This window comes from Coffea eugenioides, chromosome 8 (assembly GCF_003713205.1).
Source record: "Coffea eugenioides isolate CCC68of chromosome 8, Ceug_1.0, whole genome shotgun sequence".
Classification (NCBI taxonomy): domain Eukaryota; kingdom Viridiplantae; phylum Streptophyta; class Magnoliopsida; order Gentianales; family Rubiaceae; genus Coffea; species Coffea eugenioides.
Genome location: NC_040042.1, coordinates 35,724,425 through 35,795,969, shown reverse-complemented (window position 1 = coordinate 35,795,969; position 71,545 = coordinate 35,724,425). Strand labels below are relative to the sequence as shown.

The window sequence follows — 71,545 nt, the reverse complement described above, 5'->3', positions numbered from 1 at the left end:
ATGAAGGGCAGTGTGTAAGTGTAACATATTGCCATCGGTACTGCCAGTTTTGAGGACCATGGATGGAGCAAATGGATCTATAGTGTATGATGCAGATGGTTAGGGAGAAGTATATTGTATTGTTTAGCTTAAACAAGTCTTTGTTGTACCCACAGATTAGTGTAAAAGCGTGGTTGAACCCAATCAATGCTAACTGTAATTTTCGGCAAGTAATGTGATGAGAATTATTTATCCCAATTCGCATGTCATGGGCTTTGTTAGATGTATTTGATTTATCTAGTCAACAAAAACTGCTATACCAAACCATACAAATATAAGATAGTAACTGCATAACATTAGAATATAATTAGCAAAAGGAAATTACAATGATGTTTGCCTGTAAATACAGTCAACAATCACTTTCATAGGAAACAGACAAATACACAAAAAGCACAGTCAACAATCACTTTCATAGGAAACAGACAAATACACAAAAAGCAGTGACCTGTGTCCATATTGCTAGATACCAAGCACAGGCACATGCTTTGATTCCCCACAAAAGCCTATTCAAAAAAATATCATTTATAGTTTCAACATTCTAGTTACATTCATTTACAGTCAACAAAATCACACAAAAATATTTGCAGGTCCAGCAATACTTCAAGAACTTGTTCTAGATGGACCCTTTCCTCTTCCCCTTCCCCTGCCTCTTCCTCTTCCTTCACCTCTTCCCTTGCCAGTTTCCAACATTGAAAGGTGGATCTTTACCCAAATAAGCATAGTTGAGATTAATAAAACCTTTGTCTGCTTCTGTCAGTGGCCTTTTTGATGTACTTCTCTTGTGCCTATGAACTGGTGGTCTTGAGGTGGATTGCTGGGACTGAGGTTGATGTGTTGGTGGCTGCTGAGAAGGCTGGGACTGAGGTTGATGTGTTGGCTGCTGTTGAGAAGGCTGGGACTGAGGTTGATGTGTTGGTGGCTGTGTTGGTGGCTGCTGAGAAGGCTGGGACTGAGGTTGATGTGTTGGCTGCTGCTGAGTTTTTTGCTGATTTCTTTGTCCCTGATTCTTGCTTACCTACATATTAAAGAAAGCATTTCAGATCACAAAAAAAGGTCACAAACAGGCTGAAAGTTATAATGAAGTGCAAACGCACACGTTGTCTTTTTGTTGGTGCTTCGTGCTGCTGCTGATTACATGGTTGTCCAGTAGGTGGTGGTTGTTGAGAAGGTTGCTGTTCAGTAGATGACTTAGGAGGATTCTTGCAAGTTTTAGCATTATGTCCAATCCCTCCACACTTTCTACAGTGGATTACAACCCTCTTTCGCAACCTTTTGCCATGATCTTTTCCTTCTGTAACATCTCTCTTTCTAGCTTTCTTTAGCTTACCAGGTTGAGTGACACTTGCTGGTGGGTCCAACTCCAGCATGTTTGACTGTGGCCACTGAATATCTCCATTAATAGGCTGCAACACATTATCATAGATGGTAAAAAATACCTCCCTATGATAGCATTTAGCCAACATTTTGTAGGGATCCTTTTTAGCTCTATGTAGAGCAGCAATTGCATGGGAACATGGAATGCCACTCAAGGCCCACAAATTGCAGGTGCACTCATTTTTGTCAAGGTCAACAGCAAATTGGGCTCCCCGTGGCCCTTTTGCTTGATAACCTGAGCCAGAATTCCATGTTATTTCCCATTGTGCTGCACGTTTGACCCTTTCTTCCACAATTTCTCTAATGAGTGGTCCACCATCTAACTTGTATTTTTCCATTGCTGCCATTCTCTTTTGGATCATTTCCATCAGGTATTCCCTAATAGCCTCCATCATAGAAATAATAGGCTGGTACCTAGCCTCTAAAATATGGGCATTAAATGATTCACACAGGTTATTAACCAACATATCACACTGTGTATGTTTGGAAAAAAAGGCCTTACACCAATGTCGAGGGTGTGGTCCCTTCTTCACCCATGCATGTGCTTCTTTGTCATAGGCTTCAAGGTCATCCAAGGCTTGGTTGAAATGTTCAACTGTTGTGGTGCTTGCTATATGCCACAATCGATCCTTTAAACCTAATCCTGGATATTTTTTCTTGAAATTCCTATACATGTGTTGAACACAGTATCTGTGTTCAGAATTTGGTAGAACCTCTGCGAGTGCTCTGTCCAGTCCCTACAAAAAATATCACAACAGGTATAAGTTAGATATCCAAGCCAAGTGGTGAGTTTGAGGGCAACAAGTATGCTATATTAAAAGTTCAGGGGCTTGTTTTTACCTACACTAAAAGTTAAGGGGCTTAAATTCTGCTATACAAAATTAAGGGGCTTATTTTTACCATAGATTAAAAGTTTTAGAGCTCTCATTAAGCTTTTACCTTCTGCTGGTCAGACATGAAAGTATAATGTCCCTGGTTCTGTATTTTCAGGTCGCCACTCAAGAGGGTTAGGAACGATCTCCATTGCTCCGTGGCCTCCTTTTCAACAGCTGCCCATGCAACTGGCCAAAAGCCATTGTTGGGATCCACTGCAATAGCTGTCAACAGCTGGCCTGGGTATCTACCTTTAATATGACATCCATCCAAACACAAAATAGGTCTGCACCCATCTTTAAAGCCTTTCTTCAGTGGGCCAAGGCAGCAGTACATCCTCATGAACCTTGGATTACATCCAGGTTCTCTAAATGGAGTGAACATAACCTCCATTGTACTGCCAGGATGAGTCCTTTTAATTTCTTCACAATATTGCCATATTTTCTTGTATTGTGACTCAACTGACCCCTTGATCTTCTCTATAGCTAGTATCTTGGCCTTAGCTGCAACATGCTTAGATACTTCTGCCTGGTAGTCTTCATGGACTGTTTGCCTTAACTCTCTTGTTGGCAGATTGTTATTTGATCTTATCCTCTCTACATACCTGTCAGACAGCCACTTGGCTGTAATATTCTTATTTTTCCATGCATGGCTGCATGTTTCATGGACATCATGCAGAGTCTTTACTACCAAGTCCTTTGTGCCCAGAGCCTTTTCTATTGAAGCAAATACAAACCATTTACATGGTTCCCTACACTTGGCCCTCACCCTGGTGGGCTCATTTTTACTGGTCCAAACAGGTTTACCCATCCTAATTCCATACTCAGTCACAGCAGATTTGAATTGTGCTCTTGACTCAAACTTCATCCCAATCTCGAATTTGGGATCCCTGAGGAATTTCTCTAGGACAAAGTCTTTGTATCTCCCTTTGAATTCATCATCTGATGAGTCATTGTCACTGCTCAGGTGATCAGGGATGTAATCTTGTTGGAGTGAATCTATATCCTCTGGTCCCTGGCTAGTTTGTTCTGCTGATCTGGTTCTCTTTCTCCTAACTTGTTTCATTCTCGCACCTTGCTGTTGTTTTTCCAGGTCAGTTTCTGTTTGCCTTCCACAAACATTCTCCTGTTCTGAACATTGCGTCTGGTCAGTTGTTTCATCTCTCTGCTGTTGCTGTGAAGTTTCACCACAGCCATCAGCATTCGAATTCAAAATGTGCAGCATAATCTCTTCACCACCATAGTCATTGGCACCACTAAATCTATCATTTTCTTCCTCTACTTGGGATTCAGATTCATCATCTATGTTTTCACCCTCTGCTTCATGTTCACCTTGCTGTTCACCACCATAGTCAGCTTCATGTTCACCCTCTGCTTCATGTTCACCTTCGTGTTCACCACCACCATAGTCAGCTTCATGTTCACCCTCTTCTGTCCCAACATTACTAGCTGCATGAGTGCTTTTTTCTGTTTTTTCACCCCCTACTTTTTCAACCGTATCTACACCTTCTACTGCCCTAACATTACTATCCCTTTGACTGTTTTTTGCTCTTTTTTCACCCCATACATTCCCAACCATACAATCCCTTCTACTACTCTTCTCAGTACCTACATATCTAGTTATGCATTCTTCCTCATCTACTTCCTCTATGACAACTCCAATTTTCTTTTTCCCCTTGTCTGGTGACTCTATTATTACAGGATTTTTCAGTTCTTCAATTTCTGGGTCTGTCAGATAATGGCAATACACTTCCATCACCTTGAATTTATATGCCCAGTCACAGAATGTCCTAACATGGGTATCAGTAGACAATTCTCTCAAACCAGTCCTCATGTCTGCAACTGGTTCAAGGTAATAGTATAAAATGGTTGCATTACGATGACCAACTTTTCCAACCATTTTATTCAACTCATGGATTGACATACGTTCAGCATCACACATATCTATGTAGGCCACTTCTCCATTCTCATAACTGACATAATTTTCCCAATTTATTCTTCCCCCATGGTGTAATCTTATGCTAAATATTTCACATTCTGGATCTGTATATCAATATGAATATATTGTTTCAATACAAGTTGGGCTACAACAAATGCAGATAAATATACTATTCAAATTCAAATATAATTAATTAAAATTTCAATTTCTTTTTCACATGTTTTTAAAAAAGTAACCCTAATGTAATGCTTAAATCGAAGTTAAACAATAAAAAAGTTCCAACTTTTAATGAAATGCTAATTATTCGTAAATTCCTACACTTTTTGAACAACTAAACAACAAACTTAGGTGCCCACCACCATACCCCCACATCTAGGACCACTGGCACGTCATTTTCAGTAACCCCCATCACCAAAATTTTACTCTCTTCACCCATCTGACCACTAAATATGCTACCTATTTCACATTTAAAGGTTTGCGAACGAATATACATACCATAAGCGAGGACAGGATCAAAGTATTCATTTTCCGGCCTGATTTGCCACCCCTCCATTGTTGCTTCAATGTCGATGATACCCAAACCCGACAAGTAGGAATTAACTCTCTTGCTCTTCTCCCTCCGCAAAGATCCTCAAGAGAAGATGAAAATGGGTAAGGCTGTTGCTGTGAAGTTTCGACTAGCAGTTGGGTTGGGTTAGGAAAATGGAGGGAATGTGGAGGAGTTGTGCCATTTTTGTTTAGAATATGCGGACAAAAATGCCTTTTGAAGAAGCACACTTGCATTCGTGTGAATTGGGCCTCCGGTTGCAAAACCGGAGAAACTGGCTAAAAGGGCCACGGTTTCCCACTTTTACAGGTTCAAGGGCTTAAAGTCATCAAAAAATAGATGAGGGGCTTAATTTTACCTGTACAAAGAGTTAAAGGGCCAATTAGATAATTTGCCCTAAATATTTCTGGGAATTGTGGGGACCTTTTATGTCCTCTTGTTTGAAGATTTGTCGCGGTACTTATGATACACTAGTATTTGGTCCTTCTGTTGACTCACCACTTAGATTTTAGGTAGCTGGCACTTGGGATGGTTGGACGGGTTAATATTGAATTTTTACTTAAATAGGTTATATTTAATCCATTCAATTTTAGATTGGATTGATTTTTGGTTGAGTTATATTGGATCATCTCAAATTCATAATCCAAATATGACCTAATATATTAATTAATACATTGTGATAAATAAACTCTCTCTCTTATACATTGATGCGCACAAAAAGATTTTTTTCACATACATAACTATACTTTCACACACTAACACACTTTCACGCACACAAACACACACTCACTTCTTAAACTCCTTGGAAACATATCATAAATAGAATAATATTATTATGTTGCTTGTATTGCGAATTTTAGATAATAAATTGTACATTTAAATAGATTAGCTAAAAAAAAATTGTTTACTTCATACTTTTTAATACTACAAATTGATTGAAACTTATTCTTGTCACAACTTATTTAACACTTTTACTATTCATATTTGCTTTATTGTAACTTGTAATATTCTATGTATTTAAATTATTGAATGCTGGATTATATTATGCTTGAAAATTTAATTAAGGGACATATAATTTGTTGTATTATAATATTGATGAGAAATTATTAACAATGAAATAAAACAAGTTAGAGAAAAGTAAAAGAAATAATGCAATTAGAACAAATTTAAAACTCTATTCTAGATATACGAAATTTTAACAAATAGAAGCAAGTAGCAATAGGAGAACAACAACCAAAACAAGGAAAAAAAAAAGGGATGAAAGCGACATACTCTTAAAAGTCATAATAAATTATTATAGATGTTGAGCAAGTTTAACTACTGTTGTAAAAGTAAAATAAGCATGAGTTTTTATTTCAAATTTCTATTTTCTTTTAAATAAAATTTTTAAAAATTGATTTAAAACATACATATGAGAATTTTGAATACAAATTGATCAAAGAATTGTTAACACATGTCCAAATGCAAGTGATTGGACATATGTGTGTTGAATCTTGTATTTATTGTTTTGAATTATTTTTAAATACATTGAGTATTGGGTGCTCAAATAAAAAATTCAACCAGCTCAATGAATAAGTTAAATTGTTCTTACCCAACCCAATAAAATCCATAACCCAACTAATCTAACCCATCCTTTAAAATTGACGGGTGAATTGGATGGATCGTTGGATTTTGGAGTTTTTTGCCAACTCTACCTATTCATCACTACCCATATATTCATTTTTAAATATATCAATAGCTGCGAAGAACGACAAAATAGTGATACATACCTGCTCGTTCAAAGGCTAATGATTTCAAAACTACTGGTGACGCATGTACGTGTCTCAAGTAAGAGAAACAGTCAGAATTTCAACAATTTGCAAGGTGCGTCAAGTAGACCAGTTTAGGCTGGAATGCGTATATAAAATCATTTATAATGGTAAAAATTTAATCATATGCTACTTCAAAAGGGTAAAAAGGAAAAAAGAACAAATGCGTGAACGAACATGAACTAATAAAAGGATGGCCAGTCGCGGCTGTCAAGCAAATGCATGCACGTAGACATTTTCTTGCTTATTGGGCTCCATAAATTTCAGACTTCTTAATTCGGTTTCTTCTCCAGCCTCTTTTTCTCTTCTTTTGATAGATGAGATGACAATTTTGTTTTTTTTTTGTTAGTAAGAAAAAGGCTGTATTTATTTCTATCAGCGCCACGGGCCATACCAGGAGTTGCCGGAGTAGCATATATAATCCTCCAGAAACATTACTCAGTGCAACGTATACTGGCTTTTCAATACCTTCTTCTTGATATATTACCTATGGGCGTGAAAACTTTTCATCATATTTCTAACATAAGTTGATGGTTGAGCAAGAAGCGTGATAACGTAGTAGAATGGTGCTATGATTTTTTTTCTTTTTTGGAGTTTTTGGTGTGCTTTTTGATGCTTTTTTTATTTTTTATTTTGGGTGTTATCATGGTTTTTGTGCTTAAAAACAAGCTAATTCAAAAAAGACCCTTAGTTTTTCTAGTACATTTTTCTACTTGGTGCTTGTATCGTTTGTACTCCTAAATTTATATCTGACTTACCATATAAATTCATAAGCACTCTACACTTAGATATTTTTTCAAATTAACTTCAATTCTATCATAAAGGGTAAAAAACAAAAAAGCTCCTTGTGATAAATCTAATATACAAAAAAGCTCCCGTGGTTTCAAAACGTACAAAACGACACCTCATACTTTGAATTAAATTGTAAAGATGACAGAATCCATTAAAATTAATGAAAATGACTTATTGGAACCTAAAAACAAATTTATACTTAATTTTTAACAAATCTAACTGTTCTACTCCTTAACCTCCAATTCTCTTTCTAGAGAATGAAACAAATGATTTTGTTGAACTGCCTTTTGCTTAGTTATATCAGGGTATTTTTATCATTTTGTCTGTTCCCGTTAATTTTAACGGATTCCATCATCTTTACAATTTAGTTCAAAACATAAGGTGTCATACTGTACGTTTTGAAATTACAGAGGACTTTTCTATTTATTGGGTTTACCACAGGGTTTTTTTGTTTTTTACCCTATAATAAATTAGCACATCAATGATCCCTTAACGACTACCTTAGGGCACTCATCAGCCAAACTTTTTGTTAATTTAAATGTGGTAAGTGTACATACATTGTATAGATTAGATATATAATTTGGAGAACAATCCAAAAAAAATCAAAGAAGAGAAAAAAAATTCCTTTGCGGAATGACACGTATAGATGTGGTACACGGAAAAAGTCGCAGCAACAAAGAAGAAAAAGAAGGATGCTGAACTCAAGGTGAAGGTCACATGGTTCACCGCATGAGTCCAGCTTGATAGGCATTTGGGACAAGTTTTAGCCGCAATACACCACCAAACACAGGCCAACTAACAGGCCCAAGTGCAAAAATACCCAATAGAAGGACCACAACCCAAAGCATACAATAGACCTCTTTTCTTAAAATCATCTATGTATTAATGTTGGTTCAAGGGCAACTCCAAACCTTAATAGTAGTGCTTTTATCAAATCTAAGTCGAGTTTGAATAGTGCACTGCCCGAGATCTATTCGAACAAAGATGTTAGAGCTCGAGCTCGTTGAATTCTTCAAACTTGAGCTTGAGGTTGAGTTTGAGCTTATTTTATCTTACTCGAACTCGAACTCGAACTAATCAAGCATAATCGAGTTTAATCGAGATTTTTTAGTGAATTTTATAATAAATAATTAAAATTATATTATAATTACACTATTCAATAAGGTTTAAGCTTATTTTACCTTACTCAAACTCGAACTCGAACTAATCAAGCTCCATCAAGTTTAATCAAGTTTAATCAACCTCAATTTTTAGTGAATTTTATATTATAAATACACTATTTGATAAGGTTCGATGAGTATTCGAGTTTTGATTTTTTTCTACTTCAACTTGACTCGATTAACTTATCAAACAACTCGAACCCGACTTGACCGCGATCTACATCAAATTCGAGTCGAACTTTTGAGCGAACTACTCATAAGTCCGAGCTGAGTAGTTTGGTTAATTTACACCCTTACTTACCTATAAAAGGAAAAAATTGTAGTGATTACTAAACTATTCTGCTAGCACACGTTTAGTTACTCAATTGTTTTTTGATTCAAAATAACCACTCAACTTATAAATGTGTATATTAGTAGTCATTCTATCCAAATTCGATATTAACCCTAACGGAATGAGTTACATATGCATTGCACATGCCAAAACTACGGGTAAATTTTTCCTAATAGAAGAGATAAAAAACTTAAATAGCCACTGAACTATACAAACAATACAATTTTAGCTACTCAACTATTTTTGTTTCAAGTCGGCCACTAAACTAAGCAAAATAGTATATTAGCAGTCTTTCATTCAAATTTTGTCATTAGATCTACACTTTTCATTTAGTTTCAGGTTCATGGAATTATTTCACAAAAACTTCATTAAATAATTTAGATATTTTGTCAAAACTTATAAATTAGAATCTATTAAAATGACTTTTATAGATTCTAAATATTATTTTTTTTGTACTATTGAAAATTTAAAACTCTTGGTGGAAAAAATAACTTGAAAAATTTACCATTTAAGCTCAAAATGTAGAATCGGATGAAAATCAAAAAATTTAAGAGAAAAGCAGATGGAATTACAGCTAGTATACCATTTTGCTGAGTTGGACAGCGATTTGAAACGAAAAATCTTTTAGTGGCAAAAAATGTATAAATTGAATAGATTAGTGGCCAGTAAAATTGCTTCCCTATGGTTGGATGAAATTGTCCTCATTTTTTAGCATGTGAAATGCACAGAGAGCTCACTCCATTGCCATTAACAACAACATTTGACGGAATAATCACTAATATAATGATTTAAGAGTTTAGTGAGCACATTGAAATAAAAACTCTGGAGTGGCCAAAAGTATAAGACTGAAATAGTTTATTGGCAACTAAATTTTTTTCTCCTAGAAAAATGAGTAAAAGGAAAGGCTTTTTTGCTGGGTTTAACCTCCAACTGAACTCACCCCCCCCCCCCAGGGGCAAAAAAAAAAAAAAGGAACCAAAAATAAAGTGAGGAACAAAGGGAGTGGGGAGGGCTTAAAATCGAACCAGGAACCTATCAACCACTTGATTAATGTTCCTTATATTGATAAATAATTTTTTAAAACTCGTTTTCTATCACTTCATTATTCTGATCTTATTTGTTGATGAGATGATATTTTGCATAGAGGTTTGCTTGTCATTTAATCTTAGTAGTTGCAATTTCTCGTCTAAAAATCTCGGGAAAGAGCAAAATGTAAATTATTTCCCTCGTTCTGATTATTCCTTTTCTTAACATTAGTCCTTAAAATATTTTTATTAGTAAAAGTATGATAATTTGGTACCATAGTAACACAGGCGCAGCCTTTTATGCAATGACTATGTCACATTAGCAGATATTGAGTATGCTAGTCATGATCAAATACATAAAAAATACAATAATTTGAAAAATATAAATTTAAGCTTAAAACTTACAAGCCAATAACTAGCATTCAAATACTTTTAATAATAGGCCTAAATAAAATACAAAAAATGTTAGGACTTAAGAAATACTGCAATTCTATACCACCTATTCATGACACTCAAAATCAAAATGGAAGCTAACAAAAACGTATGATAAAAAAAGATAAATATTTGATGGAATGACAATATTAAAATTAATTAATAATTTTTTTTAAGTCCATTATTGTTTTACCTCTCACTACTACATAAGAATAATTGATTACAAAATTAATTGTTTAGATGTAATAGACATAGAAAAAAAAATTGAAAGAAAAATAAAAATTCTTAATTTGGAAAATTATTGAAGAGTCATGACTTGAAAACAAACTACAGAGATATAAATGTTGGTCTCCCTATTATGCATTACTTAACTAATGTAATCACATTGACTGATTCCTAGTTTTGCTAATTGGATGGAGTATTCATAAAATTCTAATTGAATTATGATTAGTTAGTTAACTAATATAATGACATTGATTAATTCTTTTCTTTTTATTGTATTTACATTTATCATTAGTTGCTATATTTGTATTTCACTAAATCAATAGGTATACTTCTATGGGTTAATTTCAATTTCTCCCTGAACTTATAGGAATGGTTCCATTTTACCCCTCAAATTCAGAAAAGAAAAAAAAAAGTCAGTTCTCCCCCTAAAACTAAAACCACTTGTAGCTTGTATCACAATAAGATGACACCAAGAAGTTTGTGACATAAATGCCATTTATCAAACACCTGTATTTTACACTTGGGTCCAACAAAGGCTGTACTTTGCAAACGTGTTTTAAACGGATCTTTACTTGAATTTGCTCTCTAATTCTTGAAGCATGAAAGTTCCCTATTGTTCTACTTTCACCACATATTAACTTAATAAACCTTGAAGAGCATGTAATTTAAGCCTATTGAATTTGATTTTTTATTTGGAAAAAATAGAAACATATAGCATACCGAAAACAATTTCAACGTTTTCTAAAACTGAATTTCTTATTTTATACGTTTTTAGTAACTATTTGTATGTCTACTCTCTCTCTCTCTCTCTCTCTCTCTCAATTTTTTTAGCATGCTTCTGTTTGGATTGCTATTTTTAAGAGTTTTTGAAGAAAAATGTAGTGTGACGATTTGATATATGTGAGATTAAAAGGTGATTAAAAATGTATTCACAAAAAATATAAAATTTTTTTTTATGGAAAATCACAACCCAAACAAGGAAAGGTGAAGTAAGTTTTTCATTGCCTCAGCATACGGCGTTTTATAAAGAATGGTTTGATTGTTAGTCTTGAGGGTCATTGTTCTTCTTTTTTTTCAAGTTCAAGGTTAAAGTGAAAACTACCCCAACTATTTAGGGGAATAAAGTGAAATTAATCCTACATTTAAAAAAAAAGAAGAAGAAGAAGAAGAATTGCCCTATTTGATAACCCAATTCAACACTTAAAACTTAATGGATTTAAATCTTAATATATTCAAACACATTTGATAACAAAAAATAAAACATTTGAATTAATTAAATGGCATTGAATTTCCTGACCAAAACTTGCTCCCAAAAATAAGTGATAAACTATTCACTTTCACTTAATATGATATGCACTCAAATATATTAGATTTAATATTTAACACTTCAATAATTTAGTGAATTTAGACTTCAAATTTCAAATTTCAGTTTTCATAATTCAGTTTATAACCATCCCTTGGTTAAGAGAAAAGCCAGCTGAAGCATTTGCATGTGAGGCACAAATATACGTGTTTTTTAACCTTTATTCAATTTGCGTGGATCCCCTAACATGTTCTAAACACCCAATGTTGTTACCCTCACAACAGACATGGGGTAGTTCCTATATTGCGGTCAAGCGCTCGTGTGTGTTGCTGGATTGAACGAATACCTAACGGACCTAACCACAAGATTTCTTGCCCACGGATCTACTTTTGGGCCCAGTAATGTTAATGATAGCAGCCCGTCCTGAGGGCCGATCTGATCCGCTATTTATTACGACCTATATTTAGGGTACTTAAATTCTATAAATACAACGGAATTTTTTTTTTTTTTAAAAAGGTAAAAACCCTTTCAAGTTTTTACCAAATTGACTAAATTTTACCCTTGCTTTAAACCTATATAAGTGAATGAGGGGGAATAAGGAAAAAGATTTTCAAAAGATTTTTGCAAGTTGAGCTAGTTTTCATCATGTACATAATACGGTAAAATTCTACAGTGTAGTTGAGGTATCATAAGATTAGTTCGATATATGATAAAATTATACCAATGATTTGATATTTTCATCTAACAATTTGCATTAAACTAACTGTATGATCCTCGCGAATTTGAATAAAAGGATTCAAAAACATAAAACAAAAGATTTGTGAATCAATAAATCCTCTGCAGAAACATTTATTCCTTGTACTAGAAAAAGAAAAATCCTCCTAGAAAACTCTTGTGCTCAAAAGGCATTTAAGGGAGACGACGGTCCATAAATTGGTGGTCATAGTATAGAAAAATTGAAATGTGAAGTTAGGCTAATGTCATGTAATTCCGACACAAATAGATATCCACAAATTCATGCAAAAAATAATTAAATACAACTACATATTTTTTTTGTACTAATTTATACAGATAATCTGTGTTAAATTACAACGTGTTTAAAAAGGATATAAATCGTCTAGCAGCGTTGTCCCAACTACCCCCACCCCCCAAAAAAAACCCCCCTCCCCTTTGAGAGTTGAAGAAGAACTTTTCACCCTACCTGGAAATGTTTAGGATCATGGAACAAGTTTGGTGGAAGCTCTATCTAGTATGGGACATTCCATGTGAACAGCAGGCCAAGCTTTAATTTGGGGGAGCTTCACGTAGTCATAATGCATCCTCCATTTTGTCTTCTATTTATGTAGCTCTACCTATGAAGGAAACATTGAAAAACCATTAACCAATTAAAGAATGATACATGGCACATTTCTATCCACCCTTTGCAATTCAGGGTTCTTTTGTCATTTCATTCTACATTGGGTGCTCTTTTTTTTTTTTTTCTTTACTTTTTTTCTCGTTTTAAGATCAATAGTAGTTTCTCACTTACCTTTGATGATTCGAATCCATAACTTGTTAGTTACGAGTAAATCGTCTTGCTATAACTAGAATATTTTGCAGCCGATTTCAAGAGTTCAATACTACTAAATTTTTCGTGATTATGACCAGTCTAGGAGATAATATGTATGCGATGCTGCAAATTACTAGCAGCGCCTTGTGGTTTGACTCCTAACTCATGTGATAGGCTATTCTTCCCAAGGATGTAACTCTTATTATTTGGCACATATTGCAAGCAAAACCATAAGAAGTCACTCGATGACATAAAGCATATTGGTTAACAAAGAGAATTATTTATTCAAAAACCAAAGAGAGCAGAAAACCAAAATCTTGTGTCAATTTTTACATTCAATGACTATTAAGTGAGAGTTTCTTAAGTCCATGATATTATTCTTTTCTCTTTTATTAAAAAGGATATGAAGAAATTAAGGCAACTTAGTACCTGTAAGACAAAGAAATTAAAAAAAGGAGAAGGGGAAAAAATAGAAACAGAAAAAAAAGGCAGAAGCTTTATATTTGAGCTAGTTGCAGTAGTTTTCACTGGTAAGCTTATCAGGAGACAATTGCACTTAATTACATGCACGTGAGGTGTCATAAACCATGGGATTTCTGAGTATTGACAAGTGCATTTCATCTTCCTACTAAGTTTTTTTTTTCCCATTTTTGGTACTAAAGTCATATTGCTAATAGCTGCTTAGAAACATAAGTTGACTTATTCCTAATCATCAATTTTGAGTTACCATATCTTTCTCTTCTTTTTTTTTACATTTTTTTTGACAGGGAAAAAGTAAGATTTAGTAGAGAGGGCTTCAACCAATTACCACATCTACTGATGAATGCAAAAGTTAATTTTCATTGGAATTATATTTTGGTTCTTGATTTTAATCTGCAACCACCCACTCTGACACATCAAAGAATATGACTAATTAGATCCACAATATTGGCCTAACAATTGCTCTATATCAACTAAAATTTTTTTTTTCTTGATCATAAAAAAGTTTACGATGAAAGGAGGGTCATCTCATTCTAATGTCACAGCATGCCATCGACACAGTTCATACATTTAATTGATTTGTTTTTTCACTCTTATTACATCAATATTGGAATTAGTGCAAAATAATAAAGAAATGTCTTTCAAAAAGTGAGTGATTTAGCAGATTATCTCACAAAACTCATTAATTTTTTCAGGCACCAATTATAAACTGAGAAATGAGACAGATGAAGTGTAATATTGTAATCTGGGATTCGAGGTTTTGAGCCACACATGGCGACGGTTGTTTTGTAGCTTTCTTCTGATCCAAATCCCAGATCTGGAAATTCCAGAATTGATTGGCCAACTGACAAAATTTATCGACCCTTTTTCCTGCCATCGCCAACCAAAGGGCTTTTCTAATGTTTTCACTTTCAGACGTCATTTTTCACAGGTAACAACAAATATATTTGTCTGTCAATTTACATAATATAGATTTACTCAATGTGGAGTTTTTTTTTTTCTTCCTTTTTTTAAGATTGGTAACACAAAATTAGCCCTTGCATTTTAGTGCATCTAGCACGAATGTACTTAGTGCATCCTGAGAAAATCTCCTTTTGCGTTGATAGGCCAATAATTTATCTTTATGATCTCTGATTGTGTATTGCATGATGCATTTGCTCTAACAATCGTAACAAATCCAATCCCATGCTAAATCCCTAGTGAAAATTACAGCATTTGATTGTAAAGTTTAAGGTTCAAATAATGTTTCAAAAACTGAGAAGGTTGTTTTACAACCGTCGAGTAGCTGTCCCCCTCCGAATCAAATAAATTCAAAAACTGAATTTGACCCTTGAGTTTTTGGGATTTTGCATAAATACCTTTGAAAACCTTGTTTGGATTGCAATTTTACTCTAAAAATTTTTAAATTTTCTATGAATACATTTCTTAATTACTTTTTTACCTCACATATATCAAACCGTTACAATTCGTTTTTACAAAAGCTCCAAAAAATAGCAATTCAAACAGACTCTAAGGCGTGCCTGCATAAATAATTGCCTAGATTTAATCTTACACTCTTATTATTGTACTTTGGCCTCGCCATATGTTCTCAAACTGCCCAATGATTGTATTACGGTACTGCCAATATTCGGATTATAGAAAAAAGATAGCATGCATGAAGCTGATAAAGATTTGTTCCCTTAGGATAGAAGCAGCTAGGTTTCATGCAGCCAAGCATTGCAAATGCATGCCAAATTGCCAACTGCCACTCGGGCTTTTGATTTTTAAACTTTCTAAGTAAAAGGAAATATTTGTCCTGTGTAGAAAGGAGAATCTGCATGGTTCCTTGTTGGGTGAACACATTGGCGTTTTCTCCCTTTCTAGTTACACAGCATTGTGAAGGAAGATAAGGGACTGATAAGCAAATAAAATCTTCCAACATCAATAGTTTGATTATTCCGTTCCCTTATCTTCTAAGATGAAAAAGACAATCTCCGAGAATTGTTTGTGGCGAGCGAAGAGAGTACTTGAATTTTCTCGATAACTATAAAATGTACGTAGCATTTCTGAATCTAACTGGGGCTTGCAATACTGATACAAGTATATGGAGCAACGTAGCATCACACACTAAATTAAGGCCTTGTTTGGATTGCATTTTTCTGAATTTTTTGTAGAAAAATTACTGTAGCGATCTGTAGCGATCTGATATATGTGAAGTAAAAAAGCGATTGAAAAATGTGTTCAAGAAAAACGTAGCAATTTTTGATATCCAAACAAGGCCTAAGGTCTCATCAACAAAAAAAAAAAAAAAAAAAAAAAAAAACGAAACGAACGAAATGGGAAATTTCCTCTCAAATTTGATGGTGAAACCTCGTATCAAATTTAGGACTTGGGACATCAAAAGTGGTCTTCCTCCATCGTAAATTAGGTGTGTGAAGGATGGCAAATTTGGCAATTGAGACAAGGCTGACAAGTTCCAAGAATGGTAAGAATAGGACAAAGTGCCCTAGGATCAAAATTTGTGGCTTCATCCGAGCTACTTCGTCCACATAAGTAATATTCTACTAAAAATTTAATTTTCTTTTTTTTTTTGGTTTTTATCCCTACAATTTTTCTGAGTCAAAATTTTAGATGCGGCTGAGGATTCAGTTCGGCCCACATGCCTCCTTCCTTAAAGAAAGCCCAAAAGCCAGCCATGATATTGGGTTTGCATTAGGTCAGCTTGATTGTCCCGGATCCAGATGTGGACCCCCACTCTGGGGATATTCATCTGATGACTGGGTCCACCAGTCTCATGGCTTGTTTTCATTTTTTTTTTTTTTGTATTATTCTAGTCATCACCCAACCGGAGTTGTTGACAATAAAATTGTAAGTGGTGGGTACAAAAGGATTGGATCCGAATAATTTTGGTTCAGACAGATTGATTAAGTGGGGTTTTTTTTAAAGTTTTTTTTATTTTTTTAGTACAAGTGCGAGAGTTCAAATTTATAATCTTTTACTTATACTTCCTCTCCTGAACCATCCAATTTATTTCTTTCCCAAATTAAGTGATTATTAATCAAAGAATGCTAAATATTATTAATCCAGCTAAAACAAAGCAATTGCGTGTGGAGAAGAACGAAAAAAAAAAAAAACTAAGTGAATAAGCTCTCTGAACCATAACCTACAACATGTTTGAATACTCCATGCAAAAAGTTCGTTGAACCACTTACTCTCTCTCTCTAAGTGTCAAAAAAGTCTCTTTTTTTTAAGCATAAGTCGGGCATCTTGAATTGGGACTTTTCATTTATATTCCTTCCTTTCATATTATCCAATCCGTCCCTCTCTTCCAAAAAAAAAAATTTAGTGTGAATGTTTGAATTTGAAATCTCTTACTTACACTTCCTTTCCCCAACTCTGGACCTCTCACTTACTATAACTCATCTAATTGTTGCTCATACTTTTAGATGAACTCTGTGCGAAATATACTACTCCACAAAAAGAGACTCACAAGTTAAATCGAGACAATACTTAACAATAATAAATAGGAAAAAAACATGCTGTGTGATTATTCTGTGTAAAATGCTGTTAGAATTACCAATTTAGATCAGTTGCCTCATGTTCATTTACTATTTATATAGATTATGGTTATAATTCTTATAAAATTACTTTTCTTGGATATCCATGAAGATTAATTTTAGGTTGATAAGGGTAAGAACTTGAGCTAAAGCTTTTCTTGCCTCCACAAAAAATCATCCTTGCTGATGTATGGGTACCAAACAAGTAGTAGTATTGGATGTATTTAGACTAAATAAAGTAAGGGGTCAAAAGTATTTTTGTTTCCCTAATTGCATAGGAAGAATTGGATTAGATTGGAGAGTAATGGAGAGAATTTTAAATATGAGATTTTGAAATCAAAACCTTTTACTTCTTATATATTGTCGAGATGACAATTCCTCTCCACCCTTTAAGAAAAAGTATGGAAGAAGAGGGAGAGAAGGGCAGGGATTTAGGGGGAGGGGGGCTAGGGGAAAGCGGATTAGGTATGATTTGATTTTGAAGCCAATGGTCCTTGTCCTTCTGTCATTCACTCACTCTCGTTGGTTAACAACACCTGGACAGGGCAAAATGGTTGGCCGACGTCTTGTTGAGACTTTTTCAAGAAAATGATGCTCCAATCATTTTTCATTTTCTTCTTTCTTTTTTCTCTTAAATGCTTCAATAAAAATTTTCACAACTTTGACCCCAAAAATATGTAGTCAAATTTGTCATACGCTGAAGGGAAAGTGTCCAAGAGTCAAATTAATTTTGTGGGAGTAAGGAGACAACAATGTCCATAGAAAAAATTAAACACAAAAAAGTGATACAATATATTTCCATGTTAATAATTGACACTTGACAAAAAATAAAATAAAATACTTCCATGTAAATAAATAATAATGCAAACACAATACTTAAAGAACTTTTTTTTTTCAGCAGGTGTCCATTTTGTTAACATACCTATATTACACGTAACTTATTATACTAATACACATAATTAAAATTATTATACTCTTATATTTAGACACTTTTTAAAATTAATTACGTTTTTTCTACAAAAAAAAAAAAAAAAAACCAGCATTCAAGACCCCTCTTAACGAGTTGATATTAGACATCCTAATCAAGTGGATATCAGCCAAACCGATAATTGAATGGTGAAGTTGATGTTAGACGTCCTAATAAAGAAGATACCCTCGGGATCAGAATTGATATTCTTAATACCCTCGAACTCAGAAGCTGTTTCAATCATTTTGACATCATTTGCTTTCTTTCAGTCTTTCTTTATTAAAAAGAAGAATATGTAATCAAAGCATAAATCCGTACTTTTATTAGCCGCCTATGATTAAATCAAAACTTAGCAAGAATGATGTCAACTCCTAACTTTTAGTGATTCTCTAAGCCAAGATTTCGCAAAAGCAATTCTACAGGTACTACCCTAACTGGCCTTGGGAAATGTTCCTTAATTTAAGTAAGATCATTTAGGTATATATGACCACCACTAGCAGAATAAAAAGTTTTTTTAATAATGCTCAGTTGGAGCATAAATGTTATTTTTTTTATTGGTTTTTCACATTTGTTAGATTCGCTTATTTTTAGATTTGTATGTATCTGTATCATATTTGATTTGATGTAATTTTTGTCATTAGTATAGATTTATTGAATGAATTTCATAAAAAAAGAAAATAGTAGTTAGTGAACACTTATTAATATACTTGATACCTAATTTATCATTTGAGTGCATGCACTTACATTTATTGTCTATTATCATTATGTTTCAAGACTAATGGCCTATTTGATAACTCAATTGGACACTTAGATTTAATGAGTTAAGAACTTAATATGTTCAAATATGTTTGATAATAATAATAAAAAAAAGAACGTCTTAATTAATTAAGTGACTCTGAATTGTTTAGGTAAAACTTACTCAAAAACTATAAGTGATAAGCTGTTCACTTATCACTTAATACAGAATATATTCAAATATTAAGATTTCAGTACTTAACAATTCAATAACTCATGAAACTGAAATTTGAAATTTGAAATCTGTGAATCTGTTAAGTTACAAATGTTAAGTTTTGAAATCTTAACATTTGAACATATTTTGCATTAAATGATAAATGAACAGTTTATCACTCATTTTTTTGGAGTAAGTTTTGTCCAGACAATTCAGTGCCACTTAATTAATTAAGATATTTTACTCTTGGCTATCAAACACGTCCGACGTATTAGAGTTTGAATTCATTAAATTTAAGTACTGAATACCAACTTGATAATTGTCCCATTTGAGTATCGGTTCTGTGAATCCTACAAAATATATGGAAGGATTCATGTCCGACCCATCTGCTAAAATTGAACCAAACCCTATGTACACATGTGCTGCAAATCCTCCCTTTGTTCTGCCATGAAAATTGATTTAACAATCATGCCATCGTAACAACTTACATAATGCTGGAAAATTTATTGCGATTCCATGTGAAAGAACAATAAAGGGGTTTGTCATTAGCATAAATGTGAATATATCATTCTCAAATGCACATGGGCTTGTCCAAACTCGACCAAAAATAAATCCTAATCTGTTTTGTTTGTCCATAGTTACATAGACCTTATTCTCAGAAAAATAAAATAATCACATCAAATTTTATCAGAGTATTGCATGCCAACACAAACTTCTATGATCTCAGAAATTTTTTTTTTTTACTCACTATCTTTCAGCAGTACAAGGATGGCTTATCCTTCCATCTACGTAGAGCAAAATTTGGACAAATTTTTCTAACTTCCCAACTAAGAAATTCCCTTTCTTTAGAAACTAAATTTCCAATGGAAAACTCGGGAATTGATTTCCTAGTTAACTAGAAGCATAAAAAAAGAAGCAAACCCAGAAATTGATTAGAAAACACTAATTTACCACTCGCCTCACAAAAAAAGATGTGGAACATTTATACAAAACCTTTCTGGAGCTTCCAAAATGCAAATAGTCAAGCAAGATTGAGGACTTGCTTCTCTCAATGGATAAAACATAATGTAGACTTGAAGATTAGGTTTTTTTTTTCATGATCAAATGTTAATATCTTATCTTACTCTATGCTATGTGTAAAGCAAGAGGGAAAGATTTGGTGTAAACAAAATTGTGTCATTTAATGTATTACCTAATCTACACTTATCTCTAAGGATAATTACATCATTTCAACTACCCAACTCTCTATAACTACTCCATATCTTGTTAAATTAACTTTCACTTGTCTAACAAAAAACCACAACTTTACTAAACTACTACTTCCCACCAAAAATAATTTGAATCATTTTAATATCTTTTTATTAGTTGCACACACATTTGATGTGTCTCGAGCACTAGTTTTGGTAAATTGTCTCAAATGTATACATACTAATGTAGATTACTTTTATCACTTGATAACACAAAAAAAAAATTTACAAAATCACCTTTTTTTGAAAAAAAAAATCCAAATCACCTTTATTTGAAATTTGAAAAAATTCTTACAATTCAGGACTCAATTTTAGGTGAGAGAAGAGGTGCATTATGGATCGATTTTGTCAATTATATTAGAAAAAAATCCTAAAATTGAACAGTGAACCATGCTTAATTACCCATTGAGGAGCTTCGTTGTATTTATACTACTTAAGAGAAAAGGTAAATAATTAGGTGTTGGCTTGAAATCTATATATATATGTACTGTAGGAGAGGTTTTAGTGGAGGCCACCTGGATGACTTCCAAATCTCCTATACTTATTTTTTCTAGATTTTTCATTTACTTTAATATATAAATTCAATTAAAAAGTTTGAAATAATGATTTACAACTAATCCTATGACAATTCAAATTTTAAATTTAAACTTTCTTTCCCATTTCAAATGAGTGCTTAATAAATTGTTTATAGTTTGTTTTCAGACTTTAACCCCTTTTTCCTTCCATAAGTAAAGAAAATAAATTTGGATAATTTGATTAGTCCCATATTAAAATCATTCACCTCATTACAACTTTATCACTTTAACCTATTTTATTCCTCGATTAATAAAGACTGATTTGGCAAATCTGAGAAATAATGTGATCAGTCCCACTTTTTAATCATTTATGTAGTAACATTTTTCACACTTTCCTTCTAGGTATATACATAGATTTGTCAAGCATTCAGATAACATATTCAATTATAACCATTGTTTAACCATTCTACCTATTGCAACTAAATTAATTTTTTAAGGCTTAAACTTATCCTATTAGAAGATTATTCCAACCAATGAAATAAACATTCTGACATGCAACATTATCTAGATAATTTTTGACATGCGCAAAACTTCATTTGGATAATTTTACATATAATGCGTACATCAAAAAGTGCACATAAGACAAAATTTTTAAATGAATTTTAAATAATAAAAGGGGCATGTAGATGGTTGTTTTTTGGAGTGTTTATTAAAAATTTATATTTGTTTAAATAATTATCTTGGGTGATTGTTACAAAAAATAGTAGTATTTCACCAAAGTTATACCCAATTACTTTTTCTTGACGACTATAATTCTAACTCTTTATTTGAAAAAAAACTTGAAAAGTGGGGTAATGAATCCTAAATAATAAAATGAATAAAAAGATTGGAGTATAGCGTTGGGAAGGGTAAAGTTAAGGGAGTTATAGTTATGCGTTGGGATGAAACTATCAAAATGGGTGATTTATATAGGTTAAATGGATATTGTTTTACGTGATTTTGGTTATCTTACCCATTTACAATCCATTACAAAATTCTATTTATTTTTTCTCCCATATTCATTGAGCAACAAAATAAGATATCATTGTAATCAACAAAAATAAGAACACATTGCATTAATAAATAAAATTTTACATAAAAAATAAAAAAATTATACAGAAAAACCATTAGTGGTGATCATAAGAAGTTTCAATTTTGTCACTCTACAAGAATCTTAAAATAATTCAGGTGTGAATGTAAGAAATCAATTAACACTTAATGAGTTAATTAAAACTTTGATGGAAGGGAGGGAGGAAGTAGGATAAAATTTAACAAAAATTAAAGAATAGGAAGAGAACGTTAAATCTGCCTTTGCAAAAGGTAGAATATAATTATTGAATTTGTAGTGATTTAAATTTACTTACTAACAAATTTGAATCTACGTCTAATTTAATTAGGTAGTCCCAATCTATCCATTTAATAGCCATCAATTAACGAGTTTAATTGGGTTACCCATTTGAAGTTAATAAAATTGCATACCCATACTCATTTGTTGAAGAACAAGTTGAAAAATTAGACATTATTTACAACTATATATGGGTGAAAAGAGTAACAGGATAGGAGGTAAATAGGATGCAAAATTAGATAGGAGATTGCACAATTTGATAGAAGCAAGGTAGGGAGAAGGAAAGGTAGAGTTTATAAGAAAGAGACAAATTGGAGAGACGTGGGAAGTTTGGGTTAAAAAGGTGAAGAAGGGAACATTGAAGAGAAGGGAAACATTAATGGGAAATTGCGCAAAAAAAGAGAACATGGAAGGGAGGGGAAACAATTTTATGTTTGGTGTGTTTTTTATATTTCTTTAGATATTTTTGTGACCTTTGTTCATATTTTTTAATATACGTTGAGGTTTTTACAAAGGTACATAAATACAATATAATTAGATACCAAAATAGCACTCTTTTCATTTTTTTTTAACATTTTTTCATATAACTAATATAAATAATTTATTTACTATTATTATTATATTACACGTAAATCCGTGCATAGCACAGGGTGCAATACTAGATAAAGAAGTAAAAGAAGAAATGCCCCAAAAAAATGGCAACAAAACAATGACAAAAGAACATGGAATGCCAAAGTGGGCAATGATGAAATTAGAATGAAATCTGGGGGTGATTGAAAAGGTGGACATGCATAAAAAGCCCTCTACTTTGCCATTCCTTGGAATCATTGCATACCCCTTTGTCTTCCTTCCTTCCTTCCTTCCGTCCTTTTTCTTTGCCACTTACTTTCTTTCTTTCTTTCTTTCTTTCTAAAAATATCCAAATTCTCAAAGAGAGCAGAGTTATTAAAAAATGAGAGCAGCAGCAACAGCAGCCACCATTTTCATAGTGGTGCTTGCCACTTTCCACATTGCCATAGCCATCAAAGATGGTAAGCTCAAAAATGCTTCCATTTTAAGTAACTGCTGCTTCCATTTCAATTTCTCCGGCTTTGTTGGTTCCTTTTCCTCAAGTTTCTCTACTTACATAAAACAAAACTTTCCACAAATAGCAAGTAGTATTACTAATTTTCTTGCTCAAACTTTCAATTGTTTATTCCATAACATCTATAGTTTGTTTGCATTTTCTTTAGACGTTTTAAGGTTCAAGTAGCTTTTGTTTGTGTTTTAAATATAGTACTAGTACATCATTCATTATCTGACATAAAAATGATGACCCCTTTTGAATTTTGGTATATTATTGCTGATATTAATTCTTCGTACTAGCTATTTAATGGGAATCAGTTGATTAGCTTGTTCATGGACCTTATAGGACATTGGAGTTAATAGTTTACTGTCTGACAGAGTCACGGAATGTCAGAAGCATTAATCCAGAAATTTGATATTTGACTAGCCATTAGTAATAAAAAAAAAAAAAAGAGATGCCAGGTTATTTATTATCCTCTAAAAAGCATTTGTAAGAAAAAAATTTGCTTTATTTTCCTCTAAATCTATTTTTTAATCACTTTTTAGTTTCACATAAATCACATTATAAAAACCCTATAGCGAATAATAACACAATTACTACTTCAATAATCTTGGATTACTTTAACTCCGAATTAACTTTATCGTTCTTGATTACATCAATTATGGTGGTAAAACACTACTACAAGATCATGTAGCATTAATGCATGTCTGGTAACAACTTTTCTTTTAGGTCAAATCATTATTAGAGATTGAGGAACAAAGTAAATTTGCTTTTTTTTTTCAAAAAAAAAAATTGGAATTAGTTGAGGGTAAATATGTCAATACAAGTTGCAATTATTTCCAGGACTTGTGTACTGGAAAAACCACTGGGTATTTTGGGACAGCAGGTGGGCATGTACCTCAGCACATGCATATGCATGGCTGTGAGGTACTTTTTTGTCCTGACCTTCTGGGACTATATTTTAGTCTTTTAAGATCATTAGGCCAAAAGTCCATGTCACCTGGTTTCAGTACCTAGAAAGGTTTGGAACTTTTTTTCCATTTCATTATATTGTTATTAGTTTTTTGGAACTTGTGGATGATTTCTTTGCAATATCAGGGTACAGTATCTATGGTACAGTTGCTTCAGCTACCAAGCTGTGCCCACTTTTCCTTTTGATTTTTTATAACACAAGAGGACATGAAGGGAATTTCAATGAACAACTAAGATCATGTTGATCTCCAAAAAAGGAAAGAAAAAAAAAACTAAAACCTGTTTCATAAATTAATTTTTAATCCCTTGGGAGTTACAGACTAATGGACTAGAACTTGTAATTGGTCTAGATTGATGGTTTAGAGATAAAAAGAAGTTTCTCCATGTTACTATTTTGGTGAATTTTATCCTTTCTCCATGTATTTATATTGAAGAATCTCGAAAACTTCCCACCAATTAATCACTTGAAAGATGAACACTTTAAGATGTGAAAAGTAAAAAAATCAAAAGAATTATGAATTTGAACAGAGGAAATGAAATTGTAGCATAAGTCATAGTATGGTAGTATGCTTTTAGATTGCCAGTCTTTAAAATGTAATTGTTAGGATTCTTCGAAAAATCTTGCAAGGTTTAACATGATTTACTTAGTAAATTCAGTCACCACCATAGTTAAAAAGACTTTCTTCACATATTCCTCATGAAAAAATTGCAGGGCTGATGGAAAATGGCAATTTTGAAATAGCTCCAAAGGATTCAGACCTGAATGGCACAGTTATTCTAAAGCAGAATGCAGTACCAGGTTGGATAACCTCAGGCTTTGTGGAGTACATAAAAGCAGGTCAAAAGCAAGGTGACATGATACTAGTGGTACCAGAAGGACATGCTGCAATTAGGCTAGGAAATGAGGCATCCATCAGGCAGAAAATCAATGTAACTAAAGGAATGTACTATTCCATCACATTCAGTGCTGCAAGAACTTGTGCTCAGGAGGAGCAATTGAATGTGTCTGTTGCACCCGATTTCGGCGTTCTTCCGATGCAAACGTTGTATAGCAGTAGCGGATGGGACTCGTATGCTTGGGCGTTTCAGGCAATGTATACTATGGTTTATATCATAATTCATAACCCAGGAGTTGAAGAAGATCCAGCTTGCGGACCGCTTATTGATTCCATTGCTATTCGCACTCTGTACCCCCCTAAAGCAACAAGTGGTGAGTTTATCTGTCTCTTTAAATATTTCCTGATCTTGTTTGTAGATAATGCGTTAATCTTCCCATCTAAGGTATGGAGAATATGCTTGATCCTGCTTGCATTAACTTGTATTCACTGTTGTACAGCTCAAGTTCTTTGGACCTGGATTGGTGCTGAGTCATTTTCCCATTGCCTGTGTTAGATAGTACTAGTGCTGTCTTTTGTGTGCCTTTTTGGACCACTTCTTAACTACTTTGCCATCTGCAATACCACTTGAACTGTGTCCAGCACAGGCATTTGATTTGCTAAATGGTGGACACTAACCCTTGCTCTTCTAACAATATTATCTGCATTTTTGCACCTCTAAGAAGTTCTTGGTTTAAAGAAGGCCAGTGGATAGAAGAGATTAAGAGAGTTGGTGAAAGAAACATTAAATTGGGAACAAGTACATCATCTTAGAGCACAATCTAGTTGAACAAATATATATATATATATCTTTGATGTAAACTAGCATGTGATATACATCCATTAATTGGTCGGTGGCTTCATCAAGCAGACAACAATCTATGACAGTTTAGCACCTCAGTTAATTACACAAGACTGTTGTATTTCCACCCTTTCCCCTTCAAAACCAAATTTAGTTAGTAGGGCCTAACTCCAGAGGTTATGCTGCAAATGCAAACGCCAGCACTGGCCATGTCCGTCATTTTCATAATTAATGAACGAGGGCCATAATTCTGGCAACAGTTATATAGGGGACACCTAGGTGTATGTGATCAACTAACTAACCTCTCTAGGAGAAACACAAAAGGCAAGAAATTGATGGTTTCATTTGCAGTATGCCTTTGTGCTTTGACTATCAGTTATTGATTCATTATACAATTCGCTAATGCAAGCAGAAAACTTGGTGAAGAATGGAGATTTTGAAGAGGGTCCATACATATTTCCCAACACAAGTTGGGGTGTCCTTATCCCCCCAAATATTGAGGATGATCACTCTCCTCTACCTGGTTGGATGATTGAGTCCCTTAAAGCTGTAAAATACATTGATGCGGCTCATTTCTCAGTACCTCATAACAGCAGGGCTGTGGAGCTTGTGGCTGGAAAAGAAAGTGCCATTGCTCAAGTAGCTAGAACTATTATTGGCAAGACCTATACTCTCACATTTTTAGTGGGAGATGCCAGCAACTCCTGTGAAGGATCTATGATTGTTGAGGCATATGCTGGAATTGTAACTGTCAAAATTCCATATACTTCACAGGGAAAAGGTGGTTATAAGCCTGCAGTGCTTCATTTTGTGGCAACGACTAACAGAACTCGCATCATGTTCTTTAGTACATACTATCATACGAGGAGCGATGACAACGCCTCTCTGTGTGGTCCTGTTATTGATGATGTGAAGCTCTTAAGTGTTCGTAATCCACGTAAACTTATGTAATGGTGCTCCTGTTGTAGCAAATGAGTGGCTAAGACGCAGAAGAAAAACTTTGGTATACTAAGAATGTTTGTGAGGGATGCATTGAGGTTTACTCCCTCAGTTTTACTTGCTATTTTACCAGCAATACCTTTAGTACTAGTAGAAGTCATATAGCATATATGTAGAAGCGTTATTCTGGTTGAGTGATTATGTACTATTCTTCAATATTGGAGAAAAGTATTTCCACCAAAGCTCTTTCTCTCTGTCTCTTTTTTTTTCTTTCAGTTTTAGATGCTAAGTTACACTGATATATCTTTAGAATTGTCAGATATGCTAATGTCTCTTCTGAATTTGTTGGATTTGTACTTCCCACTTCTCAAGCTTTGTGTACAAGTCAATAAACATCATCAAACCTGTGTTCACAGAATAAGGGAAATAGGATTTCGTTGAAAAATGATGAATGATTGAAACATGGGTTGCAGCAATTTCAGACACCTTGAAAGTTGAAACTATGATGCGGATCTGTTAAATAGATCTTTTGCATTTTGCATGATGCTGCAACAACAAAATTCTGATATCCTGGGAATGGATTCTATCCCTTCATTAAGTGTTGAATTAAAGACAATTCACAAATGGTGAATTGCCGCCCTCTTAAAGTTTCTATATATGGGATCACAGAAATCCTCTCCGGACTTTCATAAGCAGTAGGCACATTTTGGGAGATTATTCAAGCCTACTCTAATATTCATAAATTTGCTGCCCCAGGAGCTATTCTGAAGTTCCCTTTAACTTCAGAGCTTGTTGGTTTTGTTTCATGTTTGTGAGTCCGTAAACCCCTTTTAGGTTCTGAGGTTTGGGAAGTTCCCCAATCCTGCAACAACTGATTCTCTGGCGTAGATAAAAGAGTAGACATCATTGGCAATTATAGTTGAATGGCACCAAATAAAATCATCATTAAATAAAACAGAAAGCTGGTGAAATAGAAATATCCTGAACTTGTTAGAAAATTTAATTGGACAGAAGTTATCGCAAGTAGTCAAGATCCTGATTAGGATTTTCTGTGGTGGATACAGCGCCTGACAAATTTTGAGCGGCTTCTTCCAGGGATATCATACAAATAAGAGGAGGTAGTTTACTTTTATTGCAATATTGAATGAGCAGAAAATAAGATAATTAGTCAGTTTGCCATTAAGCTTCAAGTCTCGATCCATAATGGGAAAATATTTCTCCTGAGGTGATTCTTTGGTTAGTTCAAGTATGATGGCCTGCTGCTGAGGCCACTCTATCAGTGAATTTGAGCCCCAAATCTCCTTTATATCACATTCTGAAAGCTTTTTTTCTTGTGTGTTCTGGCATATTGAGAGGAAGGATTGGGAATCTTAGAGTTGATGACCACTAGTTGGTTTTGCGGGCATTTCAATGAGATTTTACCTTTTAATTAGCAAGGAGGTTGTTCATGGAGCTTAGACCTGTGACTTCATTGCTCCATTCCATGAAGAACTGATTAGGCTTTTGCAGGAAATGCAGGGTCTGTTGAATGAACCTATGGTGTATTCAGTCCTCCAACCAGATTGTTCCGGTGTACTAATCCAGAAAAGTCGAGGAAACGGAAGATAAGAAGGGAAACAGAAAAAATGGAAAGGCTTGCTGAATCAGGCATACAATTCAGAGGCAATTTTCTCAAATGGTTTTCCTTTTGAATCCAATTCTTCGGTACTTGCTCACATCTGAACTAAGGAGAAACCATACCTCAGAACAAATGAATAGATTAGCGAAGGTACAGCAAAGTTGTAAACCAAGTGCTTTTGACACCACAAATTATGTTGTTCCAGCTACACTAATAAACCGAGATGAGGTAATAAATGTTCTATTACTTCATTTCTTCCAAGACCTTATTAGCCATGACCTGCAACAGTGTTGTAAATGAAGAATGGTTGAAATAAAGGCTGAAAAGAATGAACTTCCTTTTGTTCCTGAAACTGTAAGCAACTCTCTCGACCATCTTTGGCCTCGACTCAAATCCTGTCATGTCAAAGCAATTTACCATTTTTTGCAGTCAACTAATAATCTAATACACCATAAAATAAACATCTCAAATAAAAAAGACAGGAGAAAAAACCTACCTCTGGCTGGAGCCACTTTCATCGCCTTCCTCTGGGATGCGTGGAACCTCGGCTATTACGCTGGTGCTTGATGAAAAAGCAGGAGTTATAATTTGGCTTGGCAGAACTATTGCACTTGAACCACTTACTGTCAATTCCTGAGATCTGCATAGTCACATCCACTTAATACTTTTGTCTTTCACAGCCATAAAATAACATCTTCAGCGCAGATGTTGACATAATATCTTTATGTAAAAATTTTTTTTTTTATTAACCTCTTGTGAATTCAAGATATGCAGCTAGACAGTCTAACAAATCTTTGTTACAAAAACAGCTTAAATGAATTCAAGCTAAAATCCTGCAAAATTCAAGATATGCAGGACATGACGAAACATATTCACTTATATGAACTCCAATAGATAGGTGCAAAGGAAGAAAAACTCATCATACATCAAGTGTGATTTTGTAGATTGGAGCGAGTAAATGGAATGAAGGATCTGGTGGGCTAAGAGAGACGGAGAAAAGGAAGTACCTTGCTCATCAGAGGCACATGAGTGAACTGGTTTCTGCTTGACCGGTACAAACTAACATCGAAGCTAAGCTTGTAAAAGATGTTTGAGCAACTGTCAAAGTGGAACCAGAAATCTGCTGATGGCAATGGTTGGAAAGGATTCAGTGGCAATTGCAGCTGATGCATTGGAACAACCATGGCCATCCCTGAGGCTGCTAGAGTTGATTGACAAGGACTGGCCAAGGGAAATGGCATCATTGGTGGTGCAGTTGAACAAGACATGCCATAAATTCCCATTCCAACACCTGCCCTCATTGGCATAAACTGAGAGGAAAATTGGGGCACCTGCACCCGCAGATATCCAGCCTGTAACACATATGGACCTTGAAGCATGGCACCTGCTCCGGTGGACATCATCTGGATTTTCTCGTCCACAGCGGAAAGTCAATATTCATGGTCACACCCCTATAAACCATGCATGCTTTATGTTTCAGTTGCCAAGGAAGGTCATAGAAAGGATTACAAGAATTTGATTTTGCAAGGCTTTTATGTATTTTATCGCATCATCAAGCACCGAAATTTTGTCTGTCCGGCATTTGCAGGAAATGTCAATTGTCAAGCACCAAAGAACAGGTCAGAACCTGAAAACCCAGAGAAAAGGACTAGAAATCATTTATCAATTACTGATTTATACTCTGGACATATTTTCCATGTCAAGAGTTCTGATTTTCCCCCTTAGATGCAATGCAAAGCTTGGATGATGAATAACCAGAATCACAACAATTAGCAACCAATCTTATGGAGAAGTTTTAAAATCCTTTTTCAAGTGTAATATATTAGGCATTGCGTTTGGAATTGGAAATTTCTTCAAACAAACTCTCCTGCTCGTATTTCATCCCAGATTGCCTAAAAGACTGTTTGACAAACCAGATTTTATTTTTTTGACTCAGTTCTTTTCTTGAAAGAAGTACAAGAAAAAATTATTGTCCTTGTATTATGGATACAGCTCAGAAGTGTAAAACAGATAAAGCATTCACAGTTTTGCAGTTGGGGATCAAATCTTGGAGAGCTTTCATCTTTCTCCGAATCCGGTCCCTTCGCATCTGGCCAATTGAAAATTGTAACAAGTCACAATTAGTCTGCTTAACAATATTCATGCAAAAGTCAAGTATAAAAATAGCCATAATAAGTAGAATGAAAATTGTAAGTGTTAATTGCTAATAACGTCCAACAATTGATAGGTTCGTCAACCACTTCCTAATCTTTCAGCTATGTCAAGTTGATTGACATTGTGAATCAAACACCATCATATTTTCAAGGTTTAGCACTTGGGAAAAATTTTTGTAATAAAAGATAAAAGTTCATTCCATGAAATCTGCACTAATAGCAGAAAAAAACATTGAGCATGTCACAAAGATAACATAAATCCCCGCCTTTTAGTAACCCCTATAAAATCCTACATTTTGTGAAAAAAGTTCAGAATTTCAGTCGTGTGCCATTTAATCCAATTAAAGAGAGACATTCTCAATTATTGGGAAAATATATCAGCATGTACTTAGTCTCAAGCTAGGGTTGAAAAATGAACTAAATTACTTAATACTTTAACTCGAGTTCAGTTTGATAAGAGTTACCAACTAATTGAACGGCATTTTATGATTGATAACTTTTAATCTTGATAAAAAAAAAAATTCGTTCAAAGTCAGCTCAGCAAATAAACAAGCTACTGGCCTGTTTGGCAAACGGATATTTTGTTAAGTTTTTAAAAAACTTTACCTACTCCTCAAAAATTTTAAAATACACACCTCAAAATATCTATAAAAAAAAAAAAATTCCTTCTTTCCTTTTCCCACCTCAACCCACCACATTCTCATTCTGTTTTTTTTTTTTCTCTCTTTCCCTCTCTAGTCTCTCCTCATCCCTCCTCCTCCTCCCTTCCTCTCCTCTATCTTACCTCTTCCTCCTTCCTCCCTCTCATCCTCCCCTCTCCTGCTCCCCTCCTCTCCTCTCCCTCACCCCCCCACCCTCTCCATCCCCCCCCCGCGCGATCGCCACGTGGTTGTTACAAAGTTAATTTGTTTGTTTGGATTGCTTCATATTTTCCCAATTTTATTTGCTTACATCATCTTTACAATTTTCAATACACCTTTTTATCTTCCCAATATCTTTTTATCTCACATACATCACATCACAAAAAGTGCTACAGTAAAAATATCCCAAATAACTTACAATCCAAACAGACTTTGAGCAATACTAGACTCTATTTCTTCTGCTAAAAGTATAAAAAAGAGTGCTAGTTGAAAAATCAAATCGTTTTGCTAGTTTTCACACTCTAGTGATCAACGGTGGATGATGATGACATTGGTCCAACACATGTATTAATTGAACCTTCTAAAATGCCCCCAGTGGTTGTTTGTCTAGCTATAAAAAATGTTTGGGGAGGCACCGCGGTGAAGGTACTTAATTGGCAGGAAAATTTTAGTTCAGGAACTAATAAATGTCAAGTTAAAAAACATTAAAGGATGAAATTGGCGTTAGCGAAAATATTTAGGGATGAAATTGGCAGTTTACCCAAGACAATAATAGCAAAAAAATATTTGATACTCAAAATAAATTTTGCAATAAGTAAAGAAGTTTTAAAAAAAAAAAGAAAATCAACTATACCTCTAGGCCATGAACAGTAAAAATTTATGAGTACCTAACCTCTACACATGTCTTAATAACTTTATTTCTGGGTTCGGTAAAAATTTATAAGTCCCTAACCTCTTCATATATCTCAACAATTTATTTCAGGGTTTGGTTCTTGAGTTTTATTTCTTTCATCAAATAAAAGAAAAAAATAATTGAAGACACTAACAAACTAAATAAAAGATTTTTCTCACTGTGTGGCGCGTGCGCGTGTGTGTGTTTTTTTGGTGGTAAAAGTTGAACGCCTGCCTGACTCATCAATGTTGTAGACTCTCCACTTACTTCTTTACTTCTTCCTGTTCTTCGTCGTTCTCAAAAAAATGAGGTAGTATTACAGTTTGAGAGAGTAGAAAAGCTTAAAAAAAAAAAAGCAAAGATTTTCTGCTCCACTATTGGCAGAGAAGGCAGTGGTAAAGTAGGAAGAAGAGGAGAGGGAAAATGTGGGTTTTTATCAGCAATTCTGAGGTAAAAAAATCGTTGAATATACACGGTTTTTTTTGTGGTTTGAGTGGGAATGGTTTTTGAGATAGTTCGTGGAGTAGCGTGATTTCTATGTTTTGGTTTTTGTGTGGCTTTTACTGAGATCTGAGTAATTTAACTAATTTTACTGAGATCCGAGTTTTTACTCTCACTTGACTGCAGTTAGTATTCTTGGATTTCTTCTAGAATTTTTGGTGATCTAATCTAAAAAAACTAACGATTTTTTTGTTGCTTACTTGGAAAATATTTACTGAGCTTTTCCCATATTTTTGTACTTTTGTAAATTTATTTTCCTTTCTTTCCCTTGTTTTCTGGGTCTAGGGTTTGTTAAATGAATATTTTCTGTGATTGTGTGTGCTCTGTTATATAAGCCCCCCCCAACCAACAAAAAACTTTTGCCTTTGGCATTTTAGAGTTTGAAATCAATGAGTTGTGTTTAGATTCATTGTGGTCTCCACTTTGTTGGCATGCACTGGCACAACTAGTATAGAACCTATTCTCTTCATATGATGACAAGGCCTATTTTTTTTTATATAGGATATTTCAGCCTTTTGATCAGTCTAATGTCTGAAAATTGTGTAGGGTCTTGTTTCAAGATACAAGATTGTACACAAAAATCGATCATAGGATCTGCTGGTAATTATCAGGTTATGAAACCAATCGGACTGCCTGCGGAGGTTGATGACAAGGCCTATTAGCCTAGAACATTAGTTAATAAACCTGCCTTGGATAAGGCTTGATACACTATTTATTAGCTTACTTGTCTGTAACTTTGTATGGTAGCTGATTGGCTTCAGCTTGTGCATGCTAAATGATATTAGGCAAAACCTCAGGGGGGGTCGGCTCTTCTCTTGTCTTTCCAATTAATCCACGAAAATCAGCCTTGAGCTCCATTCTTCCGACAACAATGGCAGCCTCAGTTGAGCCCAACTCAATGGAAGACATTTTTGACTCGTCGCTGAATCTAGAAGAAACCCACGTCAAAGAAGGCTACAAGGAGGGCTACGCCGACGGTTTAGTCTCCGGGAAGGAAGACGGCCGGCAAGTGGGCTTAAAAACCGGGTTCGAAGTCGGCCAAGAATTGGGCTTTTACAAGGGTTGTATTGATGTGTGGAACTCCGCTATTCAGGTCGATTCAAATTGCTTTTCGTCTCGGGTCGTAAGAAGCATCAAACAAATGGAAGAGTTGCTGAGCAAGTACCCAATATCCGACCCGGACGATGAGTCCGTTGGGGATGTTATGGATTCTTTGAGGTTGAAGTTTCGGGCTATTTGTGCCACGTTGAATGTGAAGTTGGAGTATAATGGCTATCCCAAATCTTCTGATGGAGAAAATATCCAATTTTGAGGTTAATTTTTGCCTTTTTTTTACGTAGTTCTTTATGTAAATTCTTTTTTTTTTTTTTCCTATTTTTTTCTGGTGTTGATCTGAGGCTTGATTGAATTGGCTAATTGGGACTCTTATGCTTCTGTATATTTACCCTTCAAAACTAAATTTAGTTAGTAGGGCCTAACTCCAGAGTTTATGCTGCACATTCTGCTAATTTATGCTGCAAATGGCAGACGCCAGCCCTGGCCATGTCTATCATTGTCACAATAAATTAACCAGGGCCATATTTCTGGCAACAGTTATATTGGGGACCCCTAAGATTTAAGTGTATATGATGAATTAACTGACCTTCTAGGTGCATCACAAATAGCTTGCCCCTTCACTGATTTGAGTCATTGAGTGCAGAAATTGCATATTCAATGGATTGAATCAACTATGCCCCCTTGCCTTCAATTGTCATTCAATTTGTTGATATCCAAGTTTTGAAGTATTATCATCTAAAAGGGAAAAAAAAAAAAGTAGTATTATCATCTGGGACGACAAAGTGATAAATGTACATTGCAAGAAATTAATGGTTTCATTTGCAGTATAGCCTATGTGCTTTTTGACTATCAGTTACTGATTCATTGCATAATTCTCTATTGCTAGCAGACAACTTGTCGAGGATGGGGATTTTGAAGAGGGTCCATACATATTTCCCAACACAAGTTGGGGTGTCCTTATGCCCCCAAATATTGAGGATGGTCGCTCTCCTCTACCTGGTCGGATGATTGAATCCCTCAAAGCTGTAAAATACATCGATGCGGCTCATCTCTCAGTACCTCATAACAGCAGGGTTGCGGAACTTGTGGCTGGAAAAGAAAGTGCCATTGGTCAAGTAGGTAGAACTATTATTGGCAAGACCTGTGCTCTGACACTTTTAGTGGGAGATGCTAGCAACTCCTGTGAAGGATCTATGATTGTTGAGGCATATGCTGGAATTGTAACTGTCAAAATTCCATATACTTCACAGGGAAAAGGTGGTAGTAAGCCTGCAGTGCTTCATTTTGTAGAAGTCATATACCTTTAATACAAGTAGAAGTCATATACTAGCATAAATGTAGCTGTGTTAATTCTTGTTGAGTGATTATGTACTATTCTTCAATAATGGAGAAATGTATTTCCACCAAAGTTCTTGATCTCTGTCTCTATTGAATTTGAGTAGAGCGTTAATTACGCTGATAAACCTTTGGAATTGTCAGAAGTGCTAATGTCTGCAGAATGTGTTGAATTTTGTACCTGCCACTTCTGCAGCTTAGTGTAAGGTCAATAAATATGATCAAATCTGTGTTCTACAGATTAGGGGAAAGAGCACTTTGTTGAAAAATGATGGAATATTTTGAAATATGGATTGCTGTAATTTAGACTTTGAGACTTGAAGCCGTCAAATGGACCTTTTACCTGTTGCATGACGCAACAGTAACAAAGTTCTGATATTCTCGGAATGGACATCGGAGCGATACCAACTTTCCTTTATTTCTTGCCACATTAATATTACTCTTAGATTTTTTTTTTTTTGTCCTTGTAAATTATTATCTTAGATCCTATCCCTCCATTAACTGTTGAATTATAGACAATTCATAAAAGAGGTTAGATTTGTAACTTCATTGTTCTAATCCTTGAAGAATGTGATTAGGCCTTTGCAGGAAACGCAGGGTTTGTTGAACGAACATCTGGTGTATTCAGTCCTGCAACCAGATTGTTCCAGTGCATTAGTCCAGAAAAGTTGAGGAAAATGAAGATAAGAAGGGAAACAGAAAAAATGGAAAGGCATGATGAATCAGGCATACAATTCAGAGGTAAATTTCTCAAAAGGTTTTCCTTTTGAACCCAAATGCTTCAGTACTTGCTCGCAGCTGAACTCAGGAGAAACCATAGACCAAGAACAAATTAAGAGAATCGCGAATGTACAGAAAAGTTGAGAAACCAAGTGCTTTTGCACCACAGATTATGTGATTCAACTGCAGTAATAAACCAAGATGAGGTAATAACTGTTCTATTACTTCATTTCTTGCAAGACCTTAGCCATGATCTGCAACAGTGTTGTTGTAGACCAAGAATGGATGAAACGGTAAGGCTGAAAAGAATGAACTCCCTGTTGCTCCTGAAACTGTAAACAACTCTCGCTACCATCTTTGGCCTCAACTCAAATCCTGGTATGTCAAAGCAATTTACCACTCAACTAATTCATCTAACAAACCATATAGTAAATATCTGATATACATCAGACATGAGAAAGAACCTACCTCTGGCTAGAGCCACTATCGATGCTTTCCTCCGGGATGCAATGGAACCTCATCTACTGGACTGCTGGACTGGTACTTGATGAGGAAGCAGGAGTTATAATTTGACTTGGCAGAACTATTGAAGTTGAACCACTTGCGATCGGCCCCTAAGATTTGCATAGTCACATAACGCTTGAAACTTTTGTCTTTCACAGCTACAGATAAATATCTTCAATACAGTAACCGCTTGCACATGCAAAATATGCTGTTTAACAAATGGTCATTCTGATAAGAGCCTAAATGAACTCAAGCTAAAATGTTGTAACTTCAAGATATGCAGGGCATGACAAACATATCCACTTATATGAACTCCAATAGACAGGTGCAATGGAAGAAACTTACAAATCTGCATTAACTGAGCATAATTTTCATAGATTGGAGCATGTAATAGGAATGAATGATCTGGAGGACCAACAGAGAAGTAGAAAAGAAAGAACCTGATTCATCAGAGGCACTTGAGCCGCTCTTGGCACACTCAGTGAACTAGTTTCTGTTTGAGTTGTACAAACTAAGGTTGAAGATAAGCTTGTACAAGATGTTTGTGCAGCCATCAAAGTGGAACCAGAATCTGCTGAGGGCAACGGTTGGAAAGGATTCAGTGGCAAGTGCATCTGAGGCATTGGACCAACCATGCCCAATCCTGAGGCTGCTAGGGTTGATTGACAAGGACTGGCCAAGGGAAATGACATCCCAGGTAGTGCAGTTGAAGAAGAAATGCCATGCATTCCCATTCCAACACCGGCTGGCCTCATTGGCATAAATTGGGAGGGGAATTGGGGCACCTGCACCCCCTGATATCCAGCTTGTAATGCATAAGGATTTTGAAGCACGGCACCTGCTCCGGTGGACATCATCTGCATTTCCTCCGCTACATGGTGCGATTAACTCGGTGCCATAGAAAGATGTCATTTAACAGGAAGGACACGTAGTTAAAACTCAGGCACAGCCATGTCCGCACAACACATTAGACAGATTGGATAGTGCCAAGTTTTTGCCAATAATCAAGAAATTAGAATTTCACAGAGATATTTTAGAATTTCTATAGTTATTTTCTTTTTATTATTTTTTTGCCTATTTTCTTAGAGCAGGATGAAGGTTGAATTACCCTTTTGGCAGTACTTTAGGAAGCCACTAGTTTTACTTTACATTCATGTATCCCTTTTTGAATTTTCTATGATCATTATTTTTGTTTTCTCGAGTGGTACACATTTTCTATATGTAACATAAAGACTGATTTCCTTTTCTTTTTTTTTTAATTTTGGGCAAGAAAAGATTTTTTTTTTTATTTATAAAGAGAGATTACAAACCATGATAAAGGAAAAAGAATGGTTTGAGAGTTAAACCACAGATTTCAAATTTACCTTACTATTATGTCTATCAGCAGCAAAATTAGGGATCAAAATGATACATACTCAAATTGAAAAGTTCAGAAGAATCGAACAAATGTCTCGTAGTATTATTGGCAGAAGCAGAACATAAAAAAAAAAAAAAAAAAAAAAAACCCCTTTATTGGTCAAAATTTCGGGTCAAGGAGTATGACCATGTAAACCTCAAGTCTTGATTGTGAAAATCAGTTATACTGAAATGTATGCAAGAATTGCACTAACTTGTTATTATTATAGTTCAAATTCTTCTCTTTGTTCATAGATAGACTGTATTAAAATTTTTATATTTTGTCCATCATCTAATCAATTGTACTAATCAATTATTACAATATATATATATATATATATATATATGGATGTATGTATTACATGGATAATATGTGGAAATTTCAATACTATCTTTTCCCAACCTCATTGATAGAAAAGGCAATGGCCTTCTCGCAACCTTCTTTTGGCTGAAAGTTTCTCGCTGACTGGTCAAGGGATCGATCCCCTGGCCAGTCAGTTGGGGTGGGAGGCAACTTTTGGCAAGGGGAAACCTATCATTGTGACTAAGGAATAAAGAAAGTCAAAGAAACCAATATTTGCTTTCCCTACATATTAAGCAAAAGGGGTTGTCCACGTCTCATGTATAACTAGCTGCTCATTGCAAATTAATCAACAATTTCACCAGGCAGCCTTGGCAATTGCCAAAGCCAGGATGAGAATTCAACCAAGTATATCCACACAAATCACCTGCCTACTCGTGAGATATCCCATTTTTAGCAGTGCTGAATAATCTAATTCAGCAGCATCATTCCTGATTGCTAGAAGACTTGATCTATGCCTGCATGGTTTTCTTGTATGTTCATCTACTTTTAAGTTTCAACCAAAATATCAAACTGGGGGATTATCCTTTTTGCATGTGAAATCTGCCTAGGCTTCATGCAATTCAAGAAATAAGACACTATATAAAGAATTGCACGAAATTTCATCTGACAATAGGTATCCAACAGCCTTGTCGATCATGTCAGCTAAAGATAGGTGCATTTTAGAAGCTTTCCAACACTTCAGTCTTTGTACAGAGTCCAGAAAGAACAGCCTCGGAAGCCCTTGATGATGCATCACTAGCTCCAATTGTAATATAAATTTTATGTAAACTACAAGACAATATGCTTTCATGAAGCCAGGAGAAGCTGATGAGGGCTAAGACAAGCATAAAAATTTCTCCGACATAGAGCTCTACTTTAAAGAATTAATTGTTGGCTCAATTGCTATAAACCTGCCCAAAACACGACAAGTTAATGACTGTTATCAGCAAGCACTCCACCAACAATCTTTTGCATCACAGTCTTACAGTCATTTATCAACCTTTTGTCTCCACCCTCCATCCTCAAGGCATGTGTGAAAATGAAACCTTTCTTTCACAAAGAAAAGTGTAGAGTCAGCTCGGATCTCAAGCCAACGCACTTGAAAAACACTTTCCTTCTTCCCCTGCACCACAAAGTGACCAAGTTCCTTTTCTTCAACCTAGACACAAAACAAAGATGTTTACTCAGTTCCAAAAATAAAATTAAAAAAAAAAAAAAAGAGCTAAGAAAAGGTATATGTGCTTTCTCTACGTAAGAAAGTAATCATCTTTACATGTTACCTAAATGGCTATACATAATGAATCTGAAACCTAAATTCTCAAAGTGCAAATAAAATCTAGAAAAAGTGAATCAGCTGACAGCAGAGTCAAAATTTCAGCTTATAGACATGCAAAAATTATAGTATGCACCACAACAGCCAGGCTAACATATGGCTCCAAGTCTGCTGACAATTTTATAAATCTCAAAGACATTCTGAGTTCTCCAGATCAAATAATTACTCCTAGTTCTGTTCACCACAATCTCAATTTTCTGATACACTCAATTCCATAAATCTCAAAGACTTCTGAATTCCTCTTGCTTAGAAAATTACTCCTAGTACTATTTACCAAAATCTCAAATTTCAGATATGGATTTACAGTCTTTCCAGTTTGGTATAACTGTCACCTCAATAGATTATCTATTACACACACCAACTACATTTTCACTAGTTAATATTCATGTCTTCTTCTTTCCCCTCTTTCCACTGCATATTTGCTAGCATAGTCAATCATATAGCTTCTTCGCAAGATTACAGCTAAATCCTCTGCAGAAGGCATTCTATTTGTCGCTCATCTGAGGCTACCAGCCCCACAAGTATAATGAATTATGACGGAAAAAAAGGGAAAATTGGTGGAAAGGGCACGCCATTTAAGATATATATTGAAGAGGGCATAATTTTTATCTATTTAATTACATTATGTACAGAACTGGGTACATTTTCATACATGAATGGTACCTTTCTTTATTAAAAATTTCTGATTATTTTCCCTAAAATATCTATAAAATAACAACTAATCTGTAATTACCATAACAGAATTTAGACAATCAAAGTCTTAAACTAGAAACTATTCTGAACCCAACCAGTTAATCAACCACAAAAAACCAAAAAGAGCTTTAAATCCCAAGAAAATCCAAAAATCTGGTTTCCAATTGTAGCAAAGATATGTCCATAATCGATATAATACAGCAAAAGAATCCCAATTAGCCAATCCAATTAAGCCATCAGATCAATACTTATGAAAATATAGGGGGGGAAAGAAGGAAAGCAAAAGATTTGACATAAAATTCTAAAAAAAGGGGCAAAAATTAACCTCAAAATTGGATATTTCCACCATCAGAAGATTTGGGATAGCCATTATACTCCAACTTCACATTCAAGGTGGCACAAATAGCCCGAAACTTCAACCTCAAAGAGTCCATAACATCGCTAACCGACTCATCTTCCGGGTTGGAAATCGGGTACTTGTTCAGCAACTCCTCCATTTGTTTGATGCTTCTCACGACCCGAGACGAAAAGCAATTCGAATCGACCCGAATAGCGGAGTTCCATACATCAATACAACCCCTGTAAAATCCCAACTCTTCGCCGACTTCGAACCCGGTTTTTAAGCCCACTTGCCGGCCCTCCTCCTTGCCGGGGACTAAACCGTCGGCGTAGCCCTCGTTGTAGCCTTCTTTGAGGTGGGTTTCTTCTAGATTCAGTGAGGAGTCGAAGATGTCTTCTGTTGAGTTGGGTTCACTCGAGGCCGCCATTGTCGGGAGAATCGAGCTCAAGGCGGATTTTCATGGATTAATTGGAAAGGCAAGACACGACGACGTTTTCCTCCGATACTTTTAGGCCGGTATAGAATACGGAAAAAAGGGCCCTTCTAGTATTATTCAAAATTTGGGATTTTTTTTTCACCAAAGTGGTGCTCAATATTTCGACCAAAATAAATTTAGTCCCCAAACTATTTAATTTTAATTAAATTAGTCCATAGTGTATTGATCTAAACAAATGCAATTTTTAAATTATTTTTCATTGACCGAATTGGTCCATAATGTTTTATTAAATCTCAGAAATATATTAATATGATATAAAAATAAACAAAGTTTTATAAAAATTATAGAAAATTAGGAAAAGATCAAAAAATTAAAAAAATTCTAAAAAAAATGTAAAATAAGGATAAGGCTGTCTCTTTGACTAAATGAAGACAATTGGAAGATTTGCAAACTTTATAATTTGTACGTAAAAGTATATAAAAGTTTATATACAAAATATAAATCTTAATATACATTTTTATCAAAAAAAAAGCATGTAAAATAAATATACAGGGCACATGCACATCATATGCCTTATTGTGTTACTAAATAAATTTTGATAGCATGTGAAAGGGGTGGGAAGCAAGGGGTCGGTGGTTGACATAATTAATGATTCTATAGAAGATGATAATGTCTTAATTGGCACAGTTGTAATAGACATTAGACAACTAAGATTAGATTTTGATGAATGTTATTTTTCTTTTATTAGGAGAAAAAAAACAATTATTTTAGCAACCAATAAACAAAATCCGTTGTAAACGATTATCTGTTGTAAGTTTACCAACGAATTTTATGCTATTTTTCTTTTATTAGGAAAAAAAATTATGTTAGCAATCAATAAACAAAATCCGTAATCCGTTGTAAACTCATACAACGGATTTTGTTTATTGGTTGCTAACATAATTGGTTTACAACGGAGTTTTAGCCTATAGCTTTGTGGAAGGAAAACTTCTCATCTTGGCTGCTTTGCAGTTGCTCTACTATTTTTTTTTTTTTTTTGGGTAGTTGCTTCAGTTTGTGACCTTTTATATGTTGCTGTTTTGGCACCAAAAAAAAAATAATAATAAAGGAGCAACAAGGAAACTAAACAAGTACAAACGTGACAATAAACTATTGCATCGCATGTTTTTTAAGCAAGAATAAACTATTGACAATACCAATTAAAATGAAGTTTGCAGTCGTTCCTTGTTAGTTTAACTGAATTAAAGGAGTCCAGTATTTAGGGAAAACTCTCAGAGTCTTTCCCGTTGTCAAGTTTATAGTGCTATTAAACGAATCAAGTTATTCGTTAGTTTGCCTCATTTAGGTTCATTCATATTCGATAACAGTTCATTCGGAATTTTATATGAATCGAGTTTAAACAAATATTTTGGCTCAATTAGTAATCGAACGAATACAAATTCATTTGCGAATTTAAATGATTGTTCGTGAACATGGGTCTAATTAGTGCTTTAGTTGTTAATGAGGATGATTTATATGACATATTTTTTATTTTATGTGGCATGGCAAGATTGGATTAGTGAATTTTAGATTGTTGTTGTTTCTTAATAGTTAATACTATAGACAAGCAGATTGTATTAATTTTTTGTAAGAAAGACTTTGTATTCGAACATCTCGAGTTTATTTGTGAACGGTTCGTTTATGTTAAACAAGTCAAACTCAAATTCGAACTAGGATTGTGCTTAACGAGTTGAACATGAACATAGATTTGGAGTTCGAATATTGTCGAATGAACACGAACTTTATTCGATCAACTAAATGAATAGAGTTCAAACATGAGATACTCAATTCGACTCGATCTATTTACAGCTCTAGTTGAGAGTGTACAGGGTATAGGGAGGTATGAGAAGATAAAAAAATAACTAAAAAAAATTAGAGCCAATGGGAGATTTTAATTATTAGTAAAAGTTGGCTCACTAATAATTCAGGTAGGATCGTGCTTACGGTATGTGCATATTTTTCCACTTATAATTATAGTTAATTATTTGGTTCTTGGGTACTTAATGCTATAAAGTTAAGGATAAGACCACAAAAATCTTGAGAAGCGACGGATAAGGTGTCTGCACGCTCCTCTATCGCGCGTGGAGTAATTATCATACTTACCTGACCAACACGAATCTGGTGGCTTGCGCGTGGAGTTCTTTATACCTAACTTATATTTTTTTCCCAAAATACCCTCCATCATAAATATTTCATATTTTCTTTTATTATTTTCCCCAAATTAATTTTTCCCCACGCTCAAGCAAACCCTAGACCCTAGACCACAGAAATTGCCGATTCAAAAAGTCTTCGTTTTTCGTGAATCAGAGGATCAAATCAACAAATAGACTATCGGCATGGTCAAATTATTGCATTAATTTCAAGCAATTCGAAGAAAAGGTCAGTAGATTTGTCCAACAAATGGTTTCCCATTCGGGTTTCAAAACCCTAGTTTTAAAATTTTTCTGCTATTTTTCAATATGTTAGTGTTTTGAAGCTTTGCACATTTTACTGAGATTTTGGGGTTGGTTAATAAGTTTATTTTCTGAAATTTACAAATCTCATACTTTTTTTACTGGGGTTTTTTTTATTTATTTATTTCTCAATAAGCTTATTATGAGTAACGATCAAGGCGATTTTACTAGGTAGATATTGCGTTTTTTTTATTTTAAATGATCGAGTTTGTTGAATTTTTTTTATTTTTTATTTTTTGCCTTTTTTACATCAATTTCTGTTGATGTTATTTTTGCACCTTTCTAGTGTTAGATTAGTTTATCAATTGATTGTTTGAAACTTTGTAGCGGCCTCCTTTGTGGGTTTACATTTTCATTGTGATAAATTGGATGAAACCTCTTTCAAAGTAAATAAAGCCATCCATAAGCCCCTGATCTTTATCTGTGACATTGCTATGGTGTCTGGCTTCCCCGTCTTTAGTTTGAGTTGATTCTCGTGTTTGCATATGCTGATTTATTGTTTTCTGTTTTTGTTGTTCTGGACAGGTTTTAACTTGCGTTTGATTAAATTTAGTTGCCCATAATGAGGTTTAAAAGGGGCAGTAAGGTGGAGGTTATGAACAAAAAGGAGGTGCCAATCTCTTGGCGTAGTGCCGAGATACTAAATGGGAATGGTCATACTTATTATGTGAGGTATGAGTACCATCCGGTTATGAACAACAGATCTATGATGGAAAGGGTGTCAAGGAAATTTGTTAGACCCTGTCCTCTGCCTTCACAGGGCATAGAGACTTGGAAAGTTGGAGATACTGTGGAGGTTTTTGAAGATTTCTCATGGAAAATTGCCACCATATTGACAGTTATGCAGGGGGATTACTACACGGTGAGGCTACTTGGAAGCTCCAAGGAATCCAATGTACACAAATTGAATATCCGAGAGCAATGGTTATGGCTAGATGACAAATGGATCCTGATGGGAAAGGTAGGAGCTTTTTTCTTAGTCCACAGTCATTTTCCATTTCTCTTTCTATTTGAGCTATGTGTTATGCCTTTGAATCATACACTCTGACATATATTCATCATGCATATACATTTTTTTGGTTCATTGCAGTATGTGATCTATGGTTTTGTTTTGCAGAAATCTGGAGCATGTGGAGTAAATCAAGTCAACAAGCAATCAAGTTTGAATTACTATGAGAAAACAAGCTTCCAAGCAGCAAAATTTAATGCAGGGACACACACTGAAGCACAAAAAAATTGTTTAGACATTGAGAAACGAAATGGGTTGCAGGAGTTTCACAAATTATCAAGATCCCTCAAAAGATTGTCCCAGGATAGTTCATGTGTTATTGAATCACTTACTGGGAAGGCTTACAAAATCAGAGCAGTCGAGAAAGATTATAGGAAACAAAAGGTGGCTCCACCCTCATTGGTGGAAAAGGTAGATCTTGTTGCTTCTCCAAAAGAGAATCTGGGTGAAATAAACATGCGTGCTTCCGTTGACAATAGAATGATTGGATATAAAGAACGAAAAAGAGAAAATCTAGATGGTGCTGCTGGATCTTACTTAGCTAGAAGCTTAGAATCTAGGGATTCCGAATCCAGTGATTTTGATAGTGATGCTTCTTCTGTTGGTAGTTGTAGTGTCAATAGCGAGCGACAGAGACGGTTTCCCTATCGTTTGGCGCAGATTCCTTTTCAGGTGACAGATAGTGTTTGTAGCGATGCGGAGTCATTTTGTGGTTCAACAGATAAGGAAGAAAGTTGTTCTCTTTCTCTTCCTTTGGAAGAAGAAGTGGCAACAAGTATTCATAACTTGGAGTTGCATGCTTATCGCTGTACTTTAGAGGCATTGCATGCTTCTGGACCCTTAAGTTGGGACCAGGAGACATTGCTGACAAATCTTCGTATGATGCTCCATATATCAAATGATGAACATTTGATGGAGATAAGGAGCCTACTTTCTGGTAAAACTGGTGCTAATTGTAGATAATAATCATTCAGCTCATTATTTTGTTTTTAAATAGGACCATTCACAAAACATTGTAAGAATGCTGTGTTACAGTTTGTACTCCCTGTTAAGTTTGTAATTCTCCAATTGTCTCTTGTAGCTCTGAAATCAAATATGAGATTCTTCTAAAGGAAGGACTGCATGTATTGGATATTGCAAAGAAAATAAGTGCTCCTACTGTCATTTTCCTTTTGATTTGTTCTGTTCCTTGTCATTGTGCAGTTTCAAAGAATGTAACAAAAATTGCGAATATTGCATAAGTAATCAGATATTTGATGACTTAGTTGCCTCTTACCAATTTTATTATATTTATGTCCGTGGTTAAAATCGTGCAATTATTGGTGTGAAGAATGCCTAGAATTACTGGCAAGCAAACAGTTCAGCTTAAGTCAAGTTGGTATAATCATGTGTTTGAATTGGAATTAGCCAGCCAAGTAATTTTGTTTTCTTGGTTTATGATTGTGCTTCTGTTTTCGTATTTTAAGGTGCAATGGTCCAATATAGTTACTTTCTTTAATTGGATGGCTACATCAATTTGTAAATTTACTGTGGAATTGTTGTTACTGCCTTTTCTCCTGTAACCATTGTGTAGTATTGGAGTTTATTGCTTAATATTTGGCTTGAACTCTAGAGTGGGAGTACACCTATCACTTTTATTATGAGTGATATTTCAGATTTCCTGATATGTTAGTTTGGAGTTTGATTCTTTCCATACTATTTAGCAGTAGCATGTGAAGTTCCTTTTTGAAGACATTATTGATCAGTCCCCTGCATTTTCCAGGGACAAATTTTGGAAGCATGCTTCCCTTGCTTCCCAAGGTTTAAAGATGATGTTGGGGACCTTGGGCTTTGCACCTTTTCCTTGGCATATACAGTGGGACACTGCTTGCATCCACTTTCTTGCAGATAAGATCATGGCAAGTCCATGCTACTGCTGCTCAATTTCTAGAAGTTGTTTGCTCTTTTCAACTTTATTATGCCAAGAGAGCTGATTGATGGCTGACATATTTTTCTCCAACAGCCATAATGTTGCATTTGCTCATACTGATGCAATATTCTTCTCCACCTGTTGCATCTGCATTTTGTTTTGAATTCTTTTAACACCTTCTATTTTAACAAATCTAATTTCATGCATGTGTAAATTCTGGAAATTAGCTTCAGTCTGCATGCTTTTATCCACTAAATCACAATGTAGTTCTCTTGCAAAGCTTGTGAGAATTACGACCACTTTTCTAAACTATCAGTGCAATACCACATAACAATATTTCAATGCAGTATAGACTTCCCATAACTGCCCTTGATTTTCACTGATTACCATGTCGCTTCTCATATCTCGCTCTCTTAAATATTGTGGCCTTTGTTCTTATTGTTACTCCTAATTGCTGTCACTTTTCCTTTTTCTTGCTTAGTTGTTGAGAAAATCTTCTTCTTTGGGTTGAGCTTGCCAGAAGGAATGATACCTTCCAACAGGTGCCTATTGAGAGGACAACCATGTAGAAGCTGCTTTGCTTTATTGATTTTTATCTTTATTATTATTATCATATTTTGGTTGATAAAAGATTCTTAGGCAAAAGAAAAAGAAGTCATCCAATCTGCTAGTTGAGGATGTCGCATATGCTTGGAATCACTTAATACATAGAAATGAGGTGGTCAGTTGTACCGCACTTACCATTGTTGGAAGAATGCACTGTCATTTCTGAGCTTATGACTTGATTTTGGATCAAGATTTTTCAAAATTTTCCATGGTACCCCTCTAGATTTCTTGGTAAAAGATAGAATTGTGACAGTGCTTTAAAAATCATGCAGTCGCTGGTTAAGCTAAATGATTGAAATTTCCTCTACGATAAATATTCTAAACTTCCCCTTTTCTACTGTAAATGCTGCCACTTCCAAGTTGTGGTTGAGAAATGTATATCGATTGTCCCAGCCATTCATCTGCATATACTTTTAGATGATGTGCATGTATCCTTCCTTATTTATTGATTGAAAGAAGGGTAAAGGAAACAGAAAAACCTCATTAGATAATTCATTTTAATTTAGATGGGATCTCCAGCTTAGTGGTTATGAATTCTTTCATCTGCAGATGATGTGGGAAAGTTGTTTCAGGTAATGGTAGTCCCATTGGCAAGGGACAGTGATGTGATGTTTGTGACCAAAAGTCACGTCACAAGCCTCCAGCATTGGTGTAAGATTAATTTTTCTCACTATGATCGAACAATACAACATTACTTAACACAGATTGGCTCCATTCACTTCAGTAGCATATCACTTTCCACATTGACAGAGTTACGGGTAGTCCACTAAGTATTCCAGGGCGAAGTTTGCGTCCATTGATTCCTGTTATCTACGGTTTAAACAGATGATGCTGGTTCTAACAGTCTTGCGCCCCTTTTCTCATCATAAAAATGATCAGGTGATATGGCTTCCGTGTCCGACTGATGAGGCAAACTATGACAAATTTGTTGTTGCTGGTAAATGTATCTGATTTACTTGTGTTTCTTTTGGTCTGCTTGGGTTTGTCCAGATTTACACTGCTAATAATAATTGAGATTAACTTTGATAATGCTGTATCTAAATATAGTAGTTCTGATGCTGACTGAACAAGAAATATTGCAACTGGTTAGGCTTTCTTCTTCCTTTTTCTCAATTACTCTGTTCAGTAAACTGTTTCCTTAAATTGGTTTTTGATTCTTTTTGGTTTCTGATTCATTATGATTTACATTCCAAAATAAGGTAATGGAAAATGTCTTATATGTCTAAAAACCATTACAAGATTATAATTTCTGGAACCAGAAACAAGGGATAAGATTGAATTGTATGTTATTATATGTCATTTGTCCTGAGACAAAACTTAATCGTGTGAATACTGTCAATTTAGAACAAATATTATACCCAAGATTCACATGACAGTTGTCTTTTTATGTTAAGGGGCTTGCTTGGGTGCGTCTATAAAGATGGCTGATGTGGAGATATGTTGCTATCATGGTTATATTGGTGTGCTATCACGTTTGACAGGAGAGTTTCAAGAAGCGCCACATTCCTCTGTAGTTCATGAAGAAGACATAAGTGAAACTGTTCAAATAAAAATTCTGGATATTTTTCTGTGGCTCTACAGCTGGAAGCACAGCACTCGTACATGAAGAAACACCACAGAAGGAACTAGGTTCAGTTTTGATCATATAGCACATCAAAGGCTGTCTACAATTAGAACGTGGCCTGCTACAAGTCGAACAAGGGGAAATAACAGTAAAATTAAATAATAAAAAAAACCTCTAGTTAAACTTATTTCTGTACTTAATAAACATAGAGAGACAACCATGCAAGCTGCTTAGTATGTGCAAGGAGTTGAAGTAGTGGAGCCTGAAACTTTTGAAGGTTATGGTCAGATTTATCAGGACAACAATCTTTGCCCATTTGGATTGCTATCTTTTAGGGTTTTGTGGAAAAATATACTGTAGCAATTTAATACATGTGAGATAAGAAGGTGATTGAAAAAATGTGATTGAAAAATGTGTTTATAAAAAACGTAAAAATTTTTTGAAACAAAATGACTTTCCAAGCAGCGCTGTGCCACAAACGAGACCTGTGGTAACATACTCCTTACCGAAAACTTGATGTAACACATGGAGGAGATACTGGCAATCAAACATAACTTGCTGCTTGATCCTTATTAACATAGCGGTAGAGAGACTACCATGCTGCATCTAAACTTCAAACATTTTGCTTTAACCATTTTAATGGTCCTACATTATTGGTTGGTAGAGAATCAAAGGGGTTTTACCATCGAATCACAAAATGCTATGATTCTTACATGGAATTTCTTAATTTATTTCGAAGTAATTTAAAGTTTTTTCAAAAAAAAAAAAAAAAAAAAAACTGATGTATACATAGAGAAAGCCGTGTGCAATGAAAAATGCAAGCACAGCTTAGGGAGGTACATAAGAAATGTATTGAATCAATTCTTTTTAATGAATCGATCTGATCGCAACTTCAAATATGGAATTCAAATTCAAACCCAGTGTGAGTTTTTCTATTTGACTTTGCTCCCCTCAATGAGAATGGACAAGAGGCTCGTGGGATTACTGTCTAATTCACCAATTCATGGGAAGAAATTGAACTTTTGTATTTGAAAAATGTTTCAGTAGGTATTTTTGAAATAAAAGTAGATGCCGGTTGATAAAGGAATCCTTGATCATAATTTCTAGTATTTCCTGAATATCTTGATTTAAGGTCAAAGAATTGCCTACCGCTACCATATAGTATTCATCTCTACCCAGCAAAAAAAAAAAGGACCAGTCTTAGAAATTTCATAAAATGGCTAAAAACGAAAAAGATTCCATAATCAACAATCAGATAATTCATGAATCCTTTAGTAAAGTTAACTCTCCAAACTGGACAAATTCTTCACTAACAGAAATAAAAAAGAAGGATATGTCTCATAGAACAAGTACAATCAGAAATCAAATAGTATTTTTACATCCGCACGACTTCGGCAGATCGCATCTTTTTTTCCACGCATTTCTCAAAATACTTCAACAGACGATAAATCGATTTTATTTTATATACCTCTTACTTTATATTTTATCTTTATTAGCACCGTATATAATGATAGACGAATAACAAATTTTCAATTGAACTTATTCTTTCAATTATTCTTTTTTATTATGTTCCTTTTTCATAAAAGGGAATTTTAACCAAAATCAAACTAATCCATTTTCACTATAAAATCGAAAATTTTTCATCATAGAACAATTAGTCGATCAAGTAAAAGGATAGCAAGTTACAAATTCTGTCTAGGTAGGATGTGTATTTCTATTACTATAAAATTCATAAATATTCATATATGTAGTAGTTAATGGTGGGATTACAATTATCCTTTTTGGAGTGACGAATCTTGTATGTGTTCCTAAGAAAAGGAATTTGTCCATTTTTCGGGGTCTCAAAGGGGCGTCATACTTATGGTAGTATAAATCCAATTCAGAAATTATGTTTCACAATTTATCTGCTGCACACTATGACACTGACAGAAATTACGTGGTCTTCCTGTGTCAAAACTAATAGAACAAGTAGTAAGAATTTGTAGATTTAGATGTACTCGTGTGATGTAATTTACCATTTTAGTGTTTGTGTGAATTTACCATTTTAGTGTTTGTGCAGTAATGCACTGCCTTCCTCCCATTTTAGTGTTCTTATATTTATTTTCTCTTTTTTTTTTTTTTGCAGTAACGATATATTGTATAACCTACTCTATCCTAATTTAGGGAGAGGGGGAGCCTAAGAAAGCTTGTGTTAGGGACTAGTAGATATCCAGATCTAATTAGACCAAGAAAATGTTATGACACTACCTTTAAATTTTTTTTCACCTACAGTCCAAAGAGGGACTTAAGTCCCTCGGGTGGAAAAGCAAACAGATTTTTAATGTGCCATCTGTTTCTTCATTCGTACTTGGAAGAGCACAAATGAAGCTCGACTTTTGAAAATTTTGTCTTCAGATTGGCTTTGAATATTTTTGAAGCTCGGACTTATTTTGAATACAATGTGCACTCAAGTCGAGAATATTTTCAATGGTTTTAACGTGCACTCAAGTACAAATGAAGCTTCAATATTTTGTCAACAATCTTCTGAATCAAAGATTTTTGCAGCATGATGGCTTTGGTTCCTTTTCAGCTACCATAGAAATTGCTCACATCGAAACAATTCCGAAACAATTCCGGAATCAACAACTTGTAGACACCAAAATAATCCACATCCGCGAGAGCAAAAGGAATTCCGACACAAATTACGGCCAACGTGAACAATACCCAAAAAATTACATCCCTTGAGCTGCTGGCATTGACTGGTTTCATGCCATCCCCTCCTATATTTCAAAAATACTAGTCATTGCTGCTCCATACAACTTGCACTTTATCAATTCTGCGTGTGTAGTGATACTAACGAGCATTATCCACGTCGAATTCAGAAAAAAACCTCAGTACAAATGTCGTACCACCGGATGATACAACAGCCCTCGAGCATAAACCAGGTAACAAGGTGAAGTTCTGCTTAACCCCAAGACCAGAAACAACAAAATTGTTGGTCCCGCACGCAAAAATTGAATTATAAGACGAAATGCACCCTTAATACATGAAAAAACTAAAATTCTGCATGCAGTCTTAGTTCATACAAACAATAGTCCACCGTATCTTTAACTGATTAACCACATCGGGTCCTTCTCACAAACAAATCAAGGCGAAACATCAGGAAGTTTGAAAATTCCTAAACTGATCGATGAAAAATCCCTCGATACTTTCTAATATGGAGACAAAATTCTGGAAACCTATAGATGGCAAGGAAACCTATCGATGAAAAATGCCACAAATTCCATAACAGAGGCACTCCAAGCTCCATCCAACCGCTCCTTACTCGAAAGTGTCATCATCGTCGTCAGGGAGTGGCTGAGCAGCAGCTTGAGCAAGCTCAGCCTCATGCCTGAAAGTTAAAATTGCAGCATTAGTTGGCATGTCAGTCATGGAGCAGCAACATCTATATGCATGTATAATGCGCAATAGCAAATTCCTTGTTTCATCTCTACGAGCATGTGAAAAGACAAAACACTTACTGTTGCTGTGCAACCAAGTCAATCTGAACTTCAGGGGGTAAAAGGGCAGGGGACTCGACAAAATGCAAGTTAGGGTCCCTGAAACAGTTCAGAAAATCAGTGAAAACCTTCAGAGCATTCTTGATCGCTAAACCATCTTTGAGTACGTTTAAACATGAAATTCAAGAGTGCAAACTATCTGCACAAGGTAAACACTCACCCAGCGAGTTTCCTTGCAAGATATAGGAAAGGCTTCTCAAAGTTGTAATTGCTCTTTGCTGAAATCTCATAGTACTGCAAGTTCTTTTTGCGGTGGAAGGTAACCTGCTTTGCCTTCACTTGCCTATTCTTCACATCAACCTTGTTTCCACAAAGTACAATTGGTATGTTCTCGCAAACCCTGCAATTGACCCCAACCGAAAACAATTCATAAATATTTCAACTAGTCTTTTATCTATCATTTCAAATAAAAAGAAAAAGGATCTAGCACATACCGACAAAGATCACGGTGCCACGTAGGAACATTCTTGTACGTCAATCGAGCTGTTACATCAAACATGATTATAGCACACTGTCCATGGATACTGCAGACAAATCGCAAGTGTCAGACAAAAGCACTTGGGAGACCAAAGAAATAAAAAAACATAAATGAGAAAAACCACGCAGCTGATACTAAGAGCTACCATCCAATAAATTTAGATTCTCAACTACTATATTTACCATACACAGTTCCCAGTTCCCACTGATTCTGCTTCACAAGGTATCATTTTGGATCTTCAAAAATCAACAACTTAGGCAAATACAAAATTTACCAGCATGTATTAGTGTAAACAACCAACTAAACACTTTGTGCGCAAACTATCAGCAATGTGCTGTAAAAGAAGCAAGACGAATCAAAATTCCCCCAATATCACATTTCAACCACAAAAAACACTGAACTCATTTAATAAAATCATGCACAAAAAACGCAATGTATCTACACATGTTTTAAGCAAATGATCAGGACTTACTAGTATCCATCCCGAAGCCCACCAAATTTCTCCTGTCCAGCTGTATCCCAGCAATAGAAACGAATCTTCCCACAGTTTGTAAAGAAGTCCAATGGATGAACTTCCACACCAATAGTTGCTATTTACAATTCAAAACAGAAAGATGGTAACACGCTATCAGATCAAGCACAGCAAAAAGCACCACAACTTCAAAAGTTAACACGTCAAACCTGAATCTGAAACACAAAAAGAGGGTACATTTCCATCACTTACGTTCATATTTCTTCTCAAATTCACCAGTAAGATGCCTCTTCACAAATGTAGTTTTCCCTACAGTACAGAAAGCACCGAGTCACCCCACAAAAATACTCAAGTCATGTATAAAGAAGAAATGGACAAGCACAAAAAATAACCTTAAAAATGACTTTTTCCCATTGTCCAATACCCTTCTTAAATTCAAAAATCCAAACCCTAGCTATCATTTCAACCGCTCAAATCTCAAGACTTTCACACATCCAAACACAACCTAAACCATACGAACAAGTAACCCTAGAACAAACTAAACTATTCAGAGAAACTCACTAAAATCCCAAAAAAATACATAAAAAAAAATTCTTTATCACATCATCAAACAGACAAAAAATCTGAAACATAGCAATCGAACAATACCATACAAAAAATTTCCCAAATAACAGAGGAAAAACATAAGATTTTTACCAGTTCCACCGTCACCAACAATTACAAGCTTGAAACTGGGATAATCCACGGTCTGCTGATTCGGCAGCGCCTAAGAAAACACGACAAAAAAATCAAATCAAAAACACAAAAAAAAAGTTCATTAATCGGCTATACATAATAAATTCGAAATATACCTACGACGAGAGATGGAAAATACAACGATAAATGCAGATCGAGAAAGTACTTACCATTGATGAAGATCAGAATCGAATTGCTGCGAAAGCGGAGAGGAAAGATATAATCAGGAATTGGGGTTTGGAATTTTGGGCTGCGGAAAATATTTGGGAAGGAGGAAAGTGAAAAATGAGAGGGTTTTTGAAGGCGAGGTTTTTGAGTTCAAAGAGGGTAGCTTTGAGCTGACGCGACAATCTGAACCGTTGGATTGAAATTGGAGCGGCTGGGCTACGCGACAATCTCGACCGTTGGATTAAAATTAGATCGGCGAGGATACGCGACAATCTCCACCGCTGGATTCAAATTAGATGGGCTAGGACAGGAGACAATATGAACCATTGGATTGGCGGAGATCAGTGACAATCTGGACCGTCGAATTAAATTTTTTCTATTAATCTCTTTTTCTTTTTTTTCGGCTCCTTTTAAAAGATACAAAGGACAAAGTAAGTTTAAATTATATAAAAGATACAAACAAATTTGATTAACTTCAAAAATTTAGAAAATTAATTACTTGTTTAATTAATCTTTTATCCTTAGCATATTTGCTTTCTCTGCTTGAGGTATTTGCTTGGCCTGTTCACGAAGTATTAGGTGGTGTCTGGATTGGGATTTTTTATCAAAAAATTTTGGGATAACTCCACAAACCTCTCCTGAGGTTTCTGACACTTGCACTGAGACCCCTTTAGATTTTAAAAGTTTCACCTAGCTCCCCGATAGAGTATTGGGGTCCATTGCTGACATGCAGAGTGCTGAAATGACCTATTTGTCCTCAAAGGATGGTTTAGATGACTAACGTTAAGTAAATTGACAAATGCATCTGGAGGTTCGTAATTACATTTAACTAGAATAACAGAAATTTAATTAGTTTGTTTGGATAGTGGGTTATTTCCCCAAATATATTTGCTTACATCACCATTACAATTTTCAATACAGTTTTTTATCTTTCCAATTACCTTTTTATCTCACATACATCACATCATAAAAAGTACTACAGTAAAAATATTTCAAATAATTTACAATCCAAACAAACCTAATGTCTAATGAGGGTGATTAAAAAACCATTACTCCTAGGCGCCAATAGAAGAAGTAATTTGGCGCCAATTTTTAATGATGAGTGATGTGACAAGGCTGATTGAACAGATGTATCTTGCTTTGTAACTACAAACCTCAGAAAACATGTCTTAAATCTAAATATCAAGAAACGGGACAATGAAGAAAGCAGTGGAACTCAAGTGAAGCTGTCTTCATCTGGTGGAAGTTAAGCTTCTTAAAAGCAGAAATTAAGATACCAATTTCCATTTTCAGATATGCAGTACTGTAATGCAGTGTTGTAATGAATCAGTTTGTTAAAAAAGTGCATGTTATGGAGAAGTTTTTTGCTTAATCAGTAGATGTATCAAGAAACTAAAGATGTTTTTTGCTTTATGCAGTACTGTAACTAAAGATGTTTATTGAAATTTCATGCACGATGGATGCATGGAAGAGGTTTTCTGGAAATTTCATTAATTTCTGTTAAAAATGTGCATGAATGCATTAGCAAATATGAACTGTAATGATAGCAGAAATACCAGTACTTTCGGCAAGTGGTCCAACTCTCCAACTTACTAAGCTTATTTTTCTGGTGCAGGACTATAATGATGACCCTATTCTAATGAATTAGTATGTGAAAAAATTTTTGTTATGAAGTAGTTTTTTTGCTTGATCAGTAGTTTCTGTAATGCTAAAGTATGCTAATCTATAGTGAACATGTATGCTGATGTGTTTCTGAAAATTTCATGTGTTTCTGTAAGAATGTAAAGGCATAAAGCATGCACTTTTATTTAATCACCACTTTGCATCCAAATCTAAAAATGTAGGATGGGGACTGTTGCTGCTGCATATGACATTGTTGTTCACTGTAATGCAAACAAAATCAGGATTCCAAATATTGACCAAGTGGCTACTCATACATTAACTTGTTGTTTGATGTAACTGAAAAGGCATTGAGCAAAATAAGTGGGAATATTAACATGATTATGCAGATGAGATGTGAAATTCCTAGAAAAAATTGCATGATGGATGTTAATGATGACTATTCAGTTAGTGAGATGTTCAAAATACATCAATCTAAGCCAGTGATAAACTTGCATGTCTCTGATATGGAAATTATCCCTACGATGAAGAGAATAACTTAGTAATTCCAACTAGTGTGAACATGCAAGATACTCTGGTTATTAGTAAACAGAATAACAAGACAGTAGCAATAGAGGTTGATATCTCAGATGATGAGTATGGAGACTCTAGCTCTGATTCTTCATGGAGACACAATATGCATAGTGACAATAAGGATGAATTAATTCTAGATAGGGTCTCAAATGATGATAGTGAGGATAGTAATACTAATTTTTCTGATTTTGAAAATAATGAAGTAGAAATTATGGTTCCTGATTCTGAAAATAATGAAGTAGAAATTATGGTTCCTGATTCTGAAAATGAGGAAGAGGATGATCCTATGAGACAGTTGATGAGATCAAAGATGTGGATTTGCAATCCTAAAAATGGCATAGAGTTTGAGAAGGGTCAATTATTCACCAATATGGATGCATTTAGGGCTGTCTTGAAAGATTATGTTATTCAAAATGGCTTTCCACTTCTGAGATTGAAAAATGAGAGATCTAGAGTGACTGCTATCTGCAATGCTGAGGGATGCCAGTGGAGAATACATGCATCACCAGTGGCTGATAATATCACTTTTCAGATTAAAAGTTACCAACCACAGCACACTTGTGTGATGGATAAACACTGTGCTGAAACCACATCTGATTGGATGGCCAAGAAGCTGGTTGGTGTCATGAGAGATCATCCTAATATGACCAGCAAAGGTGTAGAGGCAGAGTTGAAGACGTATGGTATGAAGCCAAGTAAAATGCAGATTTTCAGAGTTAAGAACAAAGCACTTAATGAAATAGAAGTCACACATGATGAATCTTATTCTAAACTGCCAAAATATGCTGAACTGTTAAGGAACAATAATCCCAACAGTATTTGTAAAATACATTATGATAGGCCAAATCTGTTAGTTGAGCTTAAATTTCTGAGAATCTTCATTAGCTTTAGAGCTCAAAAGCTGGGATTCCTAGAAGGTTGTAGGCCTTTTGTGGGATTTGATGGATATTTCTTGAAAGGTCCATTTGGAGGTATGCTTCTCACAACAGTGGCTTTGGATGCAAACAACAGCATATTTTTAATAGCATTTGCTGTAACTGAATGTGAGAACAAGGATACATGGAGGTGGCTCTTCTATTACTTTCAAGAGTTCTTTGGACCATTTGACAACAACATCCCTTTAATTTTCATAAGTGATAGGCAGAAGGGATTGAATCTTGCTTATAAGGAGATATTTCCTGATGCAACTGAGCGACATTGTTGTAGGCATATATGCAGCAATTTCAAGTCTCAATTTTCAGGAATATTACTTAGAAGTTTCTTTTGGAAGGCAGTAAAAAGTTATGATGTTGTTGGTTATAATGAAGCAATGGCAAGTATTAAAGATATTAACATTGCTGTTTGGAGATGTCTGGATAAAATTTCAAGAAGTTCCTAGTGTAGGCATGTCTTCTCATCTCAACTTAAGTGTGATCATGTAATAAATAATTTCACTGAATCCTTTAATGACTGGGTTGGTGATCTTAGAGGAAAGCCTATACTGACATTAGTGGATGGTTTGAGGACAAAGTTCATGAAAAAGTTGCACAAGAGATACCAGAAAGGTTGCACTTTGACTGCTAATATCACTCATAGAATTGTTGAGAAATTCACAAAAATTAGCCAAGCATCAAGAAAATGTGATATGCATATGGCTAGTGAAAACACATTCGAGATTGGTGATCTGGATAGAAGCTACATAGTTAATCTCAGCAAAAGAATATGTGATTGTGATGCTTTTCAAATATCTGGAATTCCATGTAAATATGCAGCACTAGGAATTATGTACAGGAGAGAAAAATTGGAATATTACTGTGAAGCCTAGTTTACAAAGGACATGTATTTGAAGGCATACTCAACAATGACTCATCCTATTCCTGATGTAAAAAGATGGCCTACTATGCCTGATTTACTTCCAAAAACTGTGTTGCCACCTCCTTTGCGAAGAGCTCCTGGTAGACCAAGAGTAAATCGAAGGAAAGCTGATGAGGGAGTTTCCTCTTCACAACCAAAAAGGTCAAGTACTCTCAAGTGTGGCCATTGTGGAGCTTTTGGTCATAATAAGAGGACCTGCAAAGGACAACCTGTGGTAGAAAGGACTGCAAATGCTACCCCTGCTGAACTGGTAGTTTCTCATCTCATCACTGAACTGCATCATCTTACATAGGTTTTTGTTATGTGCAACTCATTTGAAGTTGTTATCATAGATGACAAATAGAAGAGGCAGACCAGGCAGAGGAATGGCCAGCACAGGCTTGCACAGGCTTATCAGGAACTGTTCTTTGGGTATTTTGCTGCCAGTTTTATGTTTCATTCCTTATCTATTACAATTATGTATGCAGAGGTTTCCAGAGATTCACAAGTACTCTCATTTTACAGGATCATGCAGAAGAAGCAGTACCTATAGTTCACTCCTATAGAAGCAGTACCTATAGAAGCAATCCTAGTCCTACTGAACATAATGGAGGTGTTAACGTGCAGAACAATTGTCAAACTACTGCTGCAGGTTCTAACAGAAAGGTAAAAACTTGTATACTAAGCTTGTCTAAGAGAATAACAAGTTTTGTGATCTGATTTTTGCTCTCAACTTGACTTTCATGTTATTATGTTTATAGAGAGGAAGGCCTGCTTCAAACATTCCTTCTACTTCAATAGTCAGAGGTGCTGGTAGGACCAAAAGTACCAGAATCTACTCCAATCCTCAGGTGCCAGTTCAATTGACTTCTGAATTTGCAAATGCTACATCTGTCAGCATGAATGCACCAGTAAATGTGAACTCCAATAGCATTAGCAGTACCAGCACTTTCAGCAACTGGTTTTGAGTTGCCAGTTCAGACTAGGTAGCATGTAATGATTAGCTCAGCTTCTTTTGAATTCGGTGCTGCTATATGGAAATGTATTAGAAGTTAGGACTGCTGAAATTTTTGTTAATGAAAGTTCACACTCTCTTACAATATTAGTGATGCAATCCTTACCATCTGCTATAGAAATTGTCCTGGTAGATGGTGTTTTGTACATGTGGATTGCACTGATGGAAATGTTATATGTACTACTGATATGATTATTGCATTTTAGCATGTGTAATGTCACTGCTGCTATTGTTCAGGAGCTATTGTCAAATTAGCATACTGGTGCTATTCATTACCTCATACAATGACTGTAAACTGCTGCATACATGGATTTTACATTGATTTATGTAGCATTCTAACTGACATAGACTTCTACTTTCATTTGGCTTTCACCAGAAAAGGCATATTACAACTGCTGCAATGTTGCAGCAGATTTACATGAATTCAGGCTAGTGATTTTACTATTTGAATGAGAATGAATATAGCTAACCGTAGCATATTGGTGATGAGCAACACGTTTCCTAAGACACTTGGAGTTGGAAATTGTCTTTGCAGTTCCACGGCAACATCAGATGGCCTTTCTGAAATGCCAAGCACTCTAGCTCTGCTAATATCCCTTTCCCTGTTTGTGTCTTGGTTGCTTCTTCTGCTATTAACTTCTTCTTCTTCTTCTTCATGATACCATTTGAAATATCTGCATTTTCAGCAGCAGAAATACAATTTGTTCGAATTCTTTTCGCTCTCTAATATCTTCACTGTGGCCTTGCGATTGCAGTAGTAATATCTGTTCTTAATAGTGAAAGTTGTGGGTGAATTCCAGGATTCTGCTGGTTGGCTTGAAGAGGCCATTGAATCTGCTAAATGTTTTCAGCTTAGCCTTCTGTTAATGCTCCTCACAATCTTTTGGCTTGAGGATAAAATGTGCTTTCCAGATGTTTATATGCACTTAGAGGTTTCCAAATTTTTGGCCGTTATAAGATTGCACCAGACCGTTGCCTATTCCTGTCACCTACTGAAGATGCTCAGTGTAATAGAAGAAATATTCCTTAATTGCATTTATACCCCTTCAACTTTGATAATCATGTCTACCTTTTTATTAACAAGCAATCTTATACTAATATAGGGAGGAAGAGGGTATTCATGGAATATAAATGTCATCTCTGTCATGATAGTAATATTTTAATCCTAATTGGGCTGAATTGTTACCAAAATTTGAAAAGCAAGGGAGCTAGGTGAAATTTTTAAAACCTGGAGGGGTCTCAGTGCAAGTGTCAGAAACCTCAAGGGAGGTTTGTGAAATTATCCAAAAAAATTTTGTGTTTTCTATGAACAGATTTTTTAATAATTTTTTCATTTCAAATGCATCTAATTCTTATAATAAATTTTTCTATAAAAATTTCAAAAAATAGCAATCCAAAGTTTATTCTTTTTCTTGTTTTTGCATTTGAGAATTTTTTTCAAGTTCAATATTGTAACTTTTGATTCCATATTTTTTTGGCAAATGAAGTGTTATATTTGATGTCGTCAATATGTCTTTCATAAAAACAATTTTAAAAAATTTCACTTGATTATGGTTTTGACACCCTAAAGGTTCAAGTTTTTCCTCATTAAAATGCCTATCTAATACAATTTTGGGACTGTTTGGATTTGGAAATTTTTTCAATTACAGTTTTTTGCATACAATACTATAGTGTAATTTTTGAAATACACTCTCAAAAATACAAATTCTTTATTTTTTCTATTTTTTTTCTTTTCAACTTTTACTGCCAAAGTTAAAACTACATAAGGCCCCTTTTTTCCCTTTTTCTAGCAAGTGGTCAACGGGTACTCATTGATTGAACCCTTTGAAAGGTCCACTCGTTAGTTATATTTTGTGTTTATGAAATAATTTCAAAGATTTTCCTTTGAAGATGAAGGATCTGAATTGGCTATCTCGCATAAGTCATACCAAACACTTTTCGTCCCTTTGCAGTAGTAGTCATATAATTACTTTCACGACTGATTAATTGGGCAAAGTTGGACCAATGCCCTGGAACCAAATATCGATAAATCTTTTATACACTAACGGATATAAATATATATCACATATATAAAATTTGATATTCAAATTCAAATTCATATAATTTGACATTTATCCAATCTTGTTAGTATACATTGATAATGTAGCAAAGATTAATCTCCTAAATATACGTGTTCAGATGAATAAATAAATATGCAACAATTCAATAGTACCATAGATGGAGTTTTGGGACCTGATAATAAACCTTTCTATATTTAAATTAAGTCATAGTACAATGCTACAAATTTATTAACCCAAATGACATGGTTTACAAGGCTATTTAGACAAACCAATACAATTTAACCAAAATTAGCACACAAAATAAATAATTTTCAGGACCATAGGTCTAGCATGGAAATGGTCAAAATTGAACATTTTCAAGGGTTTGAGCAAATTTACGTAGCAAAGGCATTACTCTTTGTATTATTAATATTCAATTCAAGTGCACTAATTAACTATTTTGTGGATAGACAATACTAACAATACTATTATGTTAGTCGACCAAAAAAGAACAATACTATTATGAAGTGTTGTAACATAGAATGCCTAACAACATAAGGAAAATGTTATTTGCACTTTAATTTTTGTTATTTGTGCTTTCAACATTTGTTTTGTCATATAAGCTAATAAATGAAAACTATATGATTAAAATGACAATGAAAGTGTGATTAACAAAAATAGAAGTACAAATAACATTTAAAGTCAAAATACTGTAATATTTAGTGCTATTTATGGAGTGAGTATACAAATGCTGTTGTTACTTGAATTAGTTGCCATGGTGCCTTGAAGAAAGGTGGTGCTGGGCAGCAGTGAAACAAGCAGCATAATAGTGAAGAAAAGCTTCATTGTTCTTCGAACTGTGAGAATGCGAATACGCTATATATGATTGAGATGATAATGAAAACCCAAAATTGCATGCACATTTATAGAGGGTGGTGAAATAGGTGAGTAATTTGATGAAAGGAAAATCCAGGGACATGCACATCCAATAATTGGGATTAATTTGGAGTAGCTCTAGGAAATTAGTCCAGCTCAAGTTTGGCTCTTTTTCGAGACTCCAATAAGAAAGATGGTGTTTATGCTTGCAGGAAGGTTGGTTGCTGGTTCTTGCTGTATGCATAAGGGCAAGTGGGACAAAAAGTTTAGATGGATTTGCCTCCAATTATCATCATGAGTCAGAATATGTTTTCGAAACTACAAAGGTTCTTACAGATTTACAGTCCTTATATTAGTAGCGGAATTCAAACACATGATCTTTTATAAGAAAATGATTTATTCTTTACAGTTGAGCTAACTCATTTTTTACACTTGCTAAAAGTTGTATGGATGAGAAAAATATTTAGCTGTGGCTGAAGTACCATCCCTAGTTAATCGTTTGTTCTTTTATTGTGCTTTGGAAGGAGAGGTGGATTAGGAGACTGAATTTCATTGTTTCAATCTCTAGGATGCAAATATTTATCACTTCCAACTAATTACTCATCTCATTAACAGATATCTTTGACAAGAAAAGTACAAGTTGATCAGTTGTCTACTTATGCATAAAAACACATTTCTTGGTGTCTAGCCATGCATAAATATGCAATAGTTTAATTTAAACCTAAATGCTATTTATCAGACAAGAAATTCAAGAAATGTAGTTAAACCAATAACAAATCTTGACAGATGAAAAGAAAAAGATGATACTAACAAAAAACCCTGATAGTTGATGCCAAATTGCACAAAGTAAATTAAAAAACCTTTTGTCTCGAACAAATGAAAAATGCTAACATTAACCTAATAAAATCACTAAAATTTTCTTTTGCCATTTTCTGGACTCAATCTCTCTCAGAAAGATGCTTTTATGCATGCATGGTAGAAGGCTTGTTGCTGCTTCTCGCTAGTTGCATCTGGGATTACTCATTACAGAGTTAAATGACTGAATTAGTTAATTTCAATAATACTATTCTTTGAGATTTTTCTACCATTTGATTGCTGCACTTGGGGAGAAATCAATTAGGAGATGAATTTCAACCACCTAGACTACAATGCAAGCATTCAACCTTTTGGAACTTAGCAAATTTCAAGCATAGAACTAGATGTTACTTACTTTCAACTGTAGTAGTAAAGCAATTTTTGTCTGAATGTATATTATAAATCCTGACTATTGAAGCATTTTAGTGTGGTTATATATGGAGATATTTTAACCATCCTCCAGCTTAACTGTATTGGGTGCAATACTTTCTTTAGGTCAGTGTCCAATAACTTTGAGTCCAAGACAAGCCTATGTGTGCAATTGACCCCAAGTATTCTAATCAGCCAAAAAGGGGAAAGGTTGTCTTAATTATTCTTTTCTCATGCCAATTTCCTACGTCAAATTATGTTTAATTACTCTTTTCTTGGTATGTTACAAGTGTATGTGTAACTACTAATTTCACAGTCATCGGAAAAATGTAATCTCTAAGCCTCTAAGATGTATAACCCTGTGAAGACTCATTAACTACCAGGGGGAACTTGACATTATTATAATAAAAAGCTGGCTAAAATTGACATTATTGTAATAAGAAGCTAGCTAAAGAGAGGTGTGTTTGATAAAATTGAAGTCTGAAATCTGAAATATGAATCCATTAAGTTTTTGAATTGTTAAATATTAAATCTAATACATTTGAGTGCATATCACATTTGGTGATAAGTAAATAACTTATCATTAAATTTTGGAAGTAACTTTTGCCTAAAATATTCAGTACCACTTAATTAATTCAGATGTTTAATATTTGGTTATTAAACGGTCTGAATATGTTAAAATCTGAATTTATTAAATTTAAGTGTTAAATTGAGTTATCAAACAGGGCCATAGAAAACTACAACTAGAAATAGAATGTTGCTTGATAATGTTACTGCAAGTGTCATATTTACAGGCAATCACGAAAACTTCAGTCAGAACCACTAAATAAGGCCTTAATTGATAACCCAATTCATCATTTAAAATTAATAGATTCAGATCTTAACATATTCAGATACGTTTAATAATAAAAAATAAAACGTCTGAATTAATTAATTAATTAAGTGACAGTGAATTTATTAGACAAAACTTATTTTCAAAATGAGTGATAAACTATTCACTAGTCACTAAATGTCATATACACTCAAATATATCGTATCTAGTATTTAACAGTTCAAAAACTTAATGGATTCGAATTTCAGATTTCGGTTTCAAACTTAAATTTTATCAAATGCACCCTAAATTTTGCAGGCAATGCAGTGCTACCACAATGGTTTAGATGACTTTGCACGTAACATCAGATGTTTGCGAAGTGCAGTCACAGAAAATCATATGCTTTCAACAATTGATCTATTAGCAGCCATCTACAGGAGGCAGCAACACAAACTCATCATCATCATTCTCATCATCAGAGCAGAGCCATCCAAAAGAGAGTTTACACGTTTGGTTAGTTGGTGCATGGTCGATGGGAGAACATTTGGAGCAAAGTCTACTGGTGCACCAAGCTGGGCTTGCTCATCTTCATCCTTCAAATGGTTGGAGCTCTATAATGGAGTAGACAGAATAAGCAATAAAAACCCAATACTAGCAAAGTCACAAGATCAAGGATGCATATATGATAGAATCAAATGGTTGAAGAACTATAATGGAGTAAAGAATAAGCAATAAAAGCTCAAATTCTACCAAGTACTAACAAAGACACTTATAATTTTCAACAATCATGCTAGAGTCTAGAGCTATCATTTTCATTTGTGACTACAAATTTTCTCATGAACAATCAGCACCAACATTTTAGAAGTCCATCCATCAAAGGAAAAAAAACTTTGAAAATTTACTCTTTAAACCTATAATAGAGAGCAACTAACAATACACAACACAATGTCGCATTTGACAGCAAGCACAAGACATCTAATTGGCTTAATGCAAGGAATTGATGCATAACCTGATACAAATTTTCAGTCAGAAAATAGTTCCAAAAGCAATGATCGCAGCAAAAATTCTCTAAGAATTAATAAATGAGGATAATCAGCTTGAGCTGAGTCTCCTCTAATTCATACGATTACTTCTAGGCATAACTTTCATGGTATTTACTGCATTATTTTCTTTGTCAATTTTGCCTTAAATTGTTTTTAATTTCTCCGATAAGTAAACTGTGCCATAATAAAGTTGTAGCTTTGCAGGGTATAAGAATTCAAGTTTGCAACACCAAGAATATATAGATCTGAAAGCCAAAAATATGAGCCGCTTTTCTGGTATGGTCCATTTCTTTCTCAAGCAGTCTCAAACTCTATTAACCTAATAATATGATTTGAATCCGATTTTAGAGTTGACTTCTCTTGCCAAATGCTCGGCTTAAAAATTCAGCAGCAAACTGACTCAAGAAATAACCCAGAAAAAATATATATTACCCTGGGAATGAAATCGTAGTCGACTTGAGACTTCTTGCCTTGATGTTTCTCAACATCAATCTCCAGTTGTAGATATTTTTGTTCCTTGCAGCAGTCTTTCTTATCAAACAGCTCGTCCAGTGAACCATAATTTTCACCACTCCCACCTGCATCATCTCCTACTCAACTGCCTTCTTGCTGTTCTTCAAGCATCGTTTCAATGAGGAGCTTGTAAGAAGCCTCCTCAATGAAAAATCATCCATCTTCCCCCATAAACCTTTAATCAGTAATCATGCTCGGAAACACAAAAACATCACAACAGACTCGTTGAAAACATTAGAACAATTCAAAAACTAAAAATTTAAAAATCTTGAGCAAGTCTTTGACAGATTTACGAACAACATCATCAGGGAACCCCATTGGACGCATAGAATCCAATACAGCGTCAATTCTCATCGAACCAACCTGCCAAAGACCGATATAACCCACAAAATTCAATCTTTGAATAAAAAAATGCAGAAGGAAAAAAAAAAGAAAAGTATTATGTAAGTGTAAAAACCAAACCTTTTTGCGTCTATTTCTTGGAGGAGCCATTTTTTCCAATGCTAAGGACTGAAGTGATGAAGAGTAGCTCAAGAACTTATGATGTTATTTTAGTACTTCACATAGTTGGACTGGGAAAGAGCTCAAACTGACTCTACAGGGGTGGAAAAGGAATAGTACAAAAAATGCTTAAAGTAACAGTATTTTACTGTCATACTCTTCAAAGAAAAAGAGCTTGAACGGCTGCCCCTGAAAGGTGAATCCTCTTACTCTTCGTCTGTCTTGGCTCTTAAGCAGGCCCTAAGCAATGCCAAAGCAAAAACAAAATGCATTACACTACACTCCAAACCTTGGCCTCACAAATATGCTTTCCTGCAGTGCAGGATAACACTCTTTATGATGCTCTTTTCCATAGATTGAACGTGTTCAATTCAACAAATTGTCATCTTATTCACCACTCCAGGCGTTCAGCTGGTTAAATCAATTGCATTCATCAGAAACAAGATCCTCATCCATTGTGAAGATTGCAAGAGTAGAGTATGGCTAGTTACATTATCAACAAATAATCAGCTAATCTCAACTATAATTTCTATAACAAGTATGCTCCGATAGATGATGAATTTCATTGTTCCTCCATCCAGCAGGGAACAATTCATAGTGGAAATAAGATTACTTTTCTTTTTTCCTAAGCTAATATTTATAAACTTTCAAACAATATACATATACAAACAGGAGAATACGGAATACCCCCAGAAACTCAGAAAACATAAGGACAAGTTTTCTTGTGGTACCTTTTTCCAAAGGGATAATTTCAGATACCTCCCATGAGATTTCTGACAGTTTTACTCCCCTCCCCTGTGATTTCAAAAATATCACAAACTTCCCCTAAAACTAAATAGGCAGTGTCAAATTAGACCCAATTTAAAAATAAAAACAATAAAAATCAGTAGCTGGAGAGAGAAACAAGTGTATACCACAAATGCCCTTATTATCTTGCATTAATGAGCTAATCTCATGTGAAGAAAAAACAGGGAATTTAAGAAGAATGAAACTTGAGGGGGTGTAAGTGAAACCAATGTATTCATTAAGGTCTGAACGTCAGTAGTTGCTCTTTCAGGCAGTCAGTTCTAACGTCCATATGCAGCGGCCAATTCAGAAGGCTATTTATGAAAGTAAAATGTAGCAGCAAGAGATGCAACAAACAGCAACAAACAAATGTTAATTTTCAAGATGCAACTGAAGTGCTTGGTGTTGGATGCAACTGAAGTGCTTGGTGTTGGATGCAACTGAAGTGCTTGGTGTTGGATGAACTGCAGCAGCAACAAACACAAGCACAAATGGCCAGTTCAAGCAGCAGATGTGAATTCTGGAATTCACCTACATCATTTACAATTAGAAATAGATATTGTCGATGTAATCGCAAGGCAACCATTAAAATTTCTGAGAGTGAACGGAATCCACACAAGCTGTACTTTTGCTGCACAAATTGCAGATTCTTTGAATGGTATAAAGGTCCAGAAGAGGAAGAGGTGAGCAACCAAGAGAACGCAGACATTCATCAATGCAAAGGGAAGAACAAGTTCAGATTGGTAGAGTTGAACAACAATACTCCATAGTGACAAAGTTAATGATACTTAACCTTGTATTCTTAGCAATTTATATGTTTATTCAAATTGTGAAGTCTGTTTAATGAGACTGGTGCAGTAAAATGCTGAACAAATGGCAGATTGTTGAAGTAATGTTCCTATTGCTATTTGCTGAACTTATAGTTGAAGTATGTGCATGCAAGACGTTGTCTATTATGATCTTACTAAGACAATACCATACAATCATATTTACAACAAAAATTTGAAAAGTAACACCTTGCATATGGCAATTTACTCCAAAGATACAAACTGTATGTCTTTAATGAATTTACACTGCTGCTTGGAATTCAAATGTCATGCAAAATACCATGTATAGGTACTAAGTCAATAGATGGTATACAAAACCAAAAGTTGCTCCAAAGTTTCAGCAAAGTTTCAACAAAACTAACAGTGACAAAAGCATCTCCAATCCTAAACAGATACAAAAGAACAGCAGTATTCTTTTAGTAGTTGCAAAACAACAATATATGACAAGAGAGGTCTAACTATTTAAAACTTCAAGCTAAAGCTGCTGTTGAGATTGTGTGACTCATGATTAGCTGATGTATTGGTGCTTACAGAAGTTTGTAAGTAGGAATTTCTGGTGGAATTGGCTCCTGCAGTTGGGATAACTGGAGTTGGTTGTGAAGCTGCAAATGAAGTTCTCCTCCTGATATTAGTTACAGTAGATGTTCCATCTTTCTTTGAGGGCCTTCCTTTCTGAAATGATGTAGGACAAGTGCATATGGTGAGCAACTCAGAATTGGTAAAATAATGACTATAAAGCAGAACAAATACCTTTCTCTTAGCAGTATCCATAGTTGTCTGTACATTCAGTTGAATATTAACTAGACCAGGTTCAGTTGAAGGGCTTGGATTACTGCCTTGACTAAAAATCACAACAGGCACACTCCCATCTACGTGATCCTACAATAGGAAAATCTCCTCATAAGTAGTTAACTGTTGTTAATTTGATACTAAACAGTTGGAGCTCACTATATCTATAATAAAGTAACGTTTACCCAGAGAACAGATCCTGCCAAGCCTGCGTTTGCAATTTCCCTGCCAGACTTTGCTCTTCTCTTAGGAATCTGTACATGAAGTTGTATATCATGATCTTAAGTAAGGTGAACAAAGTAACATAATCAATATTACAAATCAGTAATGAACCTGCTGATTTGTATGCGTGGCAGAGTTATTTCCTCTCACAAGTGCTTTTTGGCATGTTCTTTTATTATGGCCAAAAGCATTGCAATTCCCACATCTCAAAGTAGTAGACCTCTTTGTCTGAGATGGAGCTGGTTCATCAGGTTCTCGCCTTCTATTCACCCTTGGTTTACCTGGAGCTCTCCTCAGGGATGGTGGTAAGACAATTGTTGAAGTGAAATCAGGTAATGGATGCCATCGTTTCTCATGAGGAATTGGGTGAATTATGCCACTATATGCCTTAAACCACATTTCTGTTGAGAAGCAACCATCACAGTAAGCCTCTAATTTTTGTCTTCTATATATAATGCCTAGTGCAGCATGCTTGCAAGGCAGTCCTGACAATTGAAAAGCACCACAATCACAAGTCTTTTGGGTCAAATTGACAATGTATTCTCTGTCCACATCACCAACTTCAAATATCTCCTTACTTGCCATTTGCAGTGAGCATCTCCTAGATAGTCCAACAATTACCTTCAACTTTTCAGTGATCTTTGGAGTGATGTTAGAGCTCCATATGCAGGCCTTGTGATATCCTTTATGCAGTTTTTTCATGAGCTTTTTCCTTAAACCATCAGCAAGAGTCAGTATTGGTTTAGCTCTTAAATTTCCCATCAGCAAGAGTCAGTATTGGTTTAGCTCTTAAATTTCCCATCAGCAAGAGTCAGTTTTGGTCACACTTCATCTCAGTTGAGTATGCGTGCCTAGCCCAAGATGCAAGTGGAACTTTGATAAGTATCTCTATGCTTCTACATTCATGTCTTTAATGGAGGCCATTGCTTCATTGTAGCCTATTGCATCATAGCTCTTAAAAGCTTTCCCAAAACAAACTGTTCAGTAATAGTCCAGGAAATTGAAACCTGAAGTTGCTGCAAATGTGTTTGCAACAATACCGTCCAGTAACTAATGGAATCATCTCCTCATAAGCAAGATTCAATCCCTACAGCAAAGATTAAAACCAATCAAATAATAGGCACAGCTGGACATATAGAATGAGACATTTGCCATGATAGTAAAGTAAACAAGGTCTATACCTTTTGTCTATCACTCATGAATGTTAAAGAAACACTGTTATCAAATGGTCCAAAGAATTCTTGAAAAAAGTAGAAGAACCAGCTCCAGGTTTCTTTGTTTTCAGATTCAGCCATAACAAATGCAATAGGAAAAATTAAGTTATTTGCATTCAATGCCACAGCAGTTAGTAATACTCCACCAAAACTACCTTTCAAGTGACAACCATCAAAACCAATAAAAGGTCTACAACCAGTTAAGAAACCATCTTTCTGACCTTTGAAACTTATAAACAATCTCAAAAATCTTGGCTCGACAAGTAAATTGGGTCTATCATAATGAATTTTGCATATGCTATCAGGATTGCTCTGCCTTAGAAGAACAACATATTTTGGCATCTTACTATATGAAGCTGCATGTGTACCCTCAATTTCTTCCCTGGCCTTTTCTCTTGCCCTGTACACTTGTTGTTTGCTAGGATGAACACTATATTTTAGCATCTCAACTTCAATCCCCTTTCTGGAAATGTCAGGATGATCTCTCATCACAGCAACAAGTTTCTTGGCCATCCAATCAGAGGTGACCTCTCAATTCTTGTTGTTCATCACACAAGTGTGTTCTAGTGTGTATGATTTTATCATATATGTCACTAAATCTGCTAAAGGTGAGGCATGAATTCTCCACTTGCATCCATCAACACCATACTTGGCTGTACATCTACCTTTTTCATTCTTCAATCTTTGTAGGGAAAAACTTTTTTGGATCACATAATCCTTTAATGCTGCTCTAAAAACATCAACATTTGTGAAAAGTTGTCCCTTCCTAAACTCTATGTCCTCCCTTCAGTTGTAAGTCCACACCTTGGCTCTTAAGGCTTCTCTCATGGGATCTATTTCATGTTCAGATTCAGAATCAGGTACAATATCCTCATTTTTCTTGTCATCAAAGTCAGAAAAATCATCATCACTACTGTCACTTTGGATACAGACCAATGCTCATCATCTAAATTATCCTCATTGTTACTGTCCAACCTTGTTTCCATGAGTCATTAGATGTAGAATCACAACAGTACTCCTCAGTCTCACAGTTTAATTCATGTACTTTGATATTATTGCTTCTACCAGTTTTTTCAGTTCCTAAATTCTCATGCTCATTTACTGGATTTCTGTTTAGGAAGCTATCACTCTGTTTGGCAGGGATGATATCCATCTCCAACACTTGTATATTGATGACTACATGAGATTGATGCAGCTTGAACATTTCAGCAACAGATTGGTCATCATTTACATCTAAGTATTCAGATGTACTGGGTATTTCGTATCTCATGTGCACCAGTAGATTGATATTTCCAGGCATTTCTTGCAATGCCTTCTCAGCAACATCATTTAGTAAGTCAATGTACAAGTAACTCTTGGGATCTACCTTAGCCACTCTTACTTTTCTTCCCATAAAATGGAGCACAATATCATGAACATTAGTGTTAACCATCCTACAATATACAATCATAAGCTACTGAAGTTACTGAAGTTATAATATTAGTTATTGAAGTTACAAAAAATATTAGTTATAATATTAACCGTCTTGCAACATTGGTTGCTGAAGTTACAGAGCAAGCATAAGCTTTCTAAGTACTGAGGTTTGGCATCTAACTATAT

At 34.9% G+C, this 71,545-nt stretch overlaps 7 protein-coding genes across 10 annotated transcripts; 4 read left to right on the top strand and 3 right to left on the bottom strand.

Annotated features, from left to right (window-relative positions):
* Positions 1-23,314: 23,314 nt before the first annotated feature.
* LOC113779233 lies at positions 23,315-27,382 on the top strand. Its single transcript, XM_027324762.1, has 3 exons — positions 23,315-23,505; positions 25,225-25,722; positions 26,602-27,382. Exons 1-3 carry the CDS (start codon positions 23,427-23,429, stop codon positions 27,138-27,140), a joined length of 1,116 nt encoding a protein of 371 aa, XP_027180563.1. The 5' UTR covers positions 23,315-23,426; the 3' UTR covers positions 27,141-27,382.
* A 5,906-nt stretch (positions 27,383-33,288) lies between these two features.
* LOC113779926 (protein LTO1 homolog) lies at positions 33,289-35,405 on the top strand. Its single transcript, XM_027325717.1, has 2 exons — positions 33,289-34,246; positions 34,879-35,405. Exon 1 carries the CDS (start codon positions 33,709-33,711, stop codon positions 34,243-34,245), a length of 537 nt encoding a protein of 178 aa, XP_027181518.1. The 5' UTR covers positions 33,289-33,708; the 3' UTR covers position 34,246; positions 34,879-35,405.
* A 1,160-nt stretch (positions 35,406-36,565) lies between these two features.
* Positions 36,566-37,426, bottom strand: LOC113780648. The gene is made up of 2 exons (XM_027326430.1): positions 36,989-37,426; positions 36,566-36,658 (listed from the first exon to the last, which is right to left on the bottom strand). The coding sequence occupies exons 1-2, from the start codon at positions 37,409-37,411 to the stop codon at positions 36,566-36,568; spliced, it is 516 nt and encodes a 171-aa protein (XP_027182231.1). The 5' UTR covers positions 37,412-37,426.
* Positions 37,427-38,933: 1,507 nt separating this feature from the next.
* LOC113779847 (protein LTO1 homolog) lies at positions 38,934-41,144 on the bottom strand. Its single transcript, XM_027325591.1, has 2 exons — positions 40,638-41,144; positions 38,934-39,445 (listed from the first exon to the last, which is right to left on the bottom strand). The coding sequence occupies exon 1, from the start codon at positions 41,077-41,079 to the stop codon at positions 40,639-40,641; it is 441 nt and encodes a 146-aa protein (XP_027181392.1). The 5' UTR covers positions 41,080-41,144; the 3' UTR covers positions 38,934-39,445; position 40,638.
* A 2,225-nt stretch (positions 41,145-43,369) lies between these two features.
* Positions 43,370-48,973, top strand: LOC113779054. 4 transcript variants are annotated; one of them, XR_003469431.1, is made up of 6 exons: positions 43,370-43,506; positions 44,106-44,541; positions 44,698-45,000; positions 46,352-46,487; positions 47,654-48,041; positions 48,499-48,973. XR_003469431.1 is itself a non-coding variant. In XM_027324470.1 (5 exons), the coding sequence occupies exons 2-4, from the start codon at positions 44,143-44,145 to the stop codon at positions 46,478-46,480; spliced, it is 831 nt and encodes a 276-aa protein (XP_027180271.1). In that variant the 5' UTR covers positions 43,370-43,506; positions 44,106-44,142; the 3' UTR covers positions 46,481-46,487; positions 47,654-48,247. The 4 variants fall into 4 exon arrangements, 2 of the variants coding, with proteins under 2 accessions (XP_027180271.1, XP_027180270.1); XR_003469432.1 differs by lacking the exon at positions 48,499-48,973 and having other exon boundaries at positions 47,654-47,862; positions 47,984-48,247; XM_027324470.1 differs by lacking the exon at positions 48,499-48,973 and having other exon boundaries at positions 47,654-48,247.
* A 2,688-nt stretch (positions 48,974-51,661) lies between these two features.
* LOC113779489 (GTP-binding nuclear protein Ran-3) lies at positions 51,662-54,173 on the bottom strand. The gene is made up of 8 exons (XM_027325074.1): positions 54,063-54,173; positions 53,854-53,923; positions 53,410-53,466; positions 53,158-53,275; positions 52,642-52,731; positions 52,368-52,547; positions 52,169-52,246; positions 51,662-52,038 (listed from the first exon to the last, which is right to left on the bottom strand). Exons 1-8 carry the CDS (start codon positions 54,063-54,065, stop codon positions 51,969-51,971), a joined length of 666 nt encoding a protein of 221 aa, XP_027180875.1. The 5' UTR covers positions 54,066-54,173; the 3' UTR covers positions 51,662-51,968.
* A 2,069-nt stretch (positions 54,174-56,242) lies between these two features.
* LOC113780647 lies at positions 56,243-57,631 on the top strand. Its single transcript, XM_027326429.1, has one exon. The coding sequence runs from the start codon at positions 56,243-56,245 to the stop codon at positions 57,629-57,631; it is 1,389 nt and encodes a 462-aa protein (XP_027182230.1).
* Positions 57,632-71,545: the final 13,914 nt, after the last annotated feature.

Bases quoted from the DNA above. Each gene is read 5' to 3' on its own strand.
- LOC113779233 (XM_027324762.1), top strand. From the start codon at position 23,427: ATGAGAGCAGCAGCAACAGCAGCCACCATTTTCATAGTGGTGCTTGCC. The intron at 23,506-25,224 runs GTAAGCTCAAAA...AAAAAATTGCAG, and splicing joins TGCCATAGCCATCAAAGATG to GGCTGATGGAAAATGGCAAT. The intron at 25,723-26,601 runs GTGAGTTTATCT...TAATGCAAGCAG, and splicing joins CCCCCCTAAAGCAACAAGTG to AAAACTTGGTGAAGAATGGA.
- LOC113779926 (XM_027325717.1), top strand. From the start codon at position 33,709: ATGATATTAGGCAAAACCTCAGGGGGGGTCGGCTCTTCTCTTGTCTTT.
- LOC113780648 (XM_027326430.1), bottom strand. From the start codon at position 37,411: ATGCAGATGATGTCCACCGGAGCAGGTGCCGTGCTTCAAAATCCTTAT. The intron at 36,659-36,988 runs GTTCTTTCTTTT...TGCAAATCTTAG, and splicing joins AAGTGCCTCTGATGAATCAG to GGGCCGATCGCAAGTGGTTC.
- LOC113779847 (XM_027325591.1), bottom strand. From the start codon at position 41,079: ATGGCGGCCTCGAGTGAACCCAACTCAACAGAAGACATCTTCGACTCC.
- LOC113779054 (XM_027324469.1), top strand. From the start codon at position 44,143: ATGAGGTTTAAAAGGGGCAGTAAGGTGGAGGTTATGAACAAAAAGGAG. The intron at 44,542-44,697 runs GTAGGAGCTTTT...TTTGTTTTGCAG, and splicing joins AATGGATCCTGATGGGAAAG to AAATCTGGAGCATGTGGAGT.
- LOC113779489 (XM_027325074.1), bottom strand. The intron at 53,276-53,409 runs GTAAGTGATGGA...AATTGTAAATAG, and splicing joins ATTTGAGAAGAAATATGAAC to CAACTATTGGTGTGGAAGTT. The intron at 52,247-52,367 runs GTGAGTGTTTAC...GAACTGTTTCAG, and splicing joins CTTGCAAGGAAACTCGCTGG to GGACCCTAACTTGCATTTTG.
- LOC113780647 (XM_027326429.1), top strand. From the start codon at position 56,243: ATGCAAGATACTCTGGTTATTAGTAAACAGAATAACAAGACAGTAGCA.